The sequence below is a fragment of the Scyliorhinus canicula genome, unplaced genomic scaffold (assembly GCF_902713615.1).
Source record: "Scyliorhinus canicula unplaced genomic scaffold, sScyCan1.1, whole genome shotgun sequence".
NCBI lineage: Eukaryota > Metazoa > Chordata > Chondrichthyes > Carcharhiniformes > Scyliorhinidae > Scyliorhinus > Scyliorhinus canicula.
Window position 1 is genome coordinate 527,185 of NW_024056010.1, and position 72,089 is coordinate 599,273.

The window sequence follows — 72,089 nt, forward strand, 5'->3', positions numbered from 1 at the left end:
GGTAATGAGTTGCACATTCTAAACCTGTAAGTAAATACATTTGTCTGTATTGCCCCCTTTGATTTATTCGTAACTATCTTGGATTTATGACTTGTTATTTATTGATGGTCACTCTCTCACATCACCCCTCTCCAAACTACTGATAATTTTAAAGATTTGTATCAGGTCACTGCTTAATTCCTTGTTTTCAATAGAAAAAGGCCCCCCTCCATTTAATATTTCCTGATCGTTGTAATCTCTCATTTTACAAAAGTCAATGCAGGATAGAAATCGCAAAGACACAAACCTTTCTGTTGGGTTCAGTTTGTTGTGTGCAAATTGTCCAATTCTAATCCCCTGTAAAAGGAGTTTACAAAAGCCATCACTGTCAGTCCAGGATAGAAATTCTGAACAGGCAATTCTAGTTTCTCTGGAACATTTTTCCCTCTCTTGTTCCTCCAAAGCTGGAAATGCCCGTCCCACACACTCTCCCTCCTCCCTGGGCTAAAATCCAACACCATCTCGTAATTTCTTTCCCCTACTCCCAGTTTTCTCCTCCCTCTCCTCTGCCTGGGTTCAGTTCTCCAGCTCCTGTCTGCAGACTGACAATAAAATCAATGGGTCTTATTGGGGGTTTGGGTTTGGGGCTGTTTAGTACAGTGGGCTAAATCGCTGACTTTGAAAGCAAACCAAGGAAGGCCAGCAGCACGGTTTGATTCCCGTAACAGCCTCCCCGGACAGGCGCCGGAATGCTTTTCACAGTAACTTCATTGAAGCCTACTCGTGACAATAAGCGATTTTCATTTCATTTCATTTCCAGCGGGTGTTTGCGAATCCCCCCCACCCACCTGCCAGGAGTTCCTTCCTTCCCAGAGATCAGAGTCATCGAATCACAGAATTCACAGTGCAGAAGGAGGCCATTTGGCCCATCGACTTCACCGGCTCTTGGTAAGAGCACCCTACCCAAGTCCACACCTCCTCCCTAGACCCATAACCCGGTAACCCCACCCAACACTAAGGGCAATTTTGGACAAGGAAACCCACGCAGACAGACGGAGAATATGCAGACACCGCACAGTGAGCCAAGCCAGGAATCTAACCTGGGACCCTGGTGTTGTGAAGCAATTGTGCTAACCACTATGCCACCACGCTGTCCTCATTGATTTGAACAAAAAGTGTCAGCTCTTTTCTAGAGCTGTTGGGGAGGGTGTAAACTAATGTGGCAGGGGGATGGGAACCAATGCTGGAAGTTGGAAGGTAGTAAAACAGGGACAGAAACAAAAGGAAGTAAGGGGAAAAGTGCAAGGCAGAGAAGACATAGTCAGAAATCCATAAGGGCGACAGTACAAGGTACAGTGACTGAGGGGAGCACAGTGAATAGGCCCAGTAATAACAAAAGGAATAAAACTGGAGATGTTAAGATTCAAAACAGAGGTAAAAAAACCAACATAAGTGTACTTTACCTGAATGCTCGTAGTATTCGGAATAAAGTAAATGAGTTGGTGGCACAAATCATCGTAAATGACTATGATTTAGTGGCCATTACTGAAACATGGTTAAAGGATGGTCACGACTGGGAGTTAAATATCCGAGGGTATCAAACTATTCGGAAGGACAGAGTGGATGGTAAGGGAGGTGGTGTTGCTCTGTTATTTAAGGATGACATCCGGGCAATAGTAAGGGATGACATCGGTGCTATGGAGGATAAGGTTGAATCCATTTGGGTGGAAATCAGGAATAGTAAGGCGAAAAAGTCACTGATAGGAGTAGTCTATCGGCCACCAAATAGTAACGAGATGGTGGGGCAGGCAATAAACAAAGAAATAACTGATGCATGTAGAAATGGTACAGCAGTTATCATGGGGGATTTTAATCTACATGTCGATTGGTTTAACCAGGTCGGTCAAGGCAACCGTGAGGAGGAGTTTATAGAATGTATCCGCGATAGTTTCCTAGAACAGTATGTAATGGAACCTACGAGGGAACAAGCGGTCCTAGATCTTGTCCTGTGTAATGAGACAGGATTGATTCATGATCTCATAGTTAGGGATCCTCTCGGAAGGAGCGATCACAATATGGTGGAATTTAAAATACAGATGGAGGGTGAGAAAGTAAAATCAAATACTAGTGTTTTGTGTTTAAACAAAGGAGATTACAAGGGGATGAGAGAAGAACTAGCTAAGGTAGACTGGGAGCTAAGACTTTATGGTGGAACAGTTGAGGAACAGTGGAGAACCTTCCAAGCGATTTTTCACAGTGCTCAGCAAAGGTTTATACCAACAAAAAGGAAGGACGGAAGAAAGAGGGAAAATCGACCGTGGATATCTAAGGAAATAAGGGAGAGTATCAAATTGAAGGAAAAAGCATCTAAAGTGGCAAAGATTGCTGGGAGATTAGAGGACTGGGAAATCTTTAGGGGGCAACAGAAAGCTACTAAAAAAGCTATAAAGAAGAGTAAGATAGAGTATGAGAGTAAACTTGCTCAGAATATAAAAACAGACAGTAAAAGTTTTTACAAATATATAAGACAAAAAAGAGTGGCTAAGGTAAATATCGGTCCGTTAGAGGATGAGAAGGGAGTTTTAATAATGGGAAATGAGGAAATGGCTGAGGAACTGAACAGGTTTTTTGGGTCGGTCTTCACAGTGGAAGACACAAATAACATGCCAGCGACTGATAGAAATGAGGCTATGACAGGTGAGGACCTTGAGAGGATTGTTATCACTAAGGAGGGAGTGATGGGAAAGCTAATGGGGCTAAAGGTAGACAAGTCTCCTGGCCCTGATGGAATGCATCCCACAGTGCTAAAAGAGATGGCTAGGGAAATTGCAGATGCACTAGTGATAATTTACCGAAATTCACTGGACTCTGGGGTGGTCCCGGTGGATTGGAAATTAGCAAACGTGACGCCACTGTTTAAAAAAGGAGGTAGGCAGAAAGCAGGAAATTATAGGCCAGTGAGTTTAACTTCGGTAATAGGGAAGATGCTGGAATCTATCATCAAGGAAGAAATTGCGAGGCATCTGGATAGAAATTGTCCCATTGGGCAGACGCAGCATGGGTTCGTAAAAGGCAGGTCATGCCTAACTAATTTAGTGGAATTTTTTGAGGACATTACCAGTGCAGTAGATAACGGGGAGCCGATGGATGTGGTATATCTGGATTTCCAGAAAGCCTTTGACAAGGTGCCACACAAAAGGTTGCTGCATAAGATAAAGATGCATGGCATTAAGGGTAAAGTAGTAGCATGGATAGAGGATTGGTTAATTAATAGAAAGCAAAGAGTTGGGATAAATGGGTGTTTCTCTGGTTGGCAGTCAGTGGCTAGTGGTGTCCCTCAGGGATCCGTGTTGGGCCCACAATTGTTCACAATTTACATTGATGATTTGGAGTTGGGGACCAAGGGCAATGTGTCCAAGTTTGCAGATGACACTAAGATGAGTGGTAAAGCGAAAAGTGCAGAGGATACTGGAAGTCTGCAGAGGGATTTGGATAGGTTAAGTGAATGGGCTCGGGTCTGGCAGATGGAATACAATGTTGACAAATGTGAGGTTATCCATTTTGGTAGGAATAACAGCAAACGGGATTATTATTTAAACGATAAAATATTAAAGCATGCCGCTGTTCAGAGAGACTTGGGTGTGCTAGTGAATGAGTCACAGAAGGTTGGTTTACAAGTGCAACAGGTGATTAAGAAGGCAAATGGAATTTTGTCCTTCATTGCTAGAGGGTTGGAGTTTAAGACTAGGGAGGTTATGTTGCAATTGTATAAGGTGTTAGTGCGGCCACACCTGGAGTATTATGTTCAGTTTTGGTCTCCTTACTTGAGAAAGGACGTACTGGCGCTGGAGGGTGTGCAGAGGAGATTCACTAGGTTAATCCCAGAGCTGAAGGGGTTGGATTATGAGGAGAGGTTGAGTAGACTGGGACTGTACTCGTTGGAATTTAGAAGGATGAGGGGGGATCTTATAGAAACATTTAAAATTATGAAGGGAATAGATAGGATAGATGCGGGCAGGTTGTTTCCACTGACGGGTGACAGCAGAACTAGGGGGCATAGCCTCAAAATAAGGGGAAGTAGATTTAGAACTGAGTTTAGGAGGAACTTCTTCACCCAAAGGGTTGTGAATCTATGGAATTCCTTGCCCAGTGAAGCAGTTGAGGCTCCTTCATTACATGTTTTTAAGGTAAAGATAGATAGTTTTTTAAAGAATAAAGGGATTAAGGGTTATGGTGTTCGGGCCGGAAAGTCGAGCTGAGTCCACAAAAGATCAGCCATGATCTAATTGAATGGCGGAGCAGGCTCGAGGGGCCAGATGGCCTACTCCTGCTCCTAGTTCTTATGTTCTTATGTTCTTATTTATTATCCCCCCTCCCCCATTCTCTGATATGAACCACCCTCCAGTGTGTGAAGCAGGATGGTGCCCGTTAACCTGGGCCTGTTCCCGGGAGGGAGGGAGAAGCTCCGCAGCTGCAAACCAGGGAGCTGACAATGATGGTGAAGGGTTTGCTTCAGCTCACAATGCCCGGGGACTGATTGACGGCGGGTTGGGACCAATAGAAAGAGGGGGGCGGGGCTGGATGACCGAACGAGAGCATCTGGTCCTCCAACCAATCAGAGTGAATGGGAGGCGGAGCAAAGACGGGGCTCTCGCTCCTTCCGCATGCGCCCGGCCACTGTCTCGGGGAAAAGCCCGAGCAGCTTTCACCGGTTTAACTGCCGTGTTCGAGCTTAGTATTCGGGTATGGGGCCTACACGGAGTGTTTATGAAGCCTCCAGACCCATCCGCCGGCTCCATTCCTCCCTCATGACTCACCCGAGCGCGATCTGACCGGCTTGGAATTTCCAACGGACAGCCTGAATTCTGAACTGTCATCGGTACTGCGCATGCTCGAGCTCACGTGAGAAACCGGGCACAGCCCCGCCCCTCATTCACTCCGATTGCTTGGAGGACCCGCTGCAACCACTCGGTCGTCCCCACCCACCCCTCTCTTCCTATTGGTCCAGAGCTGCCGTCAATCACTCCCTGGGCATTGTGAGCTGGAGCATGCGCAGTGCCGATGCTGGACTCGGCCGGGAGGTTTCAAACCCGGTGGAGGTTCCAAACTCCAATAAGAAGTTTCCGGGCCCGGGTTTGCATCGAGCGGGGGTCAGCTGCGGCCTGCTCCCGGTGACAGGCCTGAGTTAACGGCCACCGTCTTTATAGAGGCTGCAAACCCGCAGGGGGCAAAACATCAGAGATAGAGTTTGTTGTGAAACCAATGGGATATTGTAAAACAGGAAATGAAATGAAAATTGCTTATTGTCACGAGTAGGCTTCAAATGAAGTTACTGTGAAAAGCCACATTCCGGCGCCTGTTCGGGGAGGCTGTTACGGGAATTGAACCGTGCTGCTGGCTTGCCTTGGTCTGCTTTCAAAGCCAATGATTTAGCCCTGAGAGCTAAACAGGGTTACAGTCAGCAACAACAACTTCTATTTATATAACACCTTTAACATCATAAATCATCCCAGTCAACTTCACAGGAACATTATAAAACTAGGTGAGACACCGAGACACAAAAGGAGATATTAGGGCAGGTGACCAAAAACTTGGTCAAAGAGGTGAGATTTAAAGAGTCTGAAAGGAGGTAAGTGAGGTGGAGACAGGGAGGTTCAAGGAGGGAATTCAGTGCTTGGGGCCGAGGCAACTTAAAACCATGGCGGAGTAATTAGAATCGGGCGTGTGCAAGAGTCCAGGATCAGAGGTGTGTAGATATCCCAGGGGGTTGTGAAGCTGGAGGAGATGACAGACACAGGGAGAGACGAGGCCATGGAGGGATTTGAAAACAAGGGTGAGAATTGACTGGGAGCGAATGCAGGTCTCGGAGCACAGGGATCATAGGGGAAAGGAACTTGCTGTGAATTAAGACATGGGTAGCAGATTTTTGGATGGCTTTAAGTTTACAGAGGTAGAATATGGGAGAGCAGCCAGGTGTGTAATGGAATTGTTGAATCGGGAGGTAATTATTGGTCCTTTAGAGGATGAGAAGAGAGTTTTAATAATGGGAAATGAGGAAATGGCTGAGGAACTGAACAGGTTTTTTGGGTCGGTCTTCACAGTGGAAGACACAAATAACATGCCAGCGACTGATAGAAATGAGGCTATGACAGGTGAGGACCTTGAGAGGATTGTTATCACTAAGGAGGTAGTGATGGGCAAGCTAATGGGGCTAAAGGTAGACAAGTCTCCTGGCCCTGATGGAATGCATCCCAGGGTGCTAAAAGAGATGGCTAGGGAAATTGCAGATGCACTAGTGATAATTTACCGAAATTCACTGGACTCTGGGGTGGTCCCGGTGGATTGGAAATTAGCAAACGTGACATCACTGTTTACAAAAGGAGGTAGGCAGAAAGCTGGAAATTATAGGCCAGTGAGCTTAACTTCGGTAGTAAGGAAGATGCTGGAATCTATCATCAAGGAAGAAATAGCGAGGCATCTGGATAGAAATTGTCCCATTGGGCAGACGCAGCATGGGTTCATAAAGGGCAGGTCATGCCTAACTAATTTAGTGGAATTTTTTGAGGACATTACCAGTGCAGTAGATAACGGGGAGCCGATGGATGTGGTATATCTGGATTTCCAGAAAGCCTTTGACAAGGTGCCACACAAAAGGTTGCTGCATAAGATAAAGATGCATGGCATTAAGGGTAAAGTAGTAGCATGGATAGAGGACTGGTTAATTAATAGAAAGCAAAGAGTGGGGATTAATGGGTGTTTCTCTGGTTGGCAATCAGTAGCTAGTGGTGTCCCTCAGGGATCCGTGTTGGACCCACAATTGTTCACAATTTACATAGATGATTTGGAGTTGGGGACCAAGGGCAATGTGTCCAAGTTTGCAGATGACACTAAAATGAGTGGTAAAGCGAAAAGTGCAGAGGATACTGGAAGTCTGCAGAGGGATTTGGATAGGTTAAGTGAATGGGCTAGGGTCTGGCAGATGGAAGACAATGTTGACAAATGTGAGGTTATCCATTTTGGTAGGAATAACAGCAAACGGGATTATTATTTAAATGATAAAATATTAAAGCATGCCGCTGTGCAGAGACTTGGGTGTGCTAGTGCATGAGTCACAGAAGGTTGGTTTACAGGTGCAACAGGTGATTAAGAAGGCAAATGGAATTTTGTCCTTCATTGCTAGAGGGATGGAGTTTAAGACTAGGGAGGATATGTTGCAATTGTATAAGGTGTTAGTGAGGCCACACCTGGAGTATTGTGTTCAGTTTTGGTCTCCTTACTTGAGAAAGGACGTACTGGCACTGGAGGGTGTGCAGAGGAGATTCACTAGGTTAATCCCAAAGCCGAAGGGTTGGATTTTGAGGAGAGGTTGAGTAGACTGGGACTGTACTCATTAGAATTTAGAAGGATGAGGGGGGATCTTATAGAAACATTAAAAATTATGAAGGGAATGGATAGGATAGATGCGGGCAGGTTGTTTCCACTGGCGGGTGAAAGGAGAACTGGGGGACATAGCCTCAAAATAAGGGGAAGTAGATTTAGGACTGAGTTTAGGAGGAACTTCTTCACCCAAAGGGTTGTGAATCTATGGAATTCCTTGCCCAGTGAAGCAGCTGAGGCTCCTTCATTACATGTTTTTAAGGTAAAGATAGATAGTTTTTTGAAGAATAAAGGGATTAAGGGTTATGGTGTTCGGGCCGGAAAGTGGAGCCGAGTCCACAAAAGATCAGCAATTATCTCATTGAATGGCGGAGCAGGCTCGAGGGGCCAGATGGCCTACTCCTAGTTCTTATGTTCTTATGTGATGATGGTAAATTGACTAAGTATCTAAAAGGTTAGGGGGGTTGCGGGGATAGGTGGAGGTGTCGGCTCAGTTAGGGTGCTCTTTCCAAGAGCCAGTGCCGATTAGATGGGCCGAATGGCCTCCTTCTGCACTGCAAATTCTATGAGCTCTTTGGATCAAGTATGAAATCAAGTTTACAAAGAGACTGGCTAAGTCTCAGACTGTTGCCAGGGAGAGGGATAGAGTCAGGAATGGAGATTGGAGCAGGGACCGAACACTGGATTCAGTCTTCTCCATATTTGATTGATGTTATTTAGTCAGCAGGAAGAGAACCAGAATGGGCCCTGAGTCTGATATCCGGTATAACTTAGTTCGAGATGTTAATTCCTGATTATTTTGCTGTCAGTCTGGATTCAATAAAATCTGAGATGGATTTGCAGGTATCATATTTAATAATAACTAACTTGCAAGGCTGACTCAATCAATAGGACCTCAGGACACACACACTGTCTTCTGAGAGCCCAGGATAAAGAGAACCTCAGGACAAAGGAACACTGGAGATATACTTCAAATTACATCAAGATTCGCATACAAACTTCCCATTGGTCATTTTTGCACACCTCCTGACCTGGTCATATATCCTAATTGGCTCACTTATCCTGGGCCTCTTGTCGATGAGTTTCCAGCTCTGATGGGGCTCTGAATCCCTTCCCACAATCCCCACATTTCCACGGTTTCTCCATGTTTTGGGTCTCTTCGTGTCTCTCCAGGCGGGACCATCAGTTGAAGCCTCGCCGAGACACAACACGGGTACGGTCTCTCCCCGCTCTGAATGTTATGTTTATTCAGGCTGTGGAACTGGTTAAAGATCTTTCCACAGAGAGGTCACTGGAACTCTCTCACTCAGGTGTGTGTAGTGTGGGTCTCGGTGCTTTTCCAATCACACTGATGTTTGAAATCTTAGCTGAAAGTTCGGGCAAACATTTCTCCTTCTAGATTCAAAGGCCGATGATATTCAGGTTCCAAGGAATTGAGTGACTGTCAGATCGAGACGTGACGTTTGAGATTTCTGTCTGTAATTCCTCTTCGCCTAATATCCTGTAAAACAATTTACAAAACTCATCACTGTCAGTGTAGGATAGAAACTCATCTCAGCTTTCTCTCCATTTATCTGCCAGTTCCCCATAACCCTCAACACCCTCATTAATCAGAAATCTGTCAGGCGAGGGGGAAACCACGTGACACGGAAGCAGCTGCTTCTCTGCCGGTTCTGGCACCACACAACTATAATTTATCACTTACCCTGATTGCCTCGCAGTCATCTGCATAATCCTTGAATTAACATTTGTTATGATGTCCTGGAAGACATCGGGGCTCGATCTGGTGGGATTGTGCCGGAAAAAGTCAAGAAATCATTGATAAAACAGCCAAAGTGGATTCAGTGGAGATGGAGCTGCTTTTTCAACATGGCGGCCTGACCCCCATGAGGTCTCTCCAGCCCACGCTCTATGGGAGGCGCCGAAAATGATGACTGCCGACATTATCCATGTTATTGACCAGAGGCTGAGTGTGCTGACTCAATATCTGTGAGCTCATGGCCCAGCTGCAAAACACCATGAAGAAGCTCGATGATCCGGAGGAGAACATAGAACATAGAACAGTACAGCACAGAACAGGCCCTTCGGCCCTCGATGGTGTGCCGAGCAATGATCACCCTACTCAAACCCACGTATCCACCCTATACCCGCAACCCAACAACCCCCCCCCCCCCCAAACCTTACTTTTTAGGACACTACGGGCAATTTTTTTAGCATGGCCAATCCACCTAACCCGCACATCTTTGGACTGTGGGAGGAAACCGGAGTACCCGGAGGAAACCCACGCACACACGGGGAGGACGTGCAGACTCCGCACAGACAGTGACCCAGCCGGGAATCGAACCTGGGACCCTGGAGCTGTGAAGCATTTATGCTAACCACCATGCTACCCTTAAATCCCGAACATTCAGCAAGATGCCTCCCTCAACGGAGGCAAGAATTGAATCCTTTGAAAACCAGCCGAGTGGCATGGCGGAGGTCCTGGAGAACTTGGAGAACCGAGGGCCGGAGAAATAACATCCGAGTCATCGGCCTGTCGGAAGGTGTGGAGGGTAAGGCTCCCGTTAGGTTCTTCGGGGACCGGCTGCCATGTTTTCTCAAGCTGGATGTGAAGCGTGACAAATTTGTGGAACCGGCTCCACAAATTCCCTGATTCACTGAGCTCAATTTCACAACCTGCCTTTGTGCTTTTGTGGGTTCTCTCTCACTCCCTAATTTCTGTTTTAAATCAATTTGACAAGAGTGTTACAAGGGAAGATTTGCAGTCAGGAAACGCAAAACAAACACATCAGGATCTGAGGATCGCCCAATTTGTCGTAAGTGACTCAGTGACCCGAGGAGTTCGACGGAAGTCAAGCATCCAGCAGAGGGCAGCAGAGCAGAGCTTCTGATTGGCTGTTCCGGGGACATTTGCATACGTGCAGTGCGGTCAGCGTAAGTTGAAGGTGGTTTGTGAAGGGGCTGTTCTCGAGTGACAGCTTTACCCGAAACACTACTCACGTAGTGTCTCCCACCCATCCTCCTCCTCTAACCAAAAAAAAAGTTCTGTCCGTTGGCCTAGTTTCAGCCGTTCAGAGGAGGAGGAGCAGTCTCTGGGTGAGTATAAAAACTCACTTTAACCCGGGGATCGAGGCCTAGTTTCGGGAGCCGTTCAGAGGAGGAGGAGCAGTCTCTGGGTGAGTATAAAAACTCACTTTAACCCGGGGATCGAGGCCTAGTTTCGGGAGCCGTTCAGAGGAGGAGGAGCAGTCTCTGGGTGAGTATAAAAACTCACTTTAACCCGGGGATCGAGGCCTAGTTTCGGGAGCTGTTCAGAGGAGGAGGAGCAGTCTCTGGGTGAGTATAAAAACTCACTTTAACCTGGGGATCGAGGCCTAGTTTCGGGAGCCGTTCAGAGGAGGAGGAGCGGTCTCTGGGTGAGTATACTGACCTAACGGTAACTTCCTGTTTTCCACTTTTTTTCAAAAGTGACATCAGAGGGAAGCTGTGATCTGATTGGTTGATAACCAATCTGCCCCAAATTTAAAACTCGTAAACTTAAATTAAACAAATTAATTAATTAGAGATGGCTGGTCAGGTGATGTGCTTAAGCTGCTTGATGTGGGAGCTGGCAGATCCCATTGCGAGCTGCAGCAACCACATCTGCAGTAAGTGTTGGCTGCTCGAAGAACTCCGGCTCAGAGTTGATGAGCTGGAGTCTGAGCTTCACACACTGAGGCACATCCGGGAGGGGGAGGCTTACCTGGACACTTTGTTTCAGGAGGCAGTCACACCTGTCAGAGTAAATAGTTTAAATCCTGCCAGTGGCCAGGGACAGCAGGGTGTGACTGCAAGTCAGGCAGGTAAAGGGAACCAGCAGTCAGGAACTCAGGAGCCTCAGCCCTTGACCCTGTCCAACAGGTACGAGGCACTTGCTCCCTGTGTGGATGGCGAACAGGGCTGCAGGAAGGATGAGTCAGCTGACCAAGGCACCATGGTTCAGCAGGCCATTCAAGGGGAGGAAGTAAATAGGCAAGTTGTAGTTGTAGGGGATTCTATTATCAGATGGGATTGATAGTATCCTTTGTGAGCAGGATAGAGGGTCCCGCATGGTATGTTGCCTGCCCGGTGCTAGGGTGCGGGACATCTCTGACCGGCTTGAAAGGATATTGGAGAGGGAGGGGGTGGATCCAGTTGTTGTGGTCCATGTCGGTACCAACAACTTAGGCAAGTCTAGGAAAGAGGACCTGTTTAGAGATTATAAAGAGTTAGGATTCAAATTAAAAAACAGGTCCTCACGGGTCATAATCTCCGGATTACTGCCCGAGCCACGTGCAAATTGGCATAGGGAGGCAAGAATAAGGGAAGTTAACACGTGGCTGAAAGAGTGGTGTGGGAAAGAGGGGTTCCTTTTCATGGGACACTGGCATCAGTTTTGGGACAGGGGGGACCTATACCGTTGGGATGGTCTCCACCTGAACCGAGCTGGGACCAGTGTTCTGGCGAAAAGAGTAAATAGGGTGGTCAATAGGACTTTAAACTAGAGATTGGGGGGGAAGGGAAAGTCAGGGAACCAAGAGGTGAAGGAATCAGTGGGAAGCGTAGCTGCTTAGGATTACAAAAAATCACGAAAAGACAGAGCTCAGGAGAGGTTACGATAGTCCCCATCTCACAAAATATGACACAGTGTATGGGAAGGCTCAGTAAACCAAGGTCCACCACACTAAGAAAACAAAAAGGGACAGTCAATAGGGAATTAAAGGTGCTATATTTAAATGCCCGCAGTGTACGGAACAAGGTAGATGAGCTTGTGGCCCAGATTGTGACTGGCAGGTATGATGTGGTAGGCATCACAGAGACATGGTTGCAGGGGGTTCAGGACTGGCAGTTGAACATCCAGGGATTTACAACCTATCGAAAAGACAGAGAGGTGGGTAGAGGGGGCGGGGTTGCCTTGTTAATTAGAAATGAAATTAAATCAATAGCACTAAACGACATAGGGTCAGACGATGTGGAGTCTGTGTGGGTAGAGTTGAGGAACCACAAAGGCAAAAAAACCATAATGGGAGTTATGTACAGGCCTCCTGACAGTGGTCAGGACCAGGGGCACAAAATGCACCACGAAATAGAAAGGGCATGTCAGAAAGGCAAGGTCACAATGATCATGGGGGACTTCAATATGCAGGTGGACTGGGTAAATAATGTTGCCAGTGGACCCAAAGAAAGGGAATTCATTGAATGTTTACAGGATGGCTTTTTGGAACAGCTTGTGATGGAGCCCACGAGGGAACAGGCTATTCTGGACTTAGTGTTATGTAATGAGCCAGAATTGATAAAAGATCTTAAAGTAAGGGAACACTTAGGAAGCAGTGATCATAATATGGTAGAATTCAGTCTGCAATTTGAAAGAAGGAAGGTAGAATCAGATGTAAAGGTTTTACAGTTAAATAAAGGTAATTACAGGCGCATGAGGGAGGAACTGACGAAAATCGGCTGGAAGCAGAGCCTAGTGGGAAAGACTAGCAATGGCAGGAGTTTCTGGGAGTAATTGAGGACACAGTGCAGATGTTCATCCCAAAGAAAAGAAAGGTTATCAGAGGGAGGATTAGGCAGCCATGGCTGACAAAGGAAGTCAGGGAATGCATCAAGGCAAAAGAGAGAGCCTATAATGTGGCAAAGAGTAGTGGGAAGTCAGAAGATTGGGAAGGCTACAAAAACAAACAGAGGATAACAAAGAGAGAAATAAGGAAGGAGAGGATCAAATATGAAGGTAGGCTAGCCAGTAACATTAGGAATGATAGTAAAAGTTTCTTTAAATACATTAAAAACAAACGGGAGGCAAAAGTAGACATTGGGCCGCTCCAAAATGACGCTGGTAATCTAGTGATGGGAGACAAGGAAATAGCTGAGGAACTTAATAAGTACTTTGCGTCAGTCTTCACAGTAGAAGACATGAGTAATATCCCAACAATTCAGGAAAGTCAGGGGGCAGAGTTGAATATGGTTGCCATCACAAAGGAGAAGGTGCTAGAGAAACTAAAAGGTCTGAAAATTGATAAATCTCCGGGCCCAGATGGGCTACATCCTAGAGTTCTAATGGAGATAGCTGAAGAAATAGTGGAGGCGTTAGTTATGATCTTTCAAAAGTCACTGGAATCAGGGAAAGTCCCAGAGGATTGGAAAATCGCTGTTGTAACCCCCCTGTTCAAGAAGGGAACAAGAAAAAAGATGGAAAATTATAGGCCAATTAGCCTAACCTCGGTTGTTGGCAAAATTCTAGAATCCATCGTTAAGGATGAGATTTCTAAATTCTTGGAAGTGCAGGGTCGGATTAGGACAAGTCAGCATGGATTTAGTAAGGGGAGGTCGTGCCTGACAAACCTGTTAGAGTTCTTTGAAGAGATAACAAATAGGTTAGACCAAGGAGAGCCAATGGATGTTATCTATCTTGACTTCCAAAAGGCCTTTGACAAGGTGCCTCACGGGAGACTGCTGAGTAAAATAAGGGCCCATGGTATTCGAGGCAAGGTACTAACATGGATTGACGATTGGCTGTCAGACAGAAGGCAGAGAGTTGGGATAAAAGGTTCTTTTTTGGAATGACAACCGGTGACAAGTGGTGTCCCGCAGGGTTCAGTGTTGGGGCCACAGCTGTTCTCTTTATATATTAACGATCTAGATGACGGGACTGGGGGCATTCTGGCCAAGTTTGCCGATGATACAAAGATAGGTGGAGGGGCAGGTAGTATTGAGGAGGTGGGGAGGCTGCAGAAAGATTTAGACAGTTTAGGAGAATGGTCCAAGAAGTGGCTGATGAAATTCAACGTGGGCAAGTGCGAGGTCTTGCACTTTGGAAAAAAGAATAGAGGCATGGACTATTTTCTAAACGGTGACAAAATTCATAATGCTAAAGTGCAAAGGGACTTGGGAGTCCTAGTCCAGGATTCTCTAAAGGTAAACTTGCAGGTTGAGTCCGTAATTAAGAAAGCAAATGTAATGTTGTAATTTATCTCAAGAGGCTTGGAATATAAAAGCAGGGATGTACTTCTGAGGCTTTATAAAGCACTAGTTAGGCCCCATTTAGAATACTGTGAGCAATTTTGGGCCCCACACCTCAGGAAGGACATACTGGCACTGGAGCGGGTCCAGCGGAGATTCACACGGATGATCCCAGGAATGGTAGGCCTAACATACGATGAACGTCTGAGGATCGTGGGATTATATTCATTGGAGTTTAGGAGGTTGAGGGGAGATCTAATAGAAACGTACAAGATAATGAATGGCTTGGATAGGATGGACGTAGGGAAGTTGTTTCCATTAGCAGGGGAGACTAGGACGCGGGGGCACAGCCTTAGAATAAAAGGGAGTCACTTTAGAACAGAGATGAGGAGAAATTTCTTCAGCCAGAGAGTGGTAGGTCTGTGGAATTCATTGCCACAGAGGGCGGTGAAGGCCGGGACATTGAGTGTCTTTAAGACAGAAATTGATAAATTCTTGATTTCTCGAGGAATTAAGGGCTATGGGGAGAGAGCGGGTAAATGGAGTTGAAATCAACCATGATTCAATGGTGGAGTGGACTCGATGGGCCGAATGGCCTTACTTCCGCTCCTATGTCTTATGGTCTTAACTGGAATATCGGTGAATTTTGAACATGGAAGGAAAAAACACCGTTCATAGTGAGGAGAAACTGTTGGAATGTGAGGAGGGATTCAGATCCACATCTCAATTGGAAATTCATCATCACAGACACTCTGGGAACAGGTCATTCACTTGCTCGGATTATGGGAAGAGATTCTCTCGACCATCCGGCTTGCTGCTACACGAGAAACCATTCACCTGCTCCCAGTGTGGGAAGGGATTCGCTCAGTCAGCCAACCTGATGAGACACCAGCGAGTTCACAAGTAATTACAGTGAGTGGAATTTGCTATTAATCACATCCAGGTCTGATCCATCTTCATTGGGGTTGGTTTCTGCTGATGTTTGTACATTTCAATCCAGTTACATGGGCTAATATTCTGGATAACATTTAAATAAATCAGCTATGTGTTCACACACTACATTTAATCTTTGTAACACCTCAAACAAAAGTTAGTTGATTTTGAAGGGCTCTCCTCCCATCTCCTCCATTCTCATCTCCAAGAACGTGTGGAGCTCATGGAGATTCACTGAGATTGAGACAATCTAATCGGCTGCCTCTCCTGCTTCCCTCCCTTCCACTAGCCCAACGGGCTAAACTCTCTCTGAAAATCCCCTTATCAGAGCCGTGAACTCAGATCTATCTCCGGTTTCTCTCCAATCTCCTGTCATGTTCTGGTCAATCTCATCTTGTTTATGAGACCTGCCTTCTGCTCCCTTGCCCCTATTCTCACTCAACCGCTGACCATCCAACTTCCCCACATTAACTGATATTGTGAACAGTTCTCTCTTCCAGTTTTGTCCCTCTCACTTTAAAAAGAAAATATTTTCGTGAAAGGCATTTTGCAGACAGAGATATCAGAACAAAATCCAACAGATACAAAAACCCAAGTCAACCGTGGCAACTGATAACAAGCCTGCAACTCACCCCGCCTTCATATTTTCCCCCCTACCTCCCTCGCTGCGAAACAAATGCCCGAACATCACCCCTCCCCCACCTGGTGCCTTAATTTACTTCATAGAAGTCGATAAATCGCTTCCACCTCTGGATGAACGCCTCCTCCGCTTCACACATGGCGACCCTAACCTTTTCCAAGTGCAAGAATTCTGCCAGATCGCTCACTCACACTCCCTCCTTTGGCAGCTCTGAGTCCCGCCAGCTCAATAAAATCCATCTCCAGGCTATCTGGGAGGAAAAGGCCAAAACATCGGCCTCTCTCCCTACCTGAAGTTTCGGCTCGTCCCACACTCCAAATATCACCACCTCCGGACTCGGAGCCACCCCTACCCCCAGAATCTCGGACATAACATCCGAGAATCCCCTCAGCTTTGGACATGCCCAGAATGTGTGGATATGATTTGCGGGACGCCCGCACACCGCCCACACCTATTTCTAACCATCACCCTGTACAACTGGAAGGACACACCCCTACTTTTATATTCCATTCCCCCTTGTAATAAATAACATTCCCTTTGCATTGTTCATCACTTTCAGTACCTGCAGACTAATTTTCTGTGATTCATATTCCAGGACACCCAGATCCCTCTACACCACAGGATTCAGCAAGCTCATTCCATGTAAATAATATATTGTTTTTCAGCTTCCTTATGTTCTCTTCACAACTGATCTTCCTGTAGACCTTTGTGTCATCAGCAAATTTACCAGATATATATTCAGTCCCTTCATCAAAGGCACTGATAGAAATTTTAAATATTTGAGACCCCAGCTCTGAACCATGTGGCACTCTACTCATCACATCTTGCCACCTGAAAATGACTTATTTATGCCTTCTTTCTGTTTCCTGTTCGCTAACCAATCCTCTATCAATGCCAATATGTTACCCCTTACAGCACGAGCTCTTATTTTGTGTAGTAACCTTTAATGTGACACTTTGTCCAACACCTTCAGGAAATCTAAGCACAGCACATTCACAGGTTCCCTTATTTTTCCAATGACAGATGTTAAGCTAACCTGCCTGCACTTTCCTGCTTTCTGTCTGCCTCCTTTCTTGAATAGAGGAGACATTCACTATTCCAATCTTGGAACTGTGCCAGAATCTAGAGGATTTGGGAAAATTCAATGCACGTACTATTTCAACAGCCACCTATTTTAGGACTTTAAGTATATCAGGACAAGAGAACTGTCAGCTTTTTGTTCCAATAATTCTCTCAGTACCCATCCTTCGTGACTGTTTTAAGTTCCTTTTTCCCTTTTACCTCCTGAAGTTATTCCTGAGATATTATTTGTCTCCTCTAAGTGGAGACAGCTGCAAAACATCTGTTCAATTCATCCACCATTTCCTTATTTTTCAATATTAATTCCGCAGACACAACTCTCTGGAGCAAGGGTGCCCAGACTTTAGTGACTCGAGATCTACTTCTTTGAGTCATCCTAACGTGATGTATTGACGCAGTCTTCCCCCCCCCCCCAACAGGGACATTCAAACATGTTGCACAATATTGGCCTTCTTCTGCCTGCCTAAGGATAGAAAGTAGAAAAATGCACCAAGAACTCTCTTGCACGTTATAGAACATTACAGCGCAGTACAGGCCCTTCGGCCCACGATGTTGCACCGTCCTGTGAAACCCTTCTAAAGTCCCTCTACACTATTCCCTTATCGTCCATATGTCTATCCAATGACCATTTGAATGCGTTTAGTGTTGGCGAGTCCACTACTGTTGCAGGCAGGGCATTCCACGCCCTTACTACTCTCTGAGTTAAGAACCTACCTCTGACATCTGTCCTATATCTATCTCCCCTCAATTTAAAGCTATGTCCCCTCGTGCTGGACATCACCATCCGAGGAAAAAGGCTCTCGATGTCCACCCTATCTAATCCTCTGATCATCTTGTATGCCTCAATTAAGTCCCCTCTTAACCTTCTTCTCTCTAACGAAAATAGCCTCAAGTCCTTCAGCCTTTCCTCATATGATCTTCCCTCCATACCAGGCAACATTCTTGTAAATCTCCTCTGTACCCTTTCCAATGCTTCCACATCCTTCCTATAATGTGGCGACCAGAACTGCACACAATACTCCAAATGCGGCCGCACCAGAGTTTTGTATAACTGCAACATGACCTCATGGCTCCGAAACTCAATTCCTCTACCAATAAAAGCTAACACACCGTACGCCTTCTTAACAACCCTCTCAACCTGGGTGATTGTGCAAAGATATCATCCCCTAAAGGGGGCATTAGTCAAGCAGGTGGGTTTTACAACAATCTGATACTTTTGTGGTCACCAGTTGCAGAATTTTAACCTGGTTTAATTCGTTGCATGGGATTTATCCTTTTGTCTTCCAGATCATTAATCCGGAACCCTGGATTACACATCCTTTGGAATAATACTTGCTTCTGTCTCCTAAACAGCAACGGTTCAATGTTGTGTAATATTCAGTTGGCTCTTATTCTATGGGTCCAGGATGTCTTTCATTTTTAACATGAATGCAAACAAATGAGCACAGTTTGTGCTGTCGATCCTCACCCACCAGGAACTGGGTTGCAACCTCAGGGCGAACAATAATGCAGTAAAGGCTACTTGTATTGCACAGACTGTTGGAGTTTAAAAAAAAATAACTTTAGAGTACCCAATTATTTTTTCCAATTAAGGGCCAATTTAGCCTGGCCAATCCACCTAACCTGCACATCTTTGGGTTGTGGGGGCCAAACCCACGCAGACACGGGGAGAATGTGCAAACTCCACACGGACAGTGACCCAGGGCCGGGATTTGAACCCAGGTCCTCAGCGCCGTAGGCAGCAATGCTAACCACTGTGCTACCATGTTGCCCTACAGACTGTCGGAGTTAACAGAGGTAGATGAAAGTACATTTCATCTGCCTGGGTGAAACGGTAAGTATCTAATCTAGTTTCTATTTCATCATCATATAAAGTTAACTCTTACCTTTATCACGGGGAAAGCTCAAGCAGAAAGCAGTCTGACTTCAGCACCAAAATTGATGACCAATCAAAACAAGTTCTTTTTTATTTACTAGAATAACACAATACTTTATTTAACGTGAAGATATTCCTTAAACGTATGGAGAGCAGCTATTGATTCATTGCATATCCACCAAGTATATAAATGACATAATTCTCTGGAAAGCCATGTGACTGCAGTATGTCGCATTGTATTCCGATATGAGAATTTTGGGTTGGATCAGTTCTAATTTAATCGTATCTCTGGCCAGAAAGTGGGCACCGTGCATGCACCGACTCTGTGTATGCACAGCACGCAGAACTGAGTTCCTGACTGTGATCGACATTTTGGACATCTCTGTACCTATAGTCTAACTTCTTATGATTCATATTCCAGGACATCCAGATCCCACTCACCTCAGAGTTCTTCAATCTCACTCCATTTAAATAATATTTTGCTTTTCAGGCTCCTTATGTCCGTTTACAACTTACTTTACTGCCAGTCTTTGCATCAGCAGCAAATTTAGCAACAATATATTCAGTCTCTTTATCCGAGGCATTGATATGAATTGTAAATAGTGGTGGTCCCAGCCCCTAGTCCTGCGGCACTCCTCTCAGCACAATTTGCCAACCTGGTATTGACCCATTTATACCAACTCTGTTTCCTGACCACTAATCAATCAGCTATCCATGTGATATGTTACCCCCTACACCATAAACCCTGATCTTGTGTAGTAAATCTGATGCAACATTTTGTCAAATGGTTTCTGGAGATCTAAGTACAGAACCTCCACAGGTTCTCCTGATAAGTGTTGTTTGTTACACCCTCAAAGAACTCCAATAAATTAGTCCAGTGTGATTCCTCTTTCATAAAACCCCATGTTGAGTCTGCCTGATTATATTCAGGTTTAAGTTCCCTGCTATAAACTCCTTAATAATAGATTCTAGAATTTTTCCGTTGACAGATGTTACACTAACTGCCTGTGCTTTCCTGCTTCCCGTCTCCCTCCTTGTCTGGAATAGAGGTGTCACATTCAATATTTTCCAATCTGATGGGACTTTTCCAGATGTACTGAATTCTGGAAAATTTAATCCAATGCAACTATTTCAGCAGCCACTTCTTTTCAGATCTTAGGGTGAAGTCCATCACAGCAAGGGAATTGTCAGCTTTTAGTTCCAATAATTCTCTCAGGCCTGTCCTTGGCAACTGTTTCAAGTTCGCTGTAATTGTTAAGTTCCTCCCTCACTTTCACCTCCTTATTCAGTTGTTTCTAGAATGTTATTTCTATCCACAGTGAATACAGATGCAAAACATCTGTTCAGTTTGTCCGCCATTTCCTGAATTCTCCATCAATAATTCCCCAGACTCTCTCCAGAGGCCCAACTCTCATTTGACTTCTTCTTTTCCTTTTTCAATACTTGTAAAAACTCAGAATTTGTTTCTGTATTTCTACCAAGCTGTTATTCATACTCTAATTTCTCCCTCCTTATTAATGTTTTAGTCATTCTTTGCTGTTCTTTAGATTCTGTAAATGGGATTATAAAAACTTCAGCTTTTGGATAATTGTTGGTGGTTTCTGTGTGTTTGGTTCTCAGCTGTGGGCAGCAGCTGGTTCAGCTTCACCCAGCACATCGATATCTGTGATATCACATTCATCCCAGCACATCGATATCTGTGATATCACATTCATCCCAGCACATCGATATCTGTGATATCACATTCATCCCAGCACATCGATATCTGTGATATCACATTCATCCCAGCACATCGATATCTGTGATATCACATTGACCCAGCACATCGATATCTGTGATATCACATTCACCCAGCACATCGATATCTGTGATATCACATTCATCCCAGCACATCGATATCTGAGATATCACATTCATCCCAGCACATCGATATCTGTGATATCACATTCATCCCAGCACATCGATATCTGTGATATCACATTCATCCCAGCACATCGATATCTGCGATATCACATTCATCCCAGCACATCGATATCTGTGATATCACATTCATCCCAGCACATCGATATCTGTGATATCACATTCATCCCAGCACATCGATATCTGTGATATCACATTCATCCCAGCACATCGATATCTGTGATATCACATTCATCCCAGCACATCGATATCTGTGATATCACATTCATCCCAGCACATCGATATCTGTGATATCACATTCACCCAGCCCATCAATATCTGTGCTATCACATTCATCTCACATTTATAAAGCTCCTTTCACACAGTGAGAAACATCCTTGGAGGTTTCACAGGAGCGATGGCCCTGAGTCACATCAGGAGATACAAGGCTGTTAAACCGAGGGGCCGTCTGCTCTCTCAGGTGGAGGTGAAAGATCCCACAGCCACTGTTTAGAAGGAGAACAGAGTTTACCCCGATGAGGTCAATATGACCCCTCACCCAATCTCCCTAAAAACAGATTATCACTGCTCATTATCACATTACTGTTTGTGGAGGCTGACTGTGCACCGAGATGTCCTGAGGATGTGAAAGGTGCTATACAAATTAAAATTGTGTTAACTCCGCCCAGTTACTGTAGTTATAGCAGTGACATCATCAACACTTCCCCAATGTCATAATGACCAAGGTTCAGTAATTAATCTGATTAACAACAACAGAATCAGAAAAGTGCAGTCCATAGAACCATAGAATTCCTGCAGTGTAGAAGGAGGCCATTTGGCCCATCGGGTCATCACTGACCCTCTGAAGGAGCAGCCCATCTGGGCCCACTCCCTCACCTTATCCCCATAACCTCACTGAACCTGCCCATCCCTGGACACTAGGGGGAATTTTATCGTGACCAATCCACCTAACCCGTATATCTTTGGACTGTGGGAGGAAACACGCAGACATGGGGAGAAAGTTCAAATTCCACACAGTCACCCAAGGCCAGAATTGAACCCAGGTTCCTGGCGCTGTGAGGCAGCAGTACTAGCCACTGTGCTGCCCCAAGTTATGTATGAACTTGCTGGTGTATCAGCAGGTTGAATGATCGATTAAATCCCTTCCCACACTCAGAGCAAATGAAGGGTTTCTCCCCAGTGTGAACTCGCTGATGTGTCCGTAGGGTAGATGAATGAATGAATCCTTTCCCACACTCGGAGCAGGTGAAGGGTCTCTCATTGGTGTGAATTCGCTGGTGTGTAAGCAGGTTGGATGATCGAATAAATCCTTTCCCACACTCGGAGCAGATGAATGGTCTCTCCCCAGTGTGAGTGCGTTGGTGTGTCAGCAGGTGGGATGGTCGAGCGAATCCCTTTCCGCATTCAGAGCAGGTGAGCGGCCGCTCCTCAGTGTGAATCTGTTGGTGTGTCAACAGATTGGAGGACTGAGCGAATCCCTTCCCACACTCAGAGCAAGTAAACGGCCTCTCCCCAGTGTGAACTCGCTGATGTACAGTGAGTTCAAATGATCGTCTGAATCCAGTCCCGCAGTGAGAGCATCTGAACGGTTTCTCTTCAGTGTGAACACGTTGATGGTACTGCAGATCTCCGGAACCTTTGAAGCACTTCCCACAGTCTGGACATTTGAAAGGTCTCTCGTCAGTGTGAACTCGTTGGTGTGTCAGAAGGTGGGGTGATGTCCTGAACCTCTTCCCGCACTGTGAGCAGCTGAACGGTGCGTACCCGGTGTGAATACGCTGGTGCTCCCTCAGTCCCTGTTGGTTTTTAAAGCTTTTCTCACAGTCGGAGCATTTAAACTCTCTCTTGTCGGTGTGAACTTGCTGGTGTTTCAGCAGGTGGGATGAGAGAGTGAATCCTTTCCCACACACAGAGCAGCTAAATGGCCTCTCCCCAGTGTGGAGTCGCTGGTGTCTCTGAAGGCAGATTAACTGAGTGAATCCCTTCCCACATTTGGAACAGGTGAACGGCCTCTCCCCGGTGTGTCTACGTCGATGGATTTCCAGCTCACACGGGCGCCTGAATCCCTTCCCACACTCCCCACATTTCCAAGGTTTCTCCCGGGTGTGAACGGTGCTTTTTGCTTCCATGTTCAAAGGTGCTGATGAACCGAGTGACGTTGTCAGACTTCGATGTGATTTTTCGCTTAAGTTTCCGACTGGAAATCTTCCATCTGATATCCTGTGAAATTGATTTAAAACAGAAAAAGGGGAGTGAGAGAAAAGCAGAAACCCACAAAGGCAGGTTGTGAAATTGAGCTGAATGAATCTGGTCATTTGTGAGCCCAGTGCTGGGAAAAAGTGACCATGAAAACTGCTGAATTGTCATAAACCCCAACTGGTTCAGTAATGTCCTTCAGGGAATTGAACCTGCCGCCTGGTTAGGACCTACACAAGACTCTGGGATCTAGATTGGTTGGAGACTTGGGCAGAGAGATGGCAGATGGAGTTTAACCCGGATAAATGTGAGGTAATGCATTTTGGAAGGTCTAATACAGGTGGGAAATATATAATAAATGGCAGAACCCTGAAGAGTATTGGCAGGCAGAGGGATCTGGGTGCACAGGTCACTGAAAGTGACAATGCAGATGGAGAAGGTAGTCAAGAAGGCATACGGCATGCTTGCCTTCATCGGGAGAGGCACAGGGTATAAAAATTGGCAAGTCATGTTGCAGCTGTATAGAACCTTACTTAGGCCACACTTGGAATATAGTGTTCAATTCTGGTTGTCACACTACCAGAAGGATGTGGAGAGGGTACAGATGTTGCCTGGTATGGAGCACATTAGCTATCAGGAGAGGTTGGGTAAACTCGGTTTCCTCCCACAGTCTAAAAATATGCAGGTTAGGTGAATTGGCCAAGCTAAATTGCCCTTGAGTGTCCAAAAACGTCAGGTGGGGTTACTGGGTTATGGGGATAGGGTGGAAGTATGAGCTCAAGTTGGGTGCTCTTTCCAAAGGCCAGTGCAGACTTGATGGGCTGAATGGCCTCCTTCTGCACTGTAAATTCTATGGTTTTATGGTTTGTTCTCACTGAAACAATGGAGGTTGAGGGGCGACCTGACAGAAGGCTACAAAATAATGAGGGGCATGGACAGAGTGGATAGTTAGGAGCTCTTTCCTGGGGTGGAAGAGTCAATTACTAGGGGACATAGGTTTAAGTTGCGAGGGGCAAAGCTTAGAGGAGGTGTGCGAGGGAAGTTTTTTTTACACAGAGGGCAGTGGGTGCTTGGAACTCGCTGCTGGAGGAGGTGGTGGAAGCAGGGACGATAGTGACGTTTAAGGGGCATCTTGACAAATACATGAATAGGACGGGGGGAGGATTGGACCCAGGAAGGGTAGAAGATTTTAGTTCAGACGGGCAGCATGGTCGGCACAGGCTTGGAGGGCCGAGGGGTCTGTTCCTGTGCTGTACCTTTCTTTGTTCTATGGGAGAGACTAAGATAGTTTGGAGAGGCAGGGGAAGAAGAGGGATTTTATAAACCTACAACTCGACCAGCACTTTGACACAACTTCCCAAACCCTCAACCTCCACCACCCAGAAGGATCAGAGTAACGGGTGCCTGTGAACATCATCACCACCTGCAAGTTCCCCTCCAATCTGCACACCATCCTGACTTGTCTGACATTCAGTTCTGGATGAACAGAAATTTCCTCCATTTAAATGTTGGAAAAACCAAAATCATTGTCTTCATCCAGCTACAAACTTCAGTCCCTGCCCACTGACCCCATCTCTCTCCCTGGAAACTGTCTGTGGCTGAATCAGACTCTCACAACCATGGTGAAATATTTCACCCCAAGATGAGTTTCTAATCACATTTTCGCAACGTCAGGAAGACCGCCTATTTCCACCTCAGTAACATCTCCCGACTTTGCCCAAATCTCAGTTCATCTGTGGCTGAAACTCCCATCTATTCCTTTGTTACCTCTCGGTTCAACTATCCCAACACGGTCCTGGCTGCCCACCCAGATTTATCCTCCCTGTAATATTCAGGTCACAGAGAGGCTCTTCGGCCTGCCTGCCTAATCCCACAGTCTTGAATATTATGCTGTGCCAAGTGCTCATTCAGGTAAATTGTAACGGATGTGAGGCAACCCGCCTCTAGCACCCTCCCAGGCCGTGCATTCCAGACCGTCACCAGCCTCTGGGTAAAAATGTTTTCCCTCAAATCCCCCCTAAACCTCCTGCTCCCAACCTTGAACTTGTGTCCCCTTGTAACGGACTCTTCAACTAAGAGAAACAGCTTCTCCCTATCCATCCCCTCATAATCTTATACACCTCGACCAGGTCGCCTCTCAGTCTTCTCTCTCCAGTGAAAATAATCCAAGAGTATCCAACCTCTCTTCATAATTAAAATGTTCCATCCCAGGCAACATCCTGGTGAATCTCCTCTGCGCCCTCTCCAATGTAAATCACATCCTTCCTATAATGTGGCGACCAGAATTGCACACTGTACTCCAGCTGTGGCCTCATAAAAGTTCAATACATCTCCAACAGGGGCTGGTTTAGCACAGTGAGCTAAACAGCTGGCTTGTAATGCAGAACAATGCCAGTAGCGCGGGTTCAATTACCGTACCGGCCTCCCCTAACAGGCGTCGGAATGTGGTGACTAGGGGCTTTTCAGAGTAACTTCACTGAAGCCTACTTGTGACAATAAGCAATTATTATTATTATTATTATTAACATGACCTCCCTGCTTTTGGAATCTATGCCTCAAATTGGGCAAGATCCACAGGGGCAGGACAGACATATAAATTAGGAGCAGTAGACCACATACAGTTTTTACAGCACGGAAAGAGGCCCTTTGTGTCTGTGCCGTCCATCACGTAGCCATCTAAATTAATCCCATTTTCCAGCACTCAGTCCGTAGCCTTGTAGGCTCTGACATTTCAAGTGCTCATCTAAATGCTTCTTAAATGTTGAGGGTTTCGGGCAGCAGTGGTGGAGCAGTGGCTAGCACTGCTGCCTCATGGTGCTGAGGACTCGGGTTCAATTCCAGCCCCGGCTCATTGTCCGTGTGGAGTTTGCATATTCTCCCCAAGCCTGCGTGGGTCTCACCTCACAACCCAAAGATATGCAGGGTAGCTGGATTGGCCACGCCAAATTGCCCCTTAATTGGAAAAAGAAAAGAATTGAATCCTCTAAATTAAAATAATGTAGTGAGGGTTCCGACCTCTACCATCCTTTCTGGCAGTGAGTGCAAGATTCCAACCACCCTCTCAGTGAAAAACGTTTTTCCTCCAATTTCCTCTAAATCTTTTGCCCCTTATCTTAAATCTGTGCCACCAGTTATTGCCCCTTCTAATAAGGGGAAAAGTTCCTTCCTATCTACCTTATGTGTCTCAAATGTTGTACACCTTGATCAGGTCCCCCTCAGCCTCTCTGGTGCAAGGAAAACAACTCCAGCCTAAGCAGCCTCTCTTCATCCCTTGAAACTCTCCAGCCCAGGCAACATCTTGGTGAATCTTCAATAATAATAATCTTTATTAGTGTCACAAGTAGGCTTACAATAACACTGCAATGAAGCTACTGTGAAAATCTAGTTGACACACTCCGGCGCCTGTTCAGATACACAGGGAGAATTCAGAATGTCCAATTCACCTAACAAGCATGTCTTTCGGGACTTGTGGGAGGAAACCAGAGCATCCAGAGGAAACCCACACAGACACAGGAGAATGTGCAAATGTTTTCTGCACCCTTGCCAGTACAATCACTTCCTTCCCTCCCTCAAGTCATTCAGCAAGAATTTGGTTGATCTGTTTGTAATCTCTCCTCCACATTCCCACCTACCCCCAATTGTGATGATAAAATGTAAGCAGTGCGTGGGAATGATCTGGAACTCAATTATATTTAAAAACAGATAATATTGATGAATCGAGTGAGTCGACACAGATCTTAATATGATCTATGGGTTGTAAAAAGAGTTTCCAGAATCCATCACTCAGTTCAGTCCAGGATGGAAATGTTGTCTGCTCCTGCTGACAGGTCAGGGGGCACCGCGCATGCGGCCTGCTGCACATTGCCTCAGAAAGATGGCGGCTGTTAACCCGGGCTTCGCACTCCAGACGCAGCCGCACAAATAAAGATGCTGCGCCGGTACCTTCTTATTTTGTGTTCAGAGCCGCATTTGTTGATTACGAACCCTCCCCATTAACACAGCGGCTCCATCTCTCTCTCCTCCCCGCCAATTCTCTTACCTCCTGTGGACCTAAAAAAGAAACGTCCTTCCTTCAACATCACTCCCATTACGATTAACTGCGCATGCTCCACATTACAATGTCAGGGAGTGATTGACGGCAGCCCCGGACCAATGGGAAGAGGGATGGAGGACCGAGCGGGAGCGGCTGATCTTCCAACCAATCGGAGTGAATGAGGGGCGGGGCTGAGTCCTGATCTCCCTCATTGGCTGAAACTCTGCATCATTTTGAAAGCTGATTTGTCTCAAACTCCAGGAGAAAACTGGACCTTTCTGTTTGTGGCTTTAAACAGATGAAACCCTGTGGGTGTAGAGCAAACATTTCAACATTTGTTACTGAAATGGATTCCTTCAGAACAAACAGCAGGGATTATTTCAGGAAATTACTGTAGCCCAGTAGTACAGTTGCTTCACAGCTCTAGGGTCCCAGGTTCGATTCTTGGCTTGGGTCACTGTCTGTGTGGAGTTTGCACTTTCTCTGCTTGTGTGCGTGGGTTTCCTCCGGGTGCTCCGGTTTCCTTCCACAGTCCATAGATGTGCGGGTTAGGTGGATTGGCCATAATAAATTGCCCTTAGTGTCCAAAACGGTTGGGTGGGGTTATGGGGATAGGTGGAGGTAACAATAATAATAATTGCTTATTGTCATAAGCAGGCTTCAATGAAGTTACTGTGAAAAGCCCCTAGTTGCCACATTCCGCCGCCTGTTCTGGAAGGCCGGTGCGGGAATTGAAACTGCACTGCTGGCATTGTTCTGCATTACAAGCCAGCTGTTTAGCCCACTGTGCTAAACCAGCCCCAGAGATATGGCCTGTAGTGGCATGCGCTTTCCAAGGGCTGGTGCAGATGGGCACAATGGCCTCCTTCTGCACTGTAAATTCTATGATTCCAAATTACAGTGTTGACTCTGCAGTGAAGAGTGAAGAATCCCTGTCTGAGACTTTTCCTCTTAATTCATGGATTTCCCACTGAAGGTGTTTCTGTAGAAGTATAGTTAACTTCGAAGGATAATGCATAATGAACATCTGAAAATATACGGGCTGTGACAGGCGAGAATGGGTCACCAGTCCAGGAGGGCAAACTGATAACACAGGGCGATTGCTGGTGGCTGCAGTCTCCTCTGCGCAGCTTACTGGTATGGGTTGAGCTGAAGCCAGTATGGATCATTTAAAAATGTCTTACTTGTCCAAAGTGATTTTATTTTCCGCTTGAGAGCTGTTTTAACCTTTACACAGACAAATGGATTACGTATGAGTCATGAGATGCAATTGTATCCGAGTTCAAAACATCTAGTTTCAGGATTTGTGCTTGAGACACATCCTGGGCAGAGAGAACAGATCAGAACACCGAGATCACCCAGCAGCTGCTATCGAAACGATAGAGAAAGTGAGCTATTCCTAGAATATTTGATAGATTTCTTAATATGTTATCGGTTATGTATTACAAATCTCCCAATGTGAGAAGGTGATTGACTTCTGAGAACTGATTTCTAGTTAACTTAGTTACTTCACAACTATAAGCTGCTAATTTCTTGATTACATACCGCTGACAACATACTGAAGCTATGAGAATGATCTGAATCAGCAGCACAAATACTTGAGCTGCCACTAAGAATAAATGTAAAACCTTTCCAGTAAAATGTTGTAACGATCAAGATAGATTCATCCACCCCACATGCAGACCATCTTTCACAATTCTAAATTATTGGCATGTCATAAATACATCTGCTTCAAACGGAAGTTCATGCACTGACTTTAAAGATTCTCCAGCTCTCTGTTCACCTGCGTCCACCTTGTGAATATTTTCTGAATACAAATTCCAGATCCCTCTTCACTATAATTTTACTCCCTCTGATAGATACCACTGTGTTTAATTCCACCTGGATTGTTTTAAAGTCAGTTTCTCTGTGGAGTATGTGTCAATATCTTGATGATTTAAAATGTTGTCTCATTCTACTCACCACATTAATCACTCTTTGTTCTGTTGTCGAGCAGCTGAGCATGTATCTATTGGGGAGAAAGCAGGATTAGGCTATTGAGTTGGATGATCAGCCATGATCGTGATAAACAGCAGAGCAAGCTCGAATGGCCAAAAGGCCTCCTGCGGCAGCACAATCGCTTCACAGCTCCAGGGTCCCAGGTTCGATTCCGGCTTGGGTCACTGTCTGTGCGGAGTCTGCACATCCTCCCTGTGTGTGCGTGGGTTTCCTCCGGGTGCTCCGGTTTCCTCCCACAGTCCAAAGATGTGCAGGTTAGGTGGATTGGCCATGATAAATTGCCCTTAGTGTCCAAAATTTCCCTTAGTGTTGGGTGGGGTTACTGGGTTATGGGGATAGGGTGGAGTTGTTGACCTTGGGTAGGGTGCTCTTTCCAAGAGCCGGTGCAGACTCGATGGGCTGAATGGCCTCCTTCTGCACTGTAAATTCTATGTATCTATGTCTGAGACTCATTCAGCAGTGCAGATTCATCAGGCAGTTCCACACGTTAGCTACACCACATTAACACATCACATAGAAAAAAGGAGCAGGAGTCCATTCGGCCCTTTGAGCCTGCTTCACTATTCCTTATTATCATGGCTGATCATCCAACTCAATACCCTAATCCCGCTTTCGCCTCCATATCCCTTTTTTTTAATGAACAATTTTATTGAAGTACTTTTGGCAGATAAAGCAATGACATTGTATAGTACTGTACAAAAAAGAAAAGCAAATAACACATAGTACAAACCACAACTCCATTCTCACAAGGACCTGCCTAAACACTCCCTACTCTACTCTACCCTAGCCCCCCACTGCTGACAGTTAATTCTCCATGAAGAAGTCAATGAATGGTTGCCACCTCCGGGTGAACCCCGATAGTGAACCTCTCAAGGCGAACTTAACTTTCTCGAAACCAAGAAAGATCGCCATGTCCGATAGCCATACTTCGGTCTTCGGGTGCTTTGATTCCCACCATGCCAACAGTATTCGTCGCCGAGTTACCAGGGAAGCAAAGGCCAAGACATCAGCCTCCTTCTCCTCCTGGACTTCCGGGTCCTCCGACACCCCAAAGATTGCCACCCGAGGACTCATTACCAACCCAGTTTTCAAAACCCGGGACATAATGTCCGTGAAACCCTGTCAGTACCCCCTGAGTTTAGGGCACGACCAGAACATGTGCACATGATTAGCCAGCCCACCGGCGCATCTGGCACAAGTGTCCTCCGGCTCGAGAAATTTACTCATCCGGGCCACCGTTATGTGGGCCCGGTGCACGACCTTAAACTGGATCAGTCTGAGCCTGGCGCATGTTGCGGTCGTGTTTATTCTGCTCAGAGCCCCCCCCCCCCCCCCCCCCCCCCCCTCCTCCAAGTGCCTCTTCCCACTTAAGCTTCAGGTCCTCAGTCTGTGTATCCTCTGCTCCCATTAGTTCTTTGTAAATATCTGATTCTCTACCCTTACCAACCTCTCCCCAAGAAACTACCCTGTCCTGCCTCCCCTTTGGCGGGAGGTGTGTGAAGGATGGCACCAGCCTGCGCACAAAACCCACATCTGTAAGTATCTAAAGTAATTCCTTCCCACCAGCCCAAACTTCTCCTCCAATGCCATCATTCTCGGGACGCTCCCTTCCAACAACAGATCACCCACCCTCACAATTCCCACCCTCCACCACAGTCGATACCCACCGTCCATGTTCCCCAGGGCAAATCGGTGATTGTGGCAGATTGGGGTCCACATCGATGCTCTCACTTCCGCTATATGCCTCCTCCACTGGCCCCAGATCCGAAAGAGCTGCTACCACTATAGGGCTGGTGGAGAACCACGCCGGCGGGAGCGGCAGAAGCGCCGCAACCAGGGCTGCCAAACTGGTGCCCCTGCACGAAGCAGCCTCCATCTGCTCCCAAACCAACCCCGTACCCACCATCCAGTTCCTTATCATCGCTATGTTGGCCGCCCAGTAGTAGTTGCTGAAGTTCGGCAACACCAGCCCCCCTTCCCCTCTGTTCCTTTCGAGCATCACCTTCCTCACCCGCTGGGACTTCCCCGCCCAGACAAATTCCAGGATAATTTTATTCAGCCTTCCACTCCGTGTCCTTTGATCCCCTTCGCCCTCAGCGCTGTATCTAACTGGTTTTTCCCCAATTACGGGGCCACTTAGCGTGGCCAATCCACCTAACCTGCACATTTTTGGGTTTTGGGGGTGAAACCCACGCAGACACAAGGAGAATGTGCAACCTCCACATGGACAGTGACCCAGGGCCGGGATTCGAACCCGGGTCCTTAACGCCGTAGTCCCATGCGCTACATTGCCACCCTCACTGAATACAATCCTAACCGATTCAATCTCTCCTTGTATGTCAATCCCACCATCCGGGAATCAGCCTGGTAAATCTTTGCTGCACTCGCTCTAGATCAAGAACATCGTTCCTCAGATAAGGAGACCAAAACTGCTCACAATATTCCAGGTATGGCCTCGCCAAGGCCCTGTGTAATAATAGCAAGATATTCCTGCTCCTGTACTTGAATCCTCTTGCAAGGCCGCATACCATTTGCCTTCTTTACCACCTGCTGTAGCTGCATGCTCACCTTCAGTGACTGGTGTCTGAGGACACCCAGGTCTCATTGCACTCTTAAATTATGGCCATTCAGATCATAGTCTGCCTTTTTGTTTTTGCGACCAAAGTGGATAACCTCGCATTTCACCAAATTATACTGTATCATAGAATTTACAGTGCGGAAGGAGGCCATTCGGCCCACCGAGTCAGCACCGGACCTTGGAAAGAGCACCCTTCGTAAGCCCATGCCTCCACCCTCCCCCCGTAAACCACATCCTCTTTTGGACACTAAGGGGGAATTTAGCATGGCCAATCCACCTAACCTGCACATCTTTGGACTGTGGGAGGAAACCGGAGCACCCGAGGAAACCCACGCAGTCATGGGGAGAAAGTGCAAACTCTGCACAGACACTAAAATAGGTGGGATAGGAAGATGAGGAAATAAGAAATTTACAAGTGGATAGAGATAGCTTCAGTAAATGGGCCGCAACGGCGCTGTTTTAACTTTTCCCCGGGGGGGAAACACAGCCAGTGTGCCCAGCGGCTGGTGGATGAACTGGACTCGCAGTGGAGCGGTCCAAAAGTCGGCTTTACGGCAGAGGAAGGCGAGAGGCAGAAAAAGCAAGATGGCGGCAGGCGGGGAAGCAGTGGACGCGGGAGCAGCAGGAGCTGCTTCAGCGCTCCTTCAAGGAGCTCAAAGCTGAGATCTTGAAGCCGTTTAAGGCCTCGCTGGACAAGCTGGTGGCGACTTAGACGGCCCAGGCTGTGGAGATTCGGGAGCTGCGGCAACAGGCTTCGGACAACGAGGATGAGCTTTTGGGCCTGGCAGTGAAAGTGGAGTCGCACGAGGCGCTGCACAAGAAATGGCAGGCGAGGATGGAGGAGATGGAGAACCGCTCCCGCCGGAAGAATCTGTGGATTTTGGGCCTCTCGGAGGGGCTGGAAGGCTCGGATTTGGCGGCCTATGTGGTCCTAATGTTGAACTCGCTGATGGGTGCGGGGTCGTTTCGTGGTCCCCTGGAGCTGGAGGGCGCCCATCGAGTGCTGCAGCGGAAGCCGAGGCCGAACGAGCCGCCCAGGGCGGTACTGGTCCGTTTTCACCGCTTGGTCAACCGGGAGTGCGTGCTGAGGTGGGCGACGAAGGAGAGGAGCAGCTGGTGGGAGAATACGGACGTTCGGATTTATCAGGACTGGAGCGCGGAGGTGGCAAGGAGAAGGGTTGGCTTCAATCGAGCGAAGGAAGTGCTTCATAGGAAGGGGGAGAAGTTTGGCCTTCTACAGCCGGCTCGCCTCTGGGTCACTTACAAGGACCGCCAGCTCTATTTTGACTCTCCGGAGGAGGCCTGGGCTTTTGTCCAGGCAGAGAACTTGGACTCGAACTGAGGACTGGGGGGCTGGGGAAAAATGTACTTTGTTTGGAGGCTTTGCCCTCCTGGGTATCCTGTTGTTTATATTGGCTGTGTTTGCTGATTGACGTTGCCTGTTCGTTTTGGCTATTTTGGTTTTTTCGGGGTTGTTTTCTGGGCTGTTGTTTATTTACTATGGTTTTTTTTTGTTTTGTCCACTGGTGGGTTGGGGAGTAGTTTGGGGTCCCGATGGGTCATGTGTCCGTCTTTTTCCCACGTGTTGGGTTGAGGGGCATAGCTCGGGTTCTTCCGTGCCGGAGGAATTGGGGGTGGGGCCAGCACTGGTAGGTAGGGATTGGTGGCTGTGTTGCGTCGGGTGAGGGGGGTCGTGGTTATGGCGGGAGTAGCCGGGATCAGCAGAAGTCAGCTGACTCACGGAAACATAATGTTGGGGTAACGCAGCTAAAGGGGCCCTAGCTTGGGGGGGAAGTGGGGGGGTTTGGGGGGGGAGGAAGAACAGGGGGGTACCGGGTTGTTGCTGCAGGGACTGTGAGGGAATGGATGGTGAAGGGGGGGGGGTTAGAAGGGGGGGTCTGCCGCCGTGGGGAGCGGGCTTGGGCGGTTCCCTGGGCATGTGGTGGGTTGAGGAAGAGCTATGGCTGATCGGCGTAGGGGGAGGGGGATGGCCCCTCGGGTTCGGTTGGTCACATGGAACGTGAGGGGGCTGAATTGTCCGGTGAAGCAATCCCGGGTCTTGGCTCACTTGAGGGAGTTGGGAGCGGATGTGGCTATGGTCCAGGAGATGCAGCTTAGGCTTACGGATCAGGTGAGGCTAAGTAAAAGTTGGGTGGGACAGATGTTTCACTCGGGGCTTGATGCGAAGAACTGTGGGGTGGCAATTCTGGTGGGTAAGAGCCTGTCGTTCGTTGCGTCCAAAGTGGTGGCGGATAGTGCAGGTCGATATGTGATGGTGAGTGGGAGACTTCAGGGGGAGCGGGTGGTCTTGGTTAATGTTTATGCCCCCAACTGGGACATGCGGGCTTCATGTGGCGAATGCTGGGCCTGATCCCGGACCTGGAGACAGGGGGATTGATCCTGGGTGGGGACTTTAACACAGTACTGGATCCGGCTCTGGAACGCTCGAACTCCAGGATGGGCAGGAGGCCGGCAGCGGCCTCGGTGCTGAGGGGGTTCATGGATCAGATGGGGGGGGGGGGGTGGACCCTTGGAGGTTTTTGAAGCTGGGGGGTAGGGAGTTCTCCTTTTTCTCCCATGTTCATAAGGCGTACTCCCGGATTGACTTTTTCGTGCTTAGCAGTGCGCTGATCCCGAGAGTGGTGGGGGCGGAGTATTCGGCGATAGCCATTTCTGATCATGCCCCACATTTAGTGGATCTGGAGCTGGGGGAAGGGAAGGATCAAACCGCTGTGGAGGTTGTATGTGGGGCTTTTGGCAGAGGAGGAAGTGTGCGGGCGGATCCGGAGGGATATAGAGGGGTATCTGGAAACCAATGACAATGGGAAGGTGCAGGTTGGGATGGTTTGGGAAGCGCTAAAGGCAGTACTTAGAGGGGAGCTGATATCTATTCGGGTGCACAGGGAGAGGGGGGAGAGGGTCGAGAGGGAGAGGCTGGTGGAGGAGATGGTCAGGGTGGATTGGAGATATGCAGACACCCCGGAGGAGGGGCTTCTGAGGGAGCGGCGCATGCTCCAGGTGGAGTTTGACATTTTAACCATCCGTAAGGCGGAGGCGCAGTGGAGGAGGGCACAAGGGACGGTGTATGAGTATGGGGAGAAGGCAAGCCGGATGTTGGCTCACCAGCTCCGGAAGCGGGAGGCAGCTAGAGAAATTGGGGGAGCCACGGATGCAGGTGGGAATTTAGTGCGGGGTGGAAAGGACATCAATGGGGTGTTCAGAACCTTTTATGAGGGGCTGTACCGGGCGGTACCCCCCAGGGAAGCAGGTGGGATGGACCGCTTTTTGGATAAGCTGAAGTTCCCAAGAGTAGGGGACGAGCGGGTGGAGGGTTTGGGGGTCCCAATTGAGATGGAGGAGCTGGTGGAGGCGCTGGGAAGCATGCAGACAGGGAAAGCACTGGGGCCTGACGGGTTTTAAAAGAAATTTTCAGACTTGCTGGGCCCGCTGCTGGTGAGGACCCTGAATGAGGCCAGGGAGGAGGGAGGGGGGGGGGGGGGGGGGGGGGAGGGGGGGGGGGGGGCGCTCTGCCCCTGACAATGTCCAGGTCAATTATCTCTTTGCTCCTGAAGCAGGACAAGCACCCCCTTCAGTGTGGGTCTTATAGGCCGATCTCGCTCCTTTACGTAGATGTCAAGTTGTTGGAAAAGGTGCTGTCCAGGAGGGTGGAGGATGTGGTCCCGACGGTGATTCATGAGGACCAAACGGGTTTTGTAAAGGGGAGACAATTGAATGCCAACGTGCGGAGGCTCCTGAATGTTATAATGATGGCGCCGGCGGCTGGGGAGTCAGAAATAGTGGCGTCCATGGATGCGGAGAAAGCTTTTGATAGGGTGGAGTGGAGTTACCTGTGGGAGGTGTTGCAGAGGTTTGGGTTTGGTGAGGGGTTCATTAGCTGGGTGAGGTTGCTGTACAGCTCCCCGGTGGTGAGTGTGGTGACGAATGGGAGGACGTCGGCGGACTTTCGGCTTTCCAGAGGGGCGAGGCAGGGGTGCCCCTTGTCTCCCCTGCTCTTCGCATTAGCAATTAAGCCCCTGGCCATAGCGCTGAGGGACTCGAAGGATTAGAGGGGGATTGTGCGGGGGGGGGGGGGGGGGGGGGGGGGGTGTAGGAGCACCGGTTGTCGCTGTATGCAGATGATTTGCTGCTGTATGTTGCGGACCCGGCTGAGGGGATGCCAGAGGTGCTGAGGATACTTAAGGAGTTTGGGGATTTTTCGGGATATAAGCTAAATGTGGGGAAAAGCGAGCTGTTTGTCCTGCACCCGGGGGCTCAGTAGAGGCAGATTGGGGAACTCCCGTTTAGGAGGGCTGAGGGGAGCTTTAGGTATCTTGGGGTCCATGTGGCTAGGACCTGGGGGGCTATGCATAGGCTTAACGTTTCAAGGCTGGTGGGGCAGATGGAGGAGGAGTTCAGGAGGTGGGATGTGCTCCCGCTCTCGTTGGCGGGCAGGGTCCAGTCGGTTAAAATGACGGTGCTCACGAGGTTTTTGTTTCTCTTCCAGTGCCTAACCATGTTGATCCCGAAGGTTTTTTTTAGTAGGGCGAATAAGTCGATTCTGGGGTTCGTGTGGGCGCGGAAGACCCCGAGAGTAAGGAGGGTATTTTTGGAGCAAAGAAGGGAGGTAGGGGGCCTGGCGCTCCCCAACCTGCGTGGATATTATTGGGCGGCAAACCTGGCGATGATTCGCAGGTGGGTGACCGAAGGGGAGGGTGATGTATGGAAGAGACTGGAGGTAGCGTCCTGTGTGGGTACGAGTCTGGAGGCCTTGGTGACGGCCCCACTTCCACTCCCCCCGGCAAAGTACTCCACGAGTCCGGTGGTGGTTGCATCTCTTAAAATTTGGGGACAGTGGAGGTGGCATAGGGGGGAAGTGAAGGCCTCAGTTTGGGCCCCGATATGGGGCAATCACCGTTTTGCGCCAGGGAGAACGGGTGGGGGATTTGGGAGTTGGCACAGGGCAGGCATCAGACAGCTTGGGGACCTCTTCATGGATGGGAAGTTCGCAACTCTGGATGAGCTGGTGGGGTAGTGGAACCTCCCCCCTGGGAACGCTTTTAGGTATATGCAGGTCAGGGCATTTGTTAAGAGGCAGGTGGAGGAGTTTCCACGGCTGCCGCCAAGGGGGGTGCAGGACAGGGTGCTTTTGGGGACGTGGGTCGGGGAAGGGAAGATCTCGGCTATTTACCAACTGATGCAGGAGGAGGAGGAAGCCTCAGTAGATGAGCTCAAGCGAAATGGGAGGAAGAGCTAGGAGAAGAGACTGAGGATGGGACGTGGTCGGACGCCCCGGAGAGGGTGAATTCTTCCTCCAATTGCGCACGGCTCAGCCTAATTGAGCTGAAGGTGCTACACAGGACTCACATGATGGGGACAAGGATGAGCCGGTTTTTCAGAGGGGAAGACAGGTGTGGGAGATGTTCGGGTGGCCCGGCAAACCACACCCATATGTTTTGGGCATGTCCGGCTCTGGAGGGGTTTTGGAAGGGGGTGGCGGGGATTTTGTCGGAAGTGGGTGGGTCTAGGGTCAGGCCGGGCTGGGGGCTCGTGATCTTTGGGGTAACTTCGGAGCAGGGAGTGCAGGAAGCAAGAGAGGCCGGCATTCTGGCCTTTTGCGTCTCTCGTAGCCCGGCGCAGGATTCTGTTACACTGGAGGGATACGCGGCCCGCGAGTTCGGAGACCTGGGTCAACGACATGGCTGGGTTCATCAAGTTGGAGAGGATGAAATTTGCCCTGAGGGGGTCGGTACAGGGGTTCTTTCGGCGGTGGCAGCCCTTTCTCGATTTCCTGGCGAAGGGGTAGAGTGGTCGGTCACTGCAGCAACAACCGGGGTGGGGGGGGGGGGGGGGGGGGGGGTGCGTTTGGTGATGGTTGGCGGGGGGGGGGGTTTGCGGCAGTGGGTTTGTTATGTCATTTTCTTCTTTCTTGTATTGCTATTTGTTATTATTTATTTTGGCGGGGAGAGTTATTTTCTTGTGTTGGTGTGGAAACACGCTTTGTTTGTTTTAAATTGCGTTGAGAAAATTTGTTAATGTTATTGTTATTAAAAAACTTGAATAAAAATTATTTTTTTAAAAAAATTATTGAGATCCAATCCACTCCAGTACTGCCATCAACACACATTTTCACAGTCTCGCCTGGAGTTTGAGACAAATCAGCTTTCAAAATGATGCGGGGTTTCAGCCAATGAGGGAGATCCGGGATCAGCCCGCCCTTCATTCACGCTGATTGGTTGGAGGACCGGTTTCTGCTGCTCGGTCCCCCAGCCACGACCCCTCTTTCTATTGGTCAGGAGCTGTCTTCAATCAGCCGGGCATTGTGATGCAGAGCATGCGCAGTGTAGGTAGGAGCTGAGCTCGGTGATCGCGGATCTCCGGAGCCGATGAGAAACTGCGCGGTGAGACGAGAGGGATGGAGCCGGCGGGTGGGTTGGATATGAGGGCTTCCCAAACACCCGCAGCACGCTCCAAACCCCCAATATAAAGCTCAAATTCTTGCCTTTGCCTCCGAATGAGAAATAGCGAGTTCGTTGCCGCCATTTTCATAGAGGTGAGGCTCAGCCGGGCGTATCCATGGCCGCCATATTTATAGGTGGCAATCTCTGGCCAAACAGCCAATGAGGGACCTTCCGGTACCTGCCCCGCTGCTGCGGGACCTGCTTCCAACGCACATTGTGATTGGTCGGAGGATTTGCTGACCTAAAGTTCTCGAATCCCGCCCCTTCGCAATTGAAACAGAAACAACTAATTGAATTGTGGTTGAATGATCTCTGCTTCACCCCTGACTCTCCCACCATCTACCCTGTCTGTTTCTCTCCCTCACCTTGGTCACTCTTTCCCAGTGTCAATCCCACAAATTATCAGATTCAATCAACTCGATGTGTTTTATTTTTTTCTCTTTTTGTGGGTTCTCTCTCACTCCCTTATTTCTGTTTTAAATCAATCTCACAGGTTACAGTAAAGAGAGGATCTGCAATCGGGAAAGAGAAACTAATCCAAACATCACATCAGGACCTGACAGACTCAATTCATCAGGAGTGACGATCACCAGCCTTCGAACATGGCAGCAAAAATCACCATTCACCCAGGGACAAAACCGTGTAAATGTGGGGACTGTGGGAAGAGATTCAGTTACCCGTCTGAGCTGGAAATTCATCGGCGCAATCACACCGGGGAGAGGCCATTCACCTGCTTCGGGTGTGGGAAAGGATTCACGAGTTTCTCTTCCCTGCAGAAACACCAGCCCGTTCACGCTGACAAGAGGGAGTTTAAATGCTCTGACTGTGAAAAGAGATTTAAAAGCCTAAATGTACTGCGGATGCACCAGCGCATCCACACTGTGGACAGGCCATTCAAATGCTCACAATGCGGGAAGAGGTTCAGGGCATCATCTGAGCTGCTGATGCACCAGTGAGTTCATAGTGACAAGAGATCTTTCAAATGTCCGGAATGCGAAAAGTGCTATAAAAGGTCAGAGGAACTGCGGCGCCATCAACTTGTTCACACTGATGAGAGACCGTTCAGATGTTCTCAATGTGGGCATGGGTTCAGGCGATCAGCTGACCTTGTTCGACATCAGCGCACTCACTCTGGGGAGAAGCCTTTCATCTGTTCTGAATGTGGGAAGGGATTTGCTCAGTTATCACACTGGCGAACACACCAACAAGTTCATACTGAAGAGAGACCTTTTAAATGTCCAGACTGTAGGAAGTGCTTTAAAAGTTCAGAGAAACTGCGGATCCATCAACGTGTTCACTCTGACAAGAGACCGTTCAGGTGCCCTCACTGCAGGACTGGGTTCAAGCAATCAGGCAACCTCATTATACACCAACGCACTCACACTGGGGAGAGGCCTTTCATCTGCTCAGAGTGTGAGAAGGGATTCATTTGTTTATCCAACCTTAAGAGACATCGGCGAGTTCATCAATAATGCAGAGTTTAGATTCTGACAGCTGGGGTTTATTTCTTATGTCATTCACACACATTAGACATATCCTATACTCCATGCTTCATTCATATAGCAATAGACCATTATAGCTGTAAACATCCTTTTAAAATTTAAATCACTTAGTAACTGTATTGAACTAAAGATCAACAATAAACAGATCCCAGTCCAATCCTGCAGCTCCATATTGACAGGAGAAAGTTTGTTCTGTAACTTGAGGATGAGGTGGTGTAAACTCTGAATGTTGGTAATCTCATCTGTCGGCTTCTTAGACAGGCTGTTAACTTCTCAGATGTTGAAGGGATCACTCTTAAAGTATACTCACCAATTTATAACCTGAGACTGGACCCTGCTGTAACTAATAGCATCCATTTGTGCTGATTTACAGCGAAAATCCTGTGGAATCTTTGTTCCTTGTTTTATGAAATAGCTTCCCTCCGTTAGTGCTGAAATTCTGGATAACTCTGATTACGTTCAGATATGTCTACAGTCTATGGAATGTGTTGTGGCTCATGCGTCCCTACCTCTGAGCCAGAAGCTCTGGATTTGAATCCCACCCCAAGACTTGATGGCCAAGGAAGGAACGTTTATAACACAATCAAACAGGTTTAAGACCATAAGACATAGGAGCGGAAGTAAGGCCATTCGGCCCATCGAGTCCACTCCACCATTCACTCATGGTTGATTTCAACTCCATTTACCCGCTCTCTCCCCATAGCCCTTAATTCCTCGAGAAATCAAGAATTTATCAATTTCTGTCTTAAAGACACTCAATGTCCCGGCCTCCACCGCCCTCTGTGGCAATGAATTCCACAGACCTACCACTCTCTGGCTGAAGAAATTTCTCCTCATCTCTGTTCTAAAGTGACTCCCTTTTATTCTAAGGCTGTGCCCCCGCGTCCTAGTCTCCCCAGCTAATGGAAACAACTTCCCTACGTCCATCCTATCCAAGCCATTCATTATCTTGTAAGTTTCTATTAGATCTCCCCATAACCTCCTAAACTCCAATGAATATAATCCCACGATCCTCAGACGTTCATCGTATGTTAGGCCTACCATGATCGCCTCCTTTGCCTCCCTGATCGCCCGCCGTAGAATCCTGTTTGGCTGGCGGTCAGCAGCACCACCCAGAGCTGCAGACTGGATGTCCGACCTCTCGGAATCTCTCCAAATGGAGAAAATCAAATTTGCCATCCAAGGGTCAGACGATGGCTTCCACAGAACGTGGGAGCCATTCATGCAATTGTTCCGGGACCTGTTTGTGGCCAACGAGCAAATCCCACCATGGAGGTTTAGTGCCAACCTCCAAAATTCTCCCAAACCCGCCAATGGCTGGCGGTAAGAGTGGGAGAGAGTCCTGGTCAGCCATGCTTGATGTGGAGTGGCACCCCTCAAGCTATAAGCCTCTGGCGATAGACTAGCGAGTTGCTTCTGGAATAATTAGCTATGGAAACAGATTAAAGACTGCCTTAGTGCATCACTAGGAACGGGAAGAAGATTGGAATAAATGGTCTGTGTGCGCAGATTTAATTGTAATGTGTAACCAATGGACAAGTACGGGCAGCACGGTAGCATTGTGGATAGCATAATTGCTTCACAGCTCAAGGGTCCCAGGTTCGATTCCAGCTTGGGTCACTGTCTGTGCGGAGTCTGCACATCCTCTCTGTGTGTGCGTGGGTTTCCTCCGGGTGGTCTGGTTTCCTCCCACAGTCCAAAGATGTGCAGGTTAGGTGGATTGGCCATGATAAATTGCCCTTAGTGTCCAAAATTGCCCTTAGTGTTGGGTGGGGTTACTGGGTTCTGGGGATAGGGTGGAGGTGTGGGCTTGGGTAGGGTGCTCTTTCCAAGAGCCGGTGCAGACTCGATGGGCAGAATGGCCTCCTTCTGCACTGTAAATTCTATGTATCTATGTCTGAGACTCATTCAGCATATTTTATTGAGTTTTCGCATTTTACATCCAACAAATTACAAATTATTAGAAAAAAACATGCAAAAATTAAGATGTATATATTTTTTTTTTTAAATAATTTTTATTGAGAAATTTTGATTTTATACAACATTGACGCACCTCAGTAAAATACCAAAAATAACAATAATATTAACAATCATATACATTCGCCCCATCCCCATGAACAACCCAGCATTTTAACAACAACGCAAATTAACACACTATATAGTTACAGAATAAACACTACAATAATGCACCCCCCCCCCCGGGTTGCTGCTGCTATTGACCCAGTTACCTATCTCTGAGCCAGGAAGTCCAGAAAAGGCTGCCATCGTTTATAGAACCCTTGTATTGATCCTCTCAGGGCAAATTTGACCTTTTCCAATTTTATAAAACCCGCCATGTCACTGATCCAGGTCTCCACACTTGGGGGCCTTGCATCCTTCCATTGTAACAGAATCCTTCGACGGGCTACTAGGGACGCAAAGGCCAGGACACCGGCCTCTTTCGCCTCCTGCACTCCCGGCTCTACCGCAACTCCAAAAATCGCGAGTCCCCACCCTGGTTTGACCCTGGATCCAACCACCCTCGACACCGTCCCCGCCACCCCCTTCCAGTGCTGGGCATGCCCAGAACATATGGGCGTGGTTCGCAGGACTCCCCGAACATCTGGTGCACCTGTCCGCACCCCCGAAGAACCTACTCATCCTAGTCCCGGACATGTGGGCCCGGTGCAGCACCTTAATTGGATGAGACTAAGCCTCGCACTAGGAGAGAAGAGTTGACTCTCTCCAAGGCATCCGCCCAAGTCCCGTCCTCTATCTGCTCCCCGAGTTCCTCCTCCCATTTAGCCTTCAGCTCCTCCACTGACGACTCCTCCACCTCCTGCATTACCTTATAGATGTCAGACACCTTCCCCTCTCCTACCCACACCCCCGAAAGCACTCTGTCCATCGTCCCCTGCGAGGGCAGCAAAGGGAATCCCTCTACCTGTCGCCTAGCAAACGCCTTTACCTGCAGGTATCTGAACATGTTCCCCTGGGGAAGGCCAAATTTATCTTCCAGTTCCCCCAGGCCCACAAACCTCCCGCCAATAAACAGGTCCCTCAATTTGCTGATGCCGCCCTTTGCCACCCCCTGAATCCCCCATCCGTGTTCCCTGGGATGAACCGATGGTTGCCACCCAGTGGAGCCTCCATCGAGCCCCCTGTTTCCCCCCGATGCCGTCTCCATTGTTCCCAGATTCTTAGGGTCGCCGCCACCACCGGGCTCGTGGTAAACCTCTTAGGGGAGAGCGGCAACGGTGCCGTTACCATGGCACCCAGGCTCGTACCTCTACATGACGCCATCTCCATTCTTTTCCATGCCGCCCCTCCCCCCTCCATCACCCATTTACGCACCATTGACACATTGGCTGCCCAATAGTACCCCAGAAGGTTGGGCAGTGCCAGCCCACCTCCATCCCTTCCTCGCTCCAGGACACCCTCCTCACTCTCGGAGTCCCATGTGCCCACACAAAACTCAGAATACTGCTAGTCACTCTCCTAAAGAAGGCCCTGGGGATAAATATGGGCAGGCACTGAAAAAGGAACAAGAACCTCGGAAGCACTGTCATTTTGACGGACTGCACCCTCCCCGCCAACGACAATGGTAGCATGTCCCACCTCCTGAACCTCCTCCATCTGATCTACCAGCCTGGTAAAGTTATGCTTGTGGAGAGTCCCCCAGTCCCTGGCCACTTGCACCCCCAGGTACCTAAAGCTCTCCCCTGCCCGCCTAAGCGGGAGCCTACCAATTCCTTCCTCCTTGTCTCCAGGGTGCACCACAAACACCTCGCTCTTGCCTAAGTTTAATTTATAACCCGAGAAGGTCCCAAACTCGGCTAGTAACTCCATCACTCCCGGCATCCCTCCCACCGGGTCCGCCACATACAGTAACAGGTCGTCGGCATACAACGACACCCTATGTTCCTCTCCACCTCGCACCAAGCCTCTCCACCTCTCTGAATCTCTCAATGCCATCGCCAGTGGCTCGATTGCCAGTGCAAACAACAAGGGGGACAGGGGGCAACCCTGCCTGGTCCCTCGGTAAAGCCGGAAGTACTCCGACCTCCTCCTATTCGTGGCCACGCACGCCATCGGGGCCTCATATAGCAGCCTCACCCATCTAATAAACCCTTCACCAAATCCAAACCTCACCAACACCTCCCATAGGTACCCCCACTCCACTCTATCGAAGGCCTTCTCCGCATCCAGTGCCACCACTATCTCTGCCTCCCCCTCAATCGCCGGCATCATAATGACATTCAGCAATCTCCGCACATTCGTGTTCAGCTGCCTTCCCTTCACAAAACCTGTCTGGTCCTCGTGCACAACCCCTGGCACACAGTCCTCTATCCTGGTGGCCAGGATTTTTGCCAGCACCTTAGCGTCCACGTTGAGGAGAGATATGGGCCTGTATGAACCACACTGCTGGGGGTCCTTGTCCCTCTTTAAAATTAACGAGATCAGCGCCCGTGACATCGTCGGAGGCAAAGTCCCCCCCTCCCACGCTTCATTGAGTGTTCGCACCAGCAAGGGGCCCACTAGATCCACAAACTTTTTATAAAATTCCACCGGGAACCCATCCGGCCCCGGTGCCTTCCCTGACTGCATCTGCCCGATCCCCTTAACTAGCTCCTCCAGCTCAATTGGCGCACCCAACCCCTCCACCTTCTCCTCCTGCACCTTCGGGAAAGAAAGCCCGTCCAGGAACCTCTCCATTCCCCTCCTCTCCCCCGTTGGCTCCGACCGGTACAGTTCCCCGTAAAAATCCTTGAAGACCTCATTCACCTCTACCCCCTTCCGCACCACATTCCCACTCTTATCTCTCACTCCAGCAATCTCCTTAGCCGCATCCCGCTTACGCAGCTGATGAGCCAGCATCCTACTCGCCTTTTCACCATGTTCGTACACTGCCCCTTGTGCCTTCCTCCACTGTGCCTCCGCCTTTCTAGTGGTCAGCAAATCAAATTTAGCCTGCAGGCTGCGCCTCTCCATTATATACAGGCAAGCATCTTCATAATAATATCTGTGGCCACCCCTTTTAACCGGCATACATATTTTACATTCCCCAATATGGCTGAGGCACATGTTTATAGGCATTTATTTACAGTTTGGTTTTGGGCCTTAGCTTGCCATCAGACTGTCGCTTGCGGCTTTGTCCTTCCTTTTTTTTTGGAATAATTTTTATTCAAGTTTTCAACAACAAGTTTTATCACAACAGAGAAAAACAGTAACCCCTCCCCTCCAATACAAAAACAATAAATTAACAAGAAAAAGAAATAAGCATAAAACCATGAGAACAAACCCCCATAACGAACCCGTAGCCGCCCCCCTCCCCGGCTACCTTCCCCCGATTCCCGTCCATTTTCCCCCTGATTCTTGGCCACCCGGCTATTCTTCTGCTTGCTCATTGGCCACAAACAGGTCCCGGAACAGTTGCATGAATGGCTCCCACGTTCTGTGGAAGCCGTCGTCTGACCCTTGGATGGCAAATTTGATTTTCTCCATTTGGAGAGATTCCGAGAGGTCGGACAGCCAGTCTGCAGCTCTGGGTGGTGCTGCTGACCGCCAGCCAAACAGGATTCTACGGCGGGCAATCAGGGAGGCAAAGGCAATGGCGTCCGCCCTCCTCCCCAGGAATAGATCTGGCTGGTCTGAAACCCCGAAGACTGCCACTATTGGGCATGGCTCCACCCTCACCTCAACCACTTTGGACATAGCCTCGAAGAAGGCTGTCCAGTACTCCACAAGTCTGGGGCAAGACGAGAACACGTAGGGCAGCACGGTAGCATTGTGCATAGCACAATCGCTTCACAGCTCAAGGTCCCAGGTTCGATTCCGGCTTGGGTCACTGTCTGTGCGGAGTCTGCACATCCTCCCCGTGTGTGCGTGGGCTTCCTCCGGGTGCTCCGGTTTCCTCCCACAGTCCAAAGATGTGTAGGTTAGGAGGATTGGCCATGATAAATTGCCCTTAGTGTCCAAAATTGTCCTTAGTGTTGGATAGGGTGGAGGTGTTAACCTTGGGTAGGGTGCTCTTTCCAGGAGCTGGTGCAGACTCGATGGGCCGAATGGCCTCCTTCTGCACTGCAAATTCTGTGTAAATTCTATGTGGGCGTGGTTCGCCGGGCCTCTTTGGAACCGTTCACATCTGTCCTCCACCTCCGGGAAGAACCTACTCATACGGTTTCTTGTTAAGTGGGCTCTATGTACCACTTTTAGCTGCGTCAGGCTGAGCCTTGCGCACGTGGAGGTGGAGTTGACCCTAAGCAGTGCTTCGCTCCAGAATCCCCACCCTATCTCAATCCCCAGCTCATCCTCCCATTTCTTTCTTGTTGCGTCCAGTACAGTGTCGGCCCTTTCTACCAATCGGTCATACATGTCGCTACAGTTCCCTTTATCTAGGATACTTGCATCCAGTAGGTCTTCCAGTAGTGTCTGTCGTGGCAGTTGTGGGTACGTCCTTGTCTCCTTTCGTAAAAAGTTTTTGAGCTGCAGATACCGTAGCTCGTTCCCCCTGGCTAGCCAAAATTTCTCTGTCAGTTCGTCCAGCGTTGCGATCCTGCCGTCTGTGTATAGGTCCCTGACTGTCAGTGTCCCTCCGACCTTTTGAAGGTGGCGTCAGTCAGTGCTGGTGTGAACCTATGGTTGTTGCAGGTGGGAGCCTTGTCCGACATTTTGGTCAGGCCAAATTGCTGCCGCAGTTGGTTCCAGGATTGGAGGGTGGCTGTCACCACTGGGCTGCTGGAGTGTTTTTTGGGTGGGGATGGGACTGCTGCCGTGGCGAGGGCCCGGAGGGAGGCCCCCATGCAGGAGGCCTCCTCCGCACGCACCCACTCAGCCTCTGGCTCCTGGATCCATCCCCTTACTCGCTTGGCTGTTGCCACCCAGTGGTAGATTGTAGGTTTGGGAGGGCTAGCCCCCCCCTGAATTTTGTTTTTTGTAGGACCTTCTTTGGGATCCGCGCATTTTTACCCCCCCATCCGAACGCCATGATTAGTTTGTCCAGCGCTTTGAAAAAGGCCTTGGGGATGTAGATGGGAATGGATCTAAAGAGGAACCTGGGCAGTACGACAATTTTGATCGTCTGGACTCTCCCCGCGAGGGAGAGTGGGAGTGTGTTCCATCTTTGCAGTCCTTTTTTACTTCCTCCATCAGGCTGGTGAGGTTCCATTTGTGGATCCCTTTCCAGTCATGGGCTATTTGGATCCCCAAGTCGCGGAATTTGTGTCAGGCTTGTTTGAACAGCAGCCCCTTTAGTGCTGCCCCCCGCCCCCCTTGCGGGTGTACTGGGAAGATCTCGCTTTTGCTCATGTTGAGTTTGTAGCCCGAGAAGGCTCCAAACTCTTTCAGGAGCGCGATGATTCTGTCCATGCTGCTTTATGGGTCTGAGATGTAGAGGAACAGATCATCAGCATAGAGTGAGGCTCTGTGCTCTCTGCCTCCCCTTCGGATCCCCCTCCAATTTTTTGCTGCCCTGAGCGCGATCGCTAGCGGTTCGATTGCTAGTGCGAACAGCAGCGGGGACAGTGGGCATCCTTGTCTGGTGCCCCTGTGCAGCTGGAAGTATTGGGAGTTGGTATTGTTGGTCCGTACGCTCGCCATGGGAGCGTTGTATAGGAGCTTTACCCAAGCGGTGAACCCTGTTCCAAGTCCGAACCGCTCCAGTTGCTCTATGAGGTATTGCCATTCGACTCTGTCGAAGGCCTTTTCTGCGTCCAGGGAGACGATCACCTCTTGTGTTCTCTCCCCGGAGGGGGTCATTATCACGTTCAGCAGGCGCCTGATGTTCGAGGTAAGCGGTCTATCTTTGACGAAGCCCGTCTGCTCTTCTGTGACCACCTCAGGTACACCGTCTTCTAGCCTTTTGGCTAGGATTTTGGCCAGTATTTTGGCGTCTGCGTTCAGCAGATATATGGGTCTGTATGACCCACATTCCGTTGGGGTCTTTGTCTTTCTTAGGTAATCAGCGAGATTGAGGTCGTGTGCTAATGTGGGTGGCAGTGTGCCCCTAGCTAGCGAGTCTGTGAACATCTCCCGCAGGTGCGGGGCCAGCGCTGTCGCAAATTTTTTGTAGAAGTCCGCCGGGAATCTGTCCGATCCCGGCGCCTTCCCCGTCTGCATGGAGCTCATGCTGTCCATGATCTCTCCCATGCTAGTGGTGCTTCCAGGTCCCGTTTTCTGCCCTCTCCCACGACTGGTATGTCCAGTCCATCAAGGAACCAGATTCATCCCAGCCCTTCCCCGTTGGGGGCTCTGAGGTGTACAGCTCTTGGTAGAAGGCCTTGAAGGTTTTGTTAATCCTCTCTGGTTCTGTTTCCAACGTGCCTCCGGTACCCCTGATTGCGCAATTTCTCTGGTGGCTGCCTGCTTTCTCAGCTGGTGTGGCCAACAGGCGGCTGGCTTTGTCTCCGTGTTCGTACAGGGTCCCGCGCGCCTGGCGGAGTTGGTGCACTGCTTTCCTGGTGGAGAGCAGGTCAAAGTTCCTTTGTAGTACTTTCCTCTCCGCCAGGAGCTCTATGGTCGGGGCCTCAGAGTATTTACGGTCTACCACCAGTATGGAGTTGACCCAGCTTCTGCCTAGCCACCTGCCGCTTCATGTGCTGATTCGTTTCGCCTGAGCTGGCTTGCCCTTTGTCCCGTCTGCTTCTGGGTGCCCCCTCTCCCTTGGCTCCCTTCTGGCGTTTTTTTCTCCCCCTTCCCTTTCATCCTTTTCTTCTCCCCTTGTTTTTCTTTCCCCCCTTTTCCCGCACCCTATTTTTATTTTATTTTTACTTTTTTGTCTTTTCCTTTTTTCCCCCCTCTCTTCCCTTCTTTCCTTTACCACTTTATTTGATTCATTTATTAATCTCTTTGGACTGTGTGGGATGAAACCGGAGCACCCAGAGGAAACCACGCACACACGGGGGAGAATGTGCAGACTCCGCACAGACAGTGACTGGGAATCGAACCTGGGACCCTGCACAATACCCGGGGACTGATTGACGGCGGGTTTGGACCAATAGAAAAAGGGGGCGGGGTGGAAGACCGAACAAGAGCGGCTGGACCTCCAACCAATCAGAGTGAATGGGAGGCGGAGCAAAGCTCTTGCTTCCCTCCGCCTGCGCACGACCACCCTGGCCTGTCTCGGGGAAAAGCCCGAGCAGCGTTCGCTGGTTGAACTGTCGTATACGAGCTTCGTTTTCGGGGATTGGGGCTGCACGGAGTGTTTAAGGAACCTCCTGACCCATCCACCGGCTCCATCCCTCCCTCATACCTCAGCGGGCGGGATCTGACCGGCGGAGTATTTCCAATACTGCCTGAATCGTCAGCTGTCATCGGCACTGCGCATGCTCGAATCAAGTGGGAGACACCGGGGCTCAGCCCCGCCCCTCATTCACTCCGATTGCTTGGAGGACAAGTTGCTCCGTTCGGTCCTCCAGTCCAGCCCCTCTCTTCCTATTGGACAACAGCTGCCGTCAATCACTCCCTGGGCATTTTGAGCTGGCGCATGCGCAGTACCGATGCTGTGCTCGGCTGGGAGGTTCACTGAAGCGGTTTTGGGGCTTCACTACTTTAGTTTATGTTTGGTGTTCGTTTTTTTTTGTGATTTTTGAGACCTGCACATTTATGTTCATATGCAGGATTAAGCCAGCATCTGCATGATGCTGGGTGTGAAAAGAACTAAGAAAAAGAACATAACGTAAATAATGTATAAAACAAAAGAAGGGAGTGCTGCTAAAACAACGAGTGGAGCACAACCCAAATGGAACAAGAAAGGGAACAGAAACTTATCTAAAACCTGTCAAATTAGAGTGTGAAAATCGGGGTCGATAAGCAATCCAACCCCTGCGGTGCCCACCGAGCACGGAAATCTTCCAGTGTGCCCGTGGACACCGCATGCTCCCTCTCCAGGGACAGCCGGCCACGAACGAGGCCGCGGAAGAGGGGCAGACAGTCAGGCTGGACGACACCCTTGCTCGCCCACTGCCTGGACTGATAAATGGCTAATTTGGCCAAGCCCAGGAGCAGGTTCACGAGGACGTCTTCCGCCTTCCCCGCCCCTCGCCGCACCGGATGTCTGTACATCAGGAGTGTGGGGCTGAAGTGCAAACAAAACCTCAACAACAACGTTGTCAAGAAATCAAAGGGGGAGTGCAGCCTGGGACAGACAACATAAACATGCTCTACGGTCTCCACCAGGCCGCAAAAGGAGCAGGTCTCTGGCACAGCCGCAAAGTGGTGAATCCGATAGATGTACGGCACTGCCATGTGCAGCACCCTCCACCCCAGGTCCCCAAGTTTTATGGGGAGGACGCCTCTATAGAGGGACCCCAGCAGGGACCTCCGCTGCCGGACGGCAACGAGGCACACCAAGGCATGTCCAGACGGAGGGCGAGGGAAACAATGTGTAAGGTGTGCAACAGAAGGCCGTACAGGCAACCCCTCCGCTCAGTGCAAAATGCCACGGAGGGTATTTCCATGAGGCGGCTGGGGCTGTGGGGTGCCAGCGCCCAGCGGGAGCGCAGGGCCCTGGGACCAATGTGAAATTCTGTCCGAGCGGGGGTCCGCTCAGACGGGATGCCACCGCACAACCACACCGTCTTTAGCTCCACTATGCCCGCAGGGACGAGCACGGCCGTTTTGAGGCCTTGGATGGCATGGCCGTGTGCTGGACAGACCCCACCCCGCGCTCGGCTAGCTCGTGGGGTGTCAGCCAGCCCACCCCTCCGCCGCCCAGCGCGTCCCCAATCCTGGTCACCCCGGCATCCACAGCCCTCCGCTCCACCAGCCACCAGAATGGAAATTGGCGGAGGTGCGGATTCCTGAGCAGCGGCTCCCTCGCGAGGGCCAGAACTCCTGACAGGGGAGAGCTGCGGCGCGTGGCGACCATGTTCCAGACTTTGAGGAGGTCCTGGTACAAGACGGGCAGCGCCAACAAGAGTTCCAAAGACCCTGCTGGTCAACAAACAGGAGCTGCACGTCATAGTTCAGGCCGTGCACCTGGCAGAAGAAATACGTTGCCAGGGCACACCATCGTGGAGGAGGCTTGACGTACAGGTCACCAGTCACCAGACTCCTAAATGACCCTCTTATGGACTGACCTCATTAACACTACACCCATGTCTGCTTCATCCGATGCCAATGCTTATGTAGTACATTGTATATACTGTGTTGCCCTATTATGTATTCTCATGTATTTTCTTGAATTCTGTGTAATTCCCTTTTCTTCCCATGTACTGAATGATCTGTTGAGCTGCTTGCAGAAAAATACTTTTCACTGTACTCATACACGTGACAATAAACAAATCCAATCCAATCCAATCCAAGGGTATCACTGCAGAGTTCTGAAGGGGAAAGTCGCAATCTGGCTGCGAAGGCAGACCAGCGTCTGACCGCCCTCCGCAATCGGGAGATTCAACACGTCCACAGCGACCCAGTGCAATCGTTTGTCCCAGAAGAATCAAAGCAGGGTTCTCTGGATGCGTGTGACAAAATCAGGGGAAGGGTCAAAGTGACCAGCCGGTACCACAGCATAGAGGCAACCAGCTGGTTTATGATGAGAACTCCACCCCTGTACGACAGCACTCGGAGCAGTCCTGTCCAGCGTCCCTTGCGAGCGGTGACCTTGGTCTCCAGCTCCTGCAGTTCATCAGCCAGGCTTCCTCTGCCGGGCAAAGATGGACTCCCAAGTACAGGATATTGGCCCGACTCCAGTGAAGGGGCCTGAGCTCCTCTGGGAGGGGGTCCATCTGCCACGGACCGACCAGGAGTCCAGAACATTTAGCCCAGTTGATCCGTGCGGAAGACGCGGCGGAATAGACAGCCTGGCACTCTTGCTCCTCTGCAGGTCACCGAGTCAGTGAACATGAGAAGCACGTCATCAGCGTAAGCAGAGAGGACCACCTCCATGTCCGGCTCGCGAAGAACCAGCCCCCGTTCACCTCCTCCTCAGGAGGCACAGGAAAGGCTTCAGGCAAAGAGAATAACGTTGGCCGGACAGGGGGGCAGCCCTGACGCACTCCTCTCCAAAGCGAAGGGACACCTTCAGGGACCCGTTAACCTTAATCAGACACTCCAAGGCGGCGTACAGTAATCGGATCCAGGCGACAGAATGCGACCCGAACCCGAAATCTCGCAGAGTCCCGAACAAATACTCGTGCCCCACCCTGTCGAACGCCTTCTCCTGGTCAAGAGACAAGAAGGCGCTCGACATACCAGTCCTCTGGGAGAAATGAACAATGTTCCGGACCAGGTGGATGTTATCAAACATTGTGCGGTCCGGGACTGTGTAGGACTGGTCAGGGTGGATCATGTGGTCCAGCATGGGGCCAAGGTGTAAAGACAGCACCTTGGCAAAGATTTTGTAGTCTGTGCTGAGGAGGGAGACTGGTCGCCAGTTCTTAATTTGGTGGAGATGCCCCTTCTTGGGCAGCAGGGCAATGACGGCCCTGCGCCACGAAAGGGGCATCTCCCGGGTCACATACATTCCCCCAGGACCCCCGCGTAGTCGTTCCCCAGGACGTCCCAGAACTCCACGGTCAGCCCGTCCAGCCCTGGGGTTTTCCCCCGTGACAGACTGTCCAGGGCGCCAGTCAGCTCTTGGAGGTTGATGGGATCATCGAGCTTCCCGGCGCCCTCCGGGCCGACCTGCGGCAGGTCCTCCCACAGAACTCTGCAAGCGTCCTCGCTGGACGGATCCGGAGAGAAGAGGTCAGAATAAAAATCCCTAATCAGGATCCTGACCCCCCTCCGGATGCGAGACGAGGGACCCGTCGTCGGCCAGCAGCGTAGAAATCTGCCGACGGGCCCCCCGTCCTCTTTCCAGCGAGTAGAAGAAGTGGGAGCCGCGCACCATAATCCATCAGGAGACGGATCCGCAACCTCACCCTACGCGCCGCGGGACCCGGCAAGTTGCAGGTCCCATAGCGTGCCGTCTTCTCTCTGTACACCAGACCCAGGGCCGGGTCCTCATCGGGCTGAGCAAGACGTGACTCCAGATCGAGGAGTTCCTCAGCCAATTTGGTGATCGTGGGAGTTCCGCCTCGCCGTAGACCCCTTTGTGTACCCCGACAGAAGGCACGGACGTGAGTCTTGCCCATGTCCCACCATAGCCTCAAGGAGGGGAAGCCACCCCGCTTCCTTCTCCAGCCGGCCCAGAAACGGCGGAACGAGTCCAGGAAACCGCTCGTCCTCCAGCAGCAGGTTGTTAAAGTGCCAGTGCGCGGACCGTGTCTGAGCGCGGGACGAGGCGAACCCCGCCCACACCAGGTGGTGATCCGAGCACGGCACCTGGACGCTCTGAATGGAGGCTGCACATAGGTGTACGCCCGCAATTCAGGATGGAGAGTCTGCCAGACGTCCACCAAGTCAAAGGACCTAACCAGGTCCCTCAACTTCACCACCGCCGACGAGCTGCGCTGGACTCCACCACGGTCTTTGTCCTGGAGGGTGCAATAAAAATCTCCTCCGAGGACGATGCACTCGCCCACCGGGATGGTGCCAAAAAAGAGTGGACACTTTTCGAAAGAAAGTCCACTGCTGCGGTCCTTCTGCCGGAGCGTACACGTTTATAAAGTGGATCAGCACTGCCCTGTCACGGACCTTCAGGTGCCGCAGACGGCCTGGCACTGGCTCCTTGACCCCCAAGATCTCCGGCTAAAAATGTGGAGCCAACAAGATAGCCACCCCGCCCGAACGTGGGGCCAGGTGACTCATGAAGACTCCTCCTTGCCACTCCAGGGTCCACTGAGCTTCATCACCCGGAATGGGTTTCCTGCAGGAAGCACACCCCGTACTTTCCATCCAGAAGGATAGAAAAGATCTGGAAACAAAGAACAAAGAAAATTACAGCACAGGAACAGGCCCTTCGGCCCTCCCAGCCTGCACCAATCCAGATCCTTTATCTAAACTTGTCTCCTATTTTTCAAGGTCTACTTCCCTCTGTTCCCGCCCATTCATATACCTGTCTAGATGCTTCTTAAATGATGCTATCGTGCCCGCCTCTACCACCTCCACTGGTAAAGCGTTCCAGGCACCCACCACCCTCTGCGTAAAAAAACTTTCCACGCACATCTCCCTTAAACTTTCCCCCTCTCACTTTTTGAAATCGTGACCCCTTGTAACTGACACCCCCACTCTTGGGAAAAGCTTGTTGCTGTCCACCCTGTCCAGCCCTCTCAATTTTGTAGACCTCAATCAGGTCCCCCCTCAACCTCCGTCTTTCCAAAGAAAACAATCCTAATCTACTCAACCTTTCTTCATAGCTAGCATCCTCCATACCAGGCAACATCCTGGTGAACCTCCTCTGCACCCTCTCCAAGGCATCCACATCCTTCTGGTAATGTGGTGACCAGAACTGCACGCAGTATTCCAAATGTGGCCGAACCAAAGTCCTATACAACTGTAACATGACCCGCCTACTCTTGTACTCATACCCCGTCCGATGAAGGCAAGCATGCTGTATGCCTTCTTGACCAATCTATCAACCTGCGTTGCCACCTTCAGGGAACAATGGACCTGAACTCCTAGATCTCTCTGCACATCAATTTTCCCCAAGACCCTTCCATTGACTATTTAGTCCGCTCTTGAATTTGATCTTCCAAAATGCATCACCTCGCATTTGCCTGGATTGAACTCCATCTGCCATTTCTCTGCCCAACTTACCAATCTATCTATATTTTGTTGTATTCTCTGACAGTCCTCCTCGCTATCTGCAACTCCACCAATCTTAGTAATCATCTGCAAACTTGGTAATCAGACCACCTATACCTTCTTCCAGGTCATTTATGTAGATCACAAACAACAGTGGTCCGAACACGGATCCCTGTGGAACACCACTAGTCACCCTTCTCCATTTTGAGACACCCCCTTCCACCACTACTCTCTGTCTCCTGTTGCCAGTTCTTTATCCATCTAGCTAGTACACCCTGAACCCCATACGACTTCACTTTTTCCATCAACCTGCCGTGGGAAACCTTATTAAACGCCTTACTAAAGTCCATGTATACGACATCTACAGCCCTTCCCTCATCAATTAACTTTGTCACTTCCTCAAAGAATTCTATTAGGTTTGTAAGGCATGACCTTCCCTGCACAAAACCATGCTGCCTATCACTGATAAGTCTATTTTCTTCCAGATGTGAATAGATCCTATCCCTCAGTATCTTCTCCAACAGTTTGCCTACCACTGACGTCAAGCTCACAGGTCTATAATTCCCTGGATGGTTCGACTACACTGGGAGCTGTGTCAACGTTGGTGATCTCCATTTAGAAAAAGGAAATAGAGGCACTAGATAAGGTGCAACAAAGATTAATAATAGAACATAGAACAGTACAGCACAGAACAGGCCCTTCGGCCCTCGATGTTGTGCCGAGCAATGATCACCCTACTCAAACCCACGTATCCACCCTATACCCGTAACTCAACAACCCCTCCCCCTTAACCTTACTTTTTAGGACACTACGGGCAATTTAGCATGGCCAATCCACCTAATCCGCACATCTTTGGACTGTGGGAGGAAACCGGAGCACCCGGAGGAAACCCACGCACACACGGGGAGGACGTGCAGACTCCGCACAGACAGTGACCCAGCCGGGAATCAAACCTGGGACCCTGGAGCTGTGAAGCATTTATGCTAACCACCATGCTACCGTAATGTACAGAACTGAGAGCATTTAACACTCAGGAAAGGCTGGGGCTGCTTTTTTCTGGAAAAGAGAAGACTGATGGGTGACCTGGTGGATGTCTTTGAGATTATGAAGGGATTCAATAATCCAATAGGAATTTCAGTGGAAACCTCTTTACCCAGTGAGTGGTGAGAATGTGGAACTCGTTACCACAGTGAGTGGTTGAGATGAACAGCATGAATCCATTGAACGTAAAACTAGATACATACATGAGGGCGAAAGGAATAGAAGGAGATGCTGATGGATGGAGAGCTAACCGATCCCCATGTAAATCTGTAATAATAGTGGATGCATTGGTGGTCATCTTCCAGGATTCCATAGACTCTGGAACAGTTCCTGCAGATTGGAGGGTGGCTTATGTAACCCCACTATTTGAAATGAGAGAGAAACAGGGAATTATAGGCCAGTAAACCTGACATTGACAGTGGGGAAAATTCTAGAATCCATTATCAAAGATTTTATAGCAAAGTACTGAGAAAACAGTGGCAGGATCGGACAGAGTCAGCATGGATTTATGACGGGGAAATCATGCTTGACTACATCGACTGGAATTCTTCCAGGGTGTAACTGGTAGAGTTGACGAGGGGAAGCCAGTGGATGTGGTATATTTGGATTTTCAGGTGGCTTTTGACAAAGTAAAATAAGAGATTAGTGTGTAAATTTAAAGCACATGTGATTCGGGGTAGTGTATTGAGATGGATAAAAAAAACTGGTTGGCAGACAGGAAACAAAGAGGAGGAATTAATGGTCTTTTTCAAACTGGCAGGCCGTGCCTAGTGGGGTACCGCAGAGATCGGTGCTTGGGCCCAGATATTCACAAGACAGATTAATGATTTTTAAAAAATTTTAAATACCCAATTCTTTTTTCCAATTAAGGGGCAATTTAGCGTGGCCAATTCACCTACCCTGCACATCTTATTAATAATAACAATAATAATCTTTATTGCCACAAGTAGGCTTGCATTAACACTGCAATGAAGTCACTGTGAAAAGAGTTGGATGATAAGCCATGATCATAATGAATTGCAGAGCAGGCTGAAGTTAAAAACTCACCACTATTCTGAGAACTCCCCCGATACCAAAAAGTGTCGATATTCTAAATGGTGAACAGGGATTCTCACTCCCTGACTCCGATGCAGACTTAGGTGGGTGCTATTCAGGTCAAACTATATTTTCAAGTTATCCCCCGGTATAACCCATACCTTCACAGAAGAATTTTACCTACTTACCACTTTAGTAGCATCGGTATCCTGGGTCCTGCGTTGCTAAGTAAAGTAGGCTTTGTAATAACCACTGTGTCAGGTTAAAACTTTTAAGTTATTTTATTCTTATATTTCTTCTTTTAAAAGATGCAATCACTGCCTTTACAGAAAAGTAAAAAGATTTTGCTTCTGGATTCTCCTGGTTGGGTGAAGGGACCTTCAGGCCCACCTTGACAATCACTCTTCTTTAGCTTTTGGTCTTCCTCAGATGTATTAGCTGTTCTGCTTGGTTGCTATGCTCCATCTTTCCCATGTACTGAGCTATAAGAGCTGGTTCTGAGCTGACTCTGCCTCCTCTCTAAATTCTGGTCTTCATTAGATATATTAGCTGTTTTAGCTCGGCTGCTTTGCTCTGTCCCTTTGCAATGACCGAGCTATGAGAGCTGACTCTGAGCTGACTCTTGTTTCTTCTCTGCTCCTTTCTCAGCGTTTGAAATGAAATGAAAATTGCTTATTGTCACGAGTCGGCTTCAATGAAGTTACTGTGAAAAGCCCCTAGTCGCCACATTCCGGCGCCTGTCCGGGTAGGCTGGTACGGGAATCGAACTGTGCTGCTGGCCTGCTTGGTCTGCTTTAAAAGCCAGCGATTTAGCTGAGTGAGCTAAGCCAGCCCCTCGTTTATATATCTTGCTAACAGTTAAAATTTTTATTACTTTATTGTAAAGTAATTTTTATTTCACTTGGATTGTAAAAGGTACCTATAATCTAAATGTTTCTAACACAACTAAGTATTCATTTTGAGCATGACCTCATCTCATAGATCTCTAATTACATTGTTTCCTTTGTGATGTTCAAAATGCTTTGATTTCAACGTGGTGTGATGTTTGATTCTGCCATTTCTATTGATTTATTATCAAATTGTGTCCCCAGCTCATAATTTTGACTTTGATTTGGGTCTAATTTATGTTTTTGTAGACACATTGTCTCCAGCTTTCCATATTCACCTAATGTCAGCAAAATTTCACACCTAGAATTGTCACCTAATTCAACTGAACCTCATCCATTCTTTTCCAGCTGCATAACTTCAAGGAGGGTATGAAATATTGTTTTTAGCTTTATACTAAAGATTCAATTGGTGGTGAGTTTAAAAGATTTGCCTCACATTTAAACACTGGTCACCTAATTCAGCTGAACCTCATCCACTCTTTTCCATCTGCTTACCCAACTAAAAAAAGGAGGTTCGAAACATTGCTTTTAGCTGTATACTAAAATTCACTGATTGTGTCTTGAAAGACCTGCTTATTTTGTTTGCTAAGCCTGGTTGACCAAAGCTATCTGCATTTTACAATCCTCTCCTGGCAGCTGCTGTTAACTCTTCGTGGGATTTTTCCCTATCTTCTCTTATGTTTCTTAAATCAGGTATTACCAAACTTCCATGTTCCAAATGACACGTCTTTCTATATTTTCAATTACAAGGCGCAAAGGGCCAAATGGCCTCCTCCTGCTCCAATTGCCTATATTTCTATGTAATCCCTTCCCACACTAAGAGCAGGTGAATGGCCTCTCCTCAGTGTGGACTCGCTGATGTCGCTGCAGACTGAATAACTGTGTAAATCCCTTCCCACACTGAGAGCAAGTGAATGGTCTCTCGCCAGTGTGAACTCGCCGATGTTTCTGCAGGCTGGATAACCGAGTGAATCCATTCCCACAGAGGGAGCAGGTGAATGGCCTCTCCCCAGTGTGAACTCGCCGATGTTTCTGCAGGCTGGATGATTCTGTGAATCCCTTCCCACACACAGAACAGGCGAATGGCCTCTCCCCAGTGTGAACTTTCTGATGTCTCTGCAGACTGGATGACTGAGTGAATCCCTTCCCACACTGAGAGCACGTGAATGGGCGCGCCCCACTGTGAATTCGCTGATGGATCCGTAGGTTGGTTAAGTATTGGAATCCCTTCCCACACTGAGAGCAGATGAATGGTTTCTCCACAGTGTGAACTCGCTGGTGTGACTTGAGGATGGTTAACCGAGTGAATCCCTTCCCACACACAGAGCAGGTGAATGGCCTCTCCCCAGTGTGAATGCGTCGATGAGTCACCAGCTCAGATGGGAATCTGTATCCCTTCCCACAGTCCCCACATTTCCACGGTTTCTCCATGTTTTGGGTCTCCTCATGTCTCTCCAGATTGGACAATCAGTGGAAGCCTTGTCTACACACAGAATATGTGCACGGTCTCTCCTCACTGTGAATGGTGTGATGTTTGTTTCAGGCTGTGTAACTGGTTTAAGCTCTTTCCACAGTCAGTTCACTGGAACTCTCTCAGTCGGGTGTGTGGGTCTCGGTGCTTTTCCAGTCACACTGATGTTTTCACAGTCAGTTCACTGGAACACTTTCACTCAGGTGTGTGTTGTGTGAGTCTCGGTGCTTTTCGTACTTAAAATCTTTGGAAGCCGACAGATCGGACAAACATTTCTCCTTCTCACCAATGATATTCAGATCAAAAGGAATCGACTGAGTTTGTCACATTGAGACATGACCTTTGAGATTTCTGTCTATAATTCCTCCTCTTCCAATATCCTTTAAAAACAATTTGCAAAAATCATCATTGTTAGTACACGATAGAAACTCAGAAGACAATTCTAGTTCTTATGGAACATAATTTCCTCTCTCGTTCTCCAAAAGCTGTAAATCTCCATCCCACACAATCTCCCTCCATTCTCACTCTGCTGTATCTGATATTCACCCTCCTAATTCTCCTGAAGGTGCGGATTCATGTTGATTGACAGATCCAAGCTCAGCTCACTGCTTCCTGACCAGGACACAGATTATAATAGGAGCAAGAGTTGGCCATTTGGCCCACTGAGTCTGCTAACCATTCAATTAGATCCTTGGCCGATCTACCTCAGCACCATTTTCCCCACACGGTCCCCATATCCCTCGATATCCTCAATATCTAGAAACCTATCAATATTTGTCTTGAACATCCCTGATGACCGAGGCTCCACATTCCTCTGGGATAGAGAATTCCAAAGCTTCACCACATCCTCGAGTGAAGAGATCCCTCCTCATCTCAGCTTTCACTCTATTTTCCTACCTGTTCCCGGTAACCCTTAACTCCATTGTTAATAAAATATCTGTCAAACTTGTGCTTCAATATATTCAATGACCCCCAGATACAACTGGTCCCTGTGGAAGAGAAATCCAGAGATTAACAACCCTCTGAGGGAAGAGATGACTGGAAATCTATAACGGAGCTGCAATCTTATATTAAAAGAAGAGAAATCATAATAAATATATTTTATTACAGAACCGTAAATAATATATCTAATCTGTACCATGTAACAACACCAGACATATCTCTGTCCACTATTAATTTAATGTCCCCTGAAATGTCAAACATCTCCATGGGAACCCACCCCTTTAATTGTGAACATTAGGAAAGAGACAATCCTTTTCTCCAGACAAATAAATATGTCAAGCTGAGGGAGAGACCTGGACCACAAGGGAGAATAATAAATCAGAGGTCTCTCCGATGGCAAGGAAGGAAACCCTGGCAGGTGGGTGGGGAGGATTCACAAACACCCGCTGGAGGCCCCAAACCCCCCAATAAGACCCATTGATTTTATTGTCAGTCTGCAGACAGGAGCTGGAGAACTGAACCCAGGCAGAGGAGAGGAAGGGAGAAAACTGGGAGTGAGGAGAGAAATGGTGCAGAATGGCAGCAAGGTGGTGCAGTAGTTAGTACTACTGCCTCATGGCGCCGAGGTCCCAGGTTCGATCCCAGCTCTGGGTCACTGTCTGTGTGCAGTTTGCACATTTTCCCCGTGTTTGCGTGGGTTTCTCCCCACAACCCAAAGATGTGCAGGTTAGGTGGATTGGCCACGCTAAATTGCCCCTGAATTCGAAAAAATAAAATGCATACTCCAAATTTAAAAAAAAAGAAACGGTGCAGATGGTGAGATGGGTTTGGTTTTCAGCCCAGGGAGGACGGAGAGTGTGTGGGACGGGGATTTACAGCTTTGGGGGAACAAGAGAACAAAAAATGTTCCAGAGAAAATAGAATTGCCTGTTCAGAATTTCTATCCTGGACTGACAGTGATGGCTTTTGTAAACTCCTTTTACAGGGGGTTAGAAGGGGAGGATTTACAGATGGAAACTCAAATCAAACTTCACAACCAGATTTAACAAAGTCACTCCATTCATCAGGACCTGAATATCATTGGCCTGTGAATGTGGAAGAAGAAATGTTTGTCTGGTCTGTCCGTAGGAAAAGATTTTCCAAGATCAGTGTGACTGTAAGAAAACCCGATACACACACACTCGACTTGAGTGAGTGTTCCAGTGAACTGACTGTGGAAAGAGCTTTAACCAATTACACAGTCTGAAAAAACACCACTCCATTCAGAGCGGGGAGAGACCGTACTCATGCTCTCTGTGGAGGCAAGGTTGCCACGATAGCACAGTGGGTAGCATTGTTGATTCTCAGCGCCAGGGACTCGGGTTTGATTACCGGTTTGGGTCTCTGTCTGTGCGAAGTCTGCACATTCTCCCCGTATCTGTGTGGGTTTCCTCCGGGTGCTCCAGTTTCCTCCCACAAGTCCCAAAAATCGTGCTTGTTTGGTGATTTGGACACTCTGAATTCTCCATCCGAACAGGCGGCGGAGTGCGGTGACTAAGGGATTTTCTCAGTAACCATTGTAGTGTTAATGTAAGCCTTTTTGTGACACTAATAATGTTTATTATTTATTATTCAACTGATCGTTAAACGTGGAGAGGGACAAGGACACCAGCAGCATGCTGAAACCGTTGTAAATAGGGGCTGGTTTAGCACAGGGCTGAATAACTGGCTTTTAAGGCAAGACCATGGCAGGCCAGCAGCGCGGGTTCGATTCCGGTACCAGCCTCCCTGAACAGGTGCCGGAATGTGGCGACTAGGGGCTATTCACTGTAACTTCATTTGAAGCCTCCTTGTGACAATAAGCGATTTTCATTTCATTTGTCATGTGGGGACTGTGGGAAGGGATTCAAGTCCCCATGTGAGCTGGGGACTCATCACAGCAGTCACACCAGCGACAGACCAGTCACCTGCTCCAAGTGTGGGAAGGGATTCAAAACGAAAGGGAAAATGCTGGAAAATCTCAGCAACTCTGGCAGCATCTGTAGGGAGAGAAAAGAGATAAGAGTTTCGAGTCCGATGACTCTTTGTCAAAGCTAACAGACAGAGAGAGTGGGAAATATTTATACTGTGGAGTGAGAATGAAAGATGAGTCATAGCCACAGAAACCCAGGGAAACCGGCTGCTAATGGCCACAGAACCCAAGGGGAAAGACTGCAAATGGCAGTCCCCAGACAGGACAAAAGATGTGAAAGGTCAAACAGCAGGGAAACTAACATCAGAGGATAAACTGTAGGTGTGGCGGGAGGGGAAGGGGGAAGCAAAGAGGAGAAAGGTGCAGGAAAGCGGAGGCGAAGGAGTTGAGAGAAAGGGATGGAGTCCTTACAGGGTGTAGGGTGTGAAGAGCTGTAGTCAAGATAGGAGTCAGTGGGCTTGTAGTGGATAGTCTATTGCCGGAAATGGAGACAGAAAGATCAAGGAAAGGAAGGGGAGTGTCTGAGATTGTCCAGGTGAAAGTGATGGAGGGGTGGAAATTGGAAGCGAAATTGATGAATTTTTCCAGGTCCGGGCGAGAGCACGACACGGCACCAAAATAGTCATCAATGTATCGGTAAAGGAGTTGTGGCAGGGGGCCCGGATAGGCCTGGAACAAGGAATGTTCCATATACCCCATAAAAAGGCAAGCACAGCTAGGACCCATGCGGGTACCCATTGCTACACCTTTGATTTGGAGAAAGTGAGATGAGTTAAAGGAGAAGTTGTTGAGAGATAGAACGAGTTTAGCCAGGCGGAGAAGTGTTGGTGGATGGGAATTGTCCGGATCTCTTTTCGAGAAAGAAGTGAAGGGCTCTCAGGCCATCCTGGTGTGGGATGGAGGTGTAGAGGGATTCCACATCCATGGTGAATAGAATGCGGTTAGGGCCCACGAGCTGGAAGCTGTCAATATGGCGCAGGGCATCAGAGGAATCCCGGATGTAGCTGGGGAGGGAATGGACCAGAGGAGTGAGGATGGAGTCAAGATAAGAGGCAATAAGTTCGGTGGGGCAGGAGCATGCTGATACAATGGGCCTGCAGGGACAGTCCTTTTTGTGGATTTTGGGAAGTAGGTAAAAGCGGGCTGTCCGGGGTTGGGGGACGATGAGGTTGGAAGCCATAGGGGGAAGGCGTCCGGAGGAAGTGAGGTCACTAATGGTGTTGGAGATAATGGTTTGATGTTCAGTGGTCTGGGCATGGTCCAGGGGGAGGTAAGAGGAAGTATCAGAGAGTTGGCGCTCAGCCTCTGCGAGGTAGAGGTCAGTGCGCCAGACGACAACAGCACCCACTTTGTCAGCAGGTTTGATGACAAAGTCGGGGTTAGACCTGACAGAGTGACGAGCAGAAAGTTCAGAATGAGAGAGGTTGGAATGGGTGAGGGGGGCAGAAAAATTAAGACGGGGGGGGGGGTCCACTTGGAGGCAGAATGTTGGAGGAACATGAAAGGATCAGCGGAACGGGGGAAGGATTCTTGCCCAAAGAAGTGGGCACAGAGGCGAAGGCGACGAAAGAAGAGTTCAACATCATGCCGAGCCCGGAATTCATTGAGATGGGGATGCAAGGGTACAAAGCTGAGTCGTTTGCTGAGAACAGCATGCTCAGCCTCAGAAAGGGGAAGGTCACTGTGTATGGTGAACACGCGGCAAGGGCTGGGGTTGGGAGAAATGGGGTACGAGGTATTGGGACTGGTGGAGGGCCTGGGATGGACAGCAGTGTTGATACTGGGAGAAATGGAGTACGAGGGTTTGGGACTGGTAGAGGGTCTGGGATGGGCAGTGGTGTTGATACTGGGAGAAATGGAGTACGAGGGTTTGGGACTGGTGGAGGGTCAGGGATGGGCTGTGGTGTTGTTACTGGGAGAAATGGGGTACGAGGGATTGGGACTGGTGGAGGGCCTGGGATGGGCAGTGGTGTTGATACTGGGAGAAATGGAGTACGAGGGTTTGGGACTGGTGGAGGGTCAGGGATGGGCTGTGGTGTTGATACTGGGAGAAATGGGGTACGAGGGATTGGGACTGGTGGAGGGCCTGGGATGGACAGCAGTGTTGATACTGGGAGGAATAGGGTACGAGGGTTTGGGAGTGGTGGAGGGTCAGGGATGGGCTGTAGTGTTGATGAGTTGTTGAAGCTTGCGTTCCTTACCATCTGTAAGAAAGTCGTTAAGATGTCGAATGATGCAAAGGATGAAATTAAACTGGGGACAGGGCCAGCTTTGAGAGAGAGTAAGACGGTGCTGCTGGAGAGAGATGTCGAGTGTCTTCATGTGGCACCGCATGGCACTGAGTGTGGCTTTCAGGATGCGGCGGGAGCAGCGGTTGGAAGAATGTTGTATATCCTGGAGGTACCCTGTAATTATGGGAAGGGATTCACTCAGTTATCCGAGTGAGGATTTACCAGGATGAGGGAGCCGAGCTGGTGAGGAAGCGAGCGGCCTTTAATAAGGTTCAGGCTGTTCTGTGTAAGAAAGGAGTTTGATTCGGGGCGGTTTACCCGGCAAAGCTGCGGGTTACAAATGAGTCCAAAGATTTCCATTTGGAGACACTGGAGGAGGCGAATGCCTTTACTGTAAAGCATGGACTGGGGTCCAGTTATCTGTATTGGACAAGATCCACATTCCTGTGGGTGGGGTGGGTGTTGTGATATCCTCGATATAGTTTTTGACATTTTCTGATAGAATCTGTTTTTCTGTGTGGGGATGAAGCGAGATTTTCTTACAAAGCACAATGTAGATCTATGGGGAGGGTGGGGGGATGGCCCCCGTTGGAAATTGAGTCTATTAAGGGACTGCATTCTGAAGTATGATTGATCCTCAAAGTAGGCAATATTGGTGTTCTATTTTCATGTTGTCCTGAGAGGAGCTGCCCCACCAGCAGTCAGATGGTGAATGGGAGTGAGATGGGGGGGGTTTGATTCAATCTGTGTGTCTCGGTGGGGCGTTGGTGAAAAATGGGGGAGGGGGGTTACTTTGCTGATGATGACTATAAAACTGTTTTTGTTTTACTCTGAAGATGTGTGCACGTGGCGGTCATCTTGGGTGGACCCTTGGCCTGTACTTTTTGAAGATTTGCTGGATAGTCCCTCACGTTTGAAATGGCTGATTCCATGATGGGGCTGGTGCGGAGACCCTTGATTCAGCTGCTCACCTGGAACGCAAGGGGATTGGGTGGACCAGTGAAGGTCAAGGGTTGTCACTCACCTAAAGAATCCAAATGCTGGGGTGGTGTTCTTGCAGGAGAGTCACTCGCGGGTTAGAGATCAGACCAGACTGCGGAGCGGGGAGCCAAGTGTTTCACTCGGGCTTTGACGGAAGGGCTCGATGTGCTGCAATTCTAATCAATAAACAGATCCCTCTTTCGGTTACTCAGATCATTGCGGACACTAATGGGAGATACGTGGTGGTCAGTGGGTCACTGGCAGGTACATTGGTGGTGTTGGTGAATGGCTAAGCCCCTAACTGGGACGATGTGGCATTTGTAAAAAAAATTGTTGGGATCCATCCCAGACCTGGATACACATCAATCAATGCTTGGCAGAGACTTCACTTGTGTACTGGATCTGGAAATGGACTGGTCCAAGCCCATTCAACCGCTATAAATATACAATAACGGAGTGGAATCCGGACGGACCATCTGGCGTGACCCAGGCACCGGAAACGACAACAGCAAACCCGGAAAAAAAGATAAATAAATCTGTTCACATCAGTAGATTGTAAAAGGATTATGGGACACAGATTTAAGATTGTGAGCAAGATCTACAGGGGAGATATGAGGAAGAAATTTTACAGAGTGCGTGGTAATGATCTGAACTCAATGCCGACACACAAAGGTCGATAATCTCCAGGTCCTGATAACCCGAATGGTGCTGTCAGAATTTGATGTGAGGATTGGTTGTGAGTTTCCTGTCTGCGAATCCCTTTCTAAGTCCCTGTGAAAGAAGTTTACAACGGAATCACTGTCAGTCCAGAAATAAAATTCAGGAAAGATAAACATTTTTCCCGGTTTGAATTTGCTGTGTGTAAATCCTCCCCTACTAATCCCCTGTAAAAGGAGTTTCCAAAAGTAATCACTGTCAGTCCAGGAGAGAAATTCACCACATTCTCCCCTCCTGCTCCCTGGTCCAGGATGACCGCTCATGCCCCCGCTGCACACTGACCCTCTTGTCATCAGCAGTCCCCTGATTTGAGGGTGATGTTGACTAACATTGCGTGTTTCTGCCCTAGGGCTTCATGTGGCTGAACAGAGCCGCAGAGCTTTGGACACATGGAGCAGGATGTCCAATGGGACAGTGAAATCCGGAGAGCAGGATTGGCTTCCTTTTCTTTCCATCTCTGCCACCGCTTTGCATCATCATTCAGACATTGGGACTCAAAGACTAATCCAGTTTGATGGACAAGTTGTCTCCATTCTGAACAATGGGGAACAAGCTCCTCCCACTCATTGTGACATCGCCCCGACAAAGATGAGAAACGCGCATGCGCCCTGCACATCCAATAAAGGTGGCGGCCGTTAACCCGAGCCGAAATGAGGAGTTGCAGCTCGCTCGGTACAAACGGGGTCCCGGAAACTTTTCCGAGGATTGTAGCTTAAAACAGTTTTACACGACGTTTCCGCGGCTCCCACGATCTCTTGCTCCCTCCATATTGTTAATCGCCTCTCACTCATTTCAGATCTGAACAAGACGCTCTTCTCCATTGCCATTACCCCCACTGCGCATGCTTCAATCACAGTCGGCCCCGCCCCTCATTCATTCCGATTGGTTGGAGGTCTAGCTGCTCCTGGTCTGTCCTCTAATCCCGCCCCTCCTCTTCCTATTGGTCGGGAGCTGCCGTCAATCACCCGGGCATGTGACGCTTCCAGATGGTGAGAGCGGCCACAGGCTCAGGCTGACTCGCTGATTGTCCAATAATAACAGTGAGAGTCTCAGTGGGACAATCAGACAATAATAGTGGAGATGGGACCCAGAGGGGAAACAGCAAAGGATTCACTCACTTTGAGTGTAACCAACAGTGTCTGCTCCAACAAGAGTCAGGCTGCAGTGTGTGTGAGTGAACACATCATTGCATCCAATGTAGAATCATAGAATCCCCTCAGGCAGAAGGAGGCCATTTTGACCCATGAAGTCTGTAGCAACCCTCTGAAAGAGCACCCTACCTTGGCGAATTCCCCACCCTATCCCCGTAACACCTCCCGGGGACAATTTAGCACAGCCAATCCACCTAATCTGCACATTTTTGGACTGTGGGAGGATACCAGAGCACCCGCGAAGGAAATCTACGCAGATGCAGGAAAACTCGACAGAGACAGTGACCCATGGTCAGAATTAATCATAGAATCTACAGCGCTGAAGCAGACCATTCGGCCCATCAAGTCTGCACCAGCATTACCTGATCTGGCCAACTCACTGAATGTCGTTAATTTTGAATTGCCTAGTAAGCCACTCAGTTTAAGGACAATTAGGAATGGGCAACCAAGCTAGTTTGCCCGTGACCACTAGCATGCCATAAAGAACAGAGAAAATCAAAGGGCTGTTTCCAGTGCCGGTTTCCAAGGAATCGGTACTGGGCCCTTCACTCCTGGTTTACATCATTGATTTGAAATTAAATGTAGGAACATGAAGAAGAAGTTTACCTGTGACACAAAAAATGATTGAACACTTGAGGAATAAGGAAGAAAGCTAGAGGGAAAACAAGGCAAAGGATTACATGATAAATGGCAGGACAGGACTAGGTAGGCCAGAGCTAGATTCCTGTGCACAGGAAGATTGCACCAGAGAGAGCAGAGGGGATTTAAGAACATCAGCCAGAAATTGACAATGTTTGCTCTGAGGAAAGTTTGGATAAACTGGAGCTGTTTTCTTTGGAACAGAAAAGACTGAGGGGAGACCAAAATTAAATTTTGAAAAAGCAGCCCAGCTAGCTCAGTCGGTAGAGCATGGGACTCTTAATCCCAGGGGCCGTGGGTTCAAGACCCACTTGGGCGCTTCAGCTTCTTTAATCTGAGGAATATTGAGTTGAGCTGACTGTTTATGGTAGCACTGTTGCGCCAGGGTGCTGGGTTCAATTCACACTGGGGACACTGTCTGCGCAGTCTAACATGTTCTCCCAGTGTCTGTTTGGGTTTCCTCCGACAAGTCCTGAAAGACATGCTTGTTAGGTGAATTGGAATCTGAATTCTCCCTCTGTGTACCCGAATAGGTGCCAAAGTGTGGTGACTAGGGGATTTTCACAGTAACTTCATTGCAGTGTTAATGTAAGCCTACTTGTGACAATAATTAAGATTATTCTAAATGTATAAAATGCTGGGGGAACATGGTGGCACAGTGGCGTGTGCCTGCATGCTGGGGACCCAGGTACAATCCTGGCGCCAGGTCACAGTCTGTAAGGAGTTTGCAATCTTCCATTATCTGTGTGCCCCAACCCTAACCCCCACAACCCAAATATGTGTAGGTCAGGTGGCTGGCAAACACTAAATTGCCCCTAATTGGAAAAAGCTCTAAATGTATGTATTTTTTTAAATTCTGAGTGATCTATATAGATTGGATAGGAAGGTCCTATTCCCTTGGTTGAGGGATACATATAAAAGGGGGCAGAGATTAGGGAAGGACTAGGTGGTTTAGAGGTGGTCAGGATCTGTGACATGCTGACAGAAACCCTCAGAACATTTGTAAAGTATTCGATAGACATTTCAATTGATGTAACTTAAAAAGCTACAGACCACAATCTGGAAATGAGATTAGGCTGAATACCGACTTTGCAGCCCCGGTGAGCTAAATGAAATGCCACAGGAACAACAAACTCAATAAAAACCCGGATAGTAACTCTCACTACTAAAAGGTCAACAGTTTGCCCCAGTTTAGCTGCCAAGTATGATAAGAATGAATGAAATGAAAATCACTTATTGTCACGAGCAGACTTCAATGAAAGTTACTGTGAAAAGCCCTAGTCGCCACATTCCGGCGCCTGTCGGGGAGGCTGGTACGGGAATCGAACCGTGCTGCTGGCCTGCTTGGTCTGCTTTAAAAGCAGCAATTAGCCTGTGAGCTAAACAAGCCCCTAATGCGGACATTCCAAATTTACCTGCATACAAATGAGTACAACAGCAAGTTATTTAACTTCCCCAATGTGATCGGGTATTAGTCTAAATTTAACCCGGATATGGTCATTTAAATTTTCCCAGTCACTCTGATCTGAACTCTTTTGTCCTCAGACAGAACAGACAAACCATTTTACCTCCCAATGATATTCAGCTCCTGATGAATCGAGTAATCAGTCAGAGGATGATGTGATGTGATGTTTGGTTTGAAGTTCCCGTGGCAAATCCTCCTCTTTCTAAATGAGTTTCCAAAGGAATTCATTCTCTGTCCAGGAAAGAAATTCACAAGATTCTCTCTTCCGGCTTCCGGTTCTGGATGGCCCGCGCATGCGCCCTGCTGCACATTTTCCGCTGAGAAAGATGGCGGCCGCGCAGGCGCCCCTGCTGCATATCGCCACCGAAACAGATGACAGCCGTTAACAGGGGCCGATCAGAGAGAAAAACACCGATGCGGCTGCACATTCGGTACAAACAACGAAACGTCATCAAAAGTGTCGGAACCAATTTATCACCCTGAGGAAATAAAATGGAATATGGCCAGATAAGGCTACCCGGAATGCCCCGGCGAGGCCGAATTGCGCCCTATCTCCATCTCAGGAGTCAGAATGCTCAGGAGTCAGAACGCGCAGGCGCAAGTTGCCCCGTCCCCGGAAGTGGCCTCTCTGTGTGGAGCATGCGCGTTGCTGCTCCGGGCTGAGCGCAGCCGCAGTGAGAGTGAGTGCGGCTCCCAGAGGCTGAATGAGAGCCGCCGCGAGCGGGACAATGGTCAGAACCCAAACCCCCCAATAAGACCCATTGGTTTTTATGTCAGTCTGCAGACAGGAGCTGGAGAACTGAACCCAGGCAGAGGTGAGGGAGGGAGAAAACTGGGAGTGGAGGAAAGAGATGGTGAGATGGGTTTTGGATTTCAGCCCAGGGAGGTCGGAGAGTGTGTGGGACGGGGATTTACAGCTTTGGGTGAACAAGAGAGGGAAAAATGTTCCAGAGAAACTAGAATTGTCTGTTCAGAATTTATATGCTCCCACTGACAGTGATGGCTTTGTAACATCCTTTACAGATAATTGGAAGTGGAGGATTGGCCAACAGAAACTCAACCAAACATCATATCGAAATCATAGACAGCCACTCAATTCAATTAAGAGCTGAATATCTTCAATCTGTGAATTTGGAAGGAGAAGGGTTTTGTTCTGTTTCAGCAGTGTGACTGCAAAAGCACCGAGACCCACCCCCATTGAGAGTTTCCAGTCCACTGACTGTGGAGAGAGTTTAACCAGTTACACAGCCTCAAAAAGAGTATCACATCATTCACTGCAGGGAGAAAGTAAACGCTTATTGTGTGTGGACAAAGCTTCAACCGGGAGAGACATAAAGACCCCTCAACATGGAGAAACTGTGGAAATGTGCGGACTGTGGAAGGGATTCAGGTTACCCATCACAACTGGAAGTTCATCGTCGCAGTCACATTGGGGAGAGACCGTTCATCTGCTCCATTTGTGGGAAGGGATTCACCCATTCATACAACCCTTCTGACACACCAACGAGTTCACACTGAGGAGATGGCCATTCACCTGGCCCTGTTTGTTGGGAAGGGATTCACTCGGTCATCCCACATTGTGACTCATCAACTTGTTCACACTGAATAAGAGACCATTACATGTCCTGACTGTGAAAAGAGTTTTAAATTACAAAGGATCTGCTGACACATCAACATTATTCACACTGGGGAGAGACCGTTCTCATGCTCCTGTTGTGGGAAATGATTAATTCAGTCATCCCACCTGCAGACACATCAACTTGTTCCCTATGATAACAATTTTTTAACTGTCCTGACTGTGAGGAAGAGCTTTAAATACAAAAGGATTTACTAACACACCAATATGCTCACACTGTGGGAGAGAGCCATTCACCTGCTCTGTGTGTGGGAAAGGATTCAGCCGTCCATCTGCCCTACTGAACCCCAGAGAATTCACACTGGGGAGAGGCCATTCACATGCTCTGACTGTGGGAAAGGATCATAATTCATCCAACCTTCTGATACACCAGCAACTTCATACAGGGGATAGACCGTTCACCTGCTCTGAATGTGGGAAGGGATTCACAACGTTCATACAACCTTCTGACACATCAGCAGGTTCACAGTGAGCATAGACCGTTCACTTGCTCAGTGTGTGGGAAGGGATTCACTCGTTCATCCAACCTATTGAATCACCAGCGAGTTCACACTGGGGAGAGGCCATTCACCTGCTCTGTGTGTGAGAAGGGATTCAGTCAGTCATCCAACCTGCTGACACACCAGAGAGTTTACAGTGGGGAGAGGCCGTTCACTTGCTCCATATGTGGGAAGGAATTTTCTCATTTATCTTATCTTCTGAAACATCATCGCATTCACACTGGGGAGAGGCCATTCACCTGTAATGTCTGTGGAAAGGGATTACTCAGTCATCCCACTTGCTGACACACCAGCGAGTTCACAAGTGACTACAAATTTGGATTCTACCTTTATTGATGCTGTTAATCATGTTCAGCAGTGAATCAGTTTCACTGTGACTGTTTTCATCTGTTGATGAGGTTTAATATTCTGAATAAATGTGAAATAAATCAGCTTGGTTTGAAACGTTGCAGGTTTTTGTCTTTTCCACTTGTGTTTAACATCACCTGTCTGTAGCTCAGAAAGGACAATCTGGGGAGAATCATACGGCAGGAACAGAACTTCAGCCTGGACACAGTCCTTCAGGGTCACACTGAGAGGGGCTGTTTAGCTCACAGGGCTAATCGCTGGCTTTGAAAGCAGACCAAGGCAAGCCAGCAGCACGGTTCGATTCCCGTAACAGCCTCCCCGAACAGGCGCCGGAATGTGGCGACTAGGGGCTTTTCACAGTAACTTCATTTGAAGCCTACTCGTGACAATAAGCGATTTACTTTACTTTTACAAACAACACTTTGGTCTATTTCATCTTCTTCACTGTCAGCAAAGTCCTCGTGTGGGTTAATCCTGAGGTGTGAGTGGAATATATCCCGCTGTTCTCTTCCATGGTTCAGAGTTCCTGGGCATGGAACAGAAGCTCCTTTACAACTGTGTTTAGAGTCAGGAAGAACAATGGTGAATGATGGAAACGTGCTGTAAAACATCAGAGATTGGTGTAAAACTGTGATGTTCCTGATGAATGTAAAGAGCTCCTTTAAGTTTCCAGACTGCAAATGTGGTTATGCTGACAGTCACAATGAAATAATTGAATAGAAACCTACTGAAAATAGATTGTTGAAGTCTGCATTTAAATAGCAGCTGGTAAGGTACTTCACGGGAGCCTGGTAACTGCTGGGACAATTAACACAGTTTGATTCCCAGATAACAGAAGGATTGGCCCAGCTAAAGAATTCCACAGATTCTCTACCCTCTGATGGAAGAAATGTCTCCTCATCTCGGTTCTAAATTTGAGACCCCTTCCTCTGAGATTAT

The 72,089-nt window shown here is 48.7% G+C and overlaps 1 non-coding gene and 1 pseudogene across 1 annotated transcript; one reads left to right on the forward strand and one right to left on the reverse strand.

The window, feature by feature from the left end:
* Positions 1–21,751: 21,751 nt before the first annotated feature.
* On the reverse strand, positions 21,752–58,531 carry LOC119961454 (annotated as a pseudogene).
* An 8,915-nt stretch (positions 58,532–67,446) lies between these two features.
* Positions 67,447–67,519, forward strand: trnak-cuu. Its single transcript has one exon. It is a non-coding gene; the product is annotated as a tRNA-Lys (tRNA).
* Positions 67,520–72,089: the final 4,570 nt, after the last annotated feature.